At 55.9% G+C, this 53,630-nt stretch overlaps 1 protein-coding gene and 1 non-coding gene across 8 annotated transcripts; one reads left to right on the top strand and one right to left on the bottom strand.

Moving 5' to 3' along the window:
* Positions 1-3,107: 3,107 nt before the first annotated feature.
* INAVA (innate immunity activator) lies at positions 3,108-39,331 on the bottom strand. 7 transcript variants are annotated; one of them, XM_078849793.1, is made up of 10 exons: positions 39,021-39,331; positions 20,522-20,661; positions 17,226-17,350; positions 14,380-14,502; positions 12,910-13,132; positions 10,105-10,158; positions 9,581-9,836; positions 8,590-8,769; positions 6,503-7,235; positions 3,108-4,647 (listed from the first exon to the last, which is right to left on the bottom strand). In XM_078849793.1, the coding sequence occupies exons 2-10, from the start codon at positions 20,574-20,576 to the stop codon at positions 4,555-4,557; spliced, it is 1,842 nt and encodes a 613-aa protein (XP_078705919.1). In that variant the 5' UTR covers positions 20,577-20,661; positions 39,021-39,331; the 3' UTR covers positions 3,108-4,554. The 7 variants fall into 7 exon arrangements, with proteins under 7 accessions (XP_078705919.1, XP_078705922.1, XP_078705921.1 ...); XM_078849796.1 differs by lacking the exon at positions 39,021-39,331 and adding an exon at positions 27,728-28,022 and having other exon boundaries at positions 9,581-9,833; XM_078849795.1 differs by lacking the exon at positions 39,021-39,331 and adding an exon at positions 27,728-28,022 and having other exon boundaries at positions 8,590-8,766.
* Positions 7,352-7,424, top strand: TRNAF-GAA (transfer RNA phenylalanine (anticodon GAA)). The gene has a single exon. It is a non-coding gene; the product is annotated as a tRNA-Phe (tRNA).
* Positions 39,332-53,630: the final 14,299 nt, after the last annotated feature.

Genomic DNA, 53,630 nt, shown 5'->3' on the forward strand with positions numbered 1-53,630 from the left:
AGGCAGCCAGGAAGGAGTAAGAGTCTGTTTCATAAGCCTGGAATTCCAGAAGTTAGCTGGTTTTTTGGCTGTTCACTTCCTCCTTGTTGGGAAAGGTACAGTCCAGTTGTTTACCGCTGCTTTTCACTGCATTTGTATGCAACAAAAACTCCCTTTGTGTTTATATACAAATCAAAGGGTATAGTGTATTATTTATTGTTTGAAAACATTATTTTCTATGCTCAGTTTTAAAACGTTTTTGGAAGAAACCCAGAGGAATACTGCATTGAGGCCGATTAAACAAATATTAGACTGGATAGGCTAATATGTATGTGTTATCACTGCCCTCTCCTGGAATAGACCAGGACTGCTGAGTTGTAAACCACAGGTCCTGCAAACCCACTACAGGATGCACAACAGGGGTTCTCCTTTTGCTCACGTGGTAGGGGCTTGTGTTTTTGGAGCAAGAGGATCAGGATTTATTCTTGCTATCCTTGTCAATGCTAAGTGACCACACCTAGTACAGCATAAATGACAACCGCCAGGCGCTCAGATACTGCAGCAAAGGTGCTCAGCAGGAGTTACCTGCTTGTACCTGGATAGACAGAACCCTAAAGTCTTAAGGGACCAGCATTTTGTTACAACAGATTGAAAACTCAAATGCAGTTTTGAAACATTATGGTCAGAAAAATAAAGATATTTGAGAGATCTGGGTGAGGGAAGGAACTAAGAATTAAAATTCCAGTAAGAAACTTGAAACAGCTGACCTAAAGCTAAACCCAACAGAAGCCCAGGTTAAAACAGTTCTGACTTTCATATAGTGTGATGGACAATAGCCACCTTTTATTGATGAGTGCAACAGAAGGGAAGACAAAGAACTGTTGTCATCCAGGAATCTCAAAGGCATCGCAGCCATATTGCCTTGTTGAGTTACGTTAGAACCTCGCATCCTGGCAGCTGCTTCGCACAGTAAGAACTCCCAACAGATACACAAGCTACTTCTCAGTCCATCATTTCTATGCAACTGGGGAGAGATTTGAGACTCCTGTGAGGAGCAGGCCAGGAATAAACTGCACCAGAACATTCCTCGTGAACATGACATCCACCTAGGTGTTTCTACACTATGACGAATGGTCCAGCAGCAACAGGTACTAAGGCACTAAGGCAGGCAGGGCTCAAAGGAGTTATTACCACCATGTCATGGAAAATTGCTCAGAGATGGTTTTCCAGATACAGTGGTTAAGACAGTGTCATAATCATATAGTTAAGGGTAGCATAAAATCCCTCCTTTACCTGTAAAGGGTTAAGAAGCTCAAATAACCTGGTTGGCACCTGACCAAAAGGACCAATACGGGGAGAAGATACTTTCAAATCTGTGGGGGAAGGTTCTTGCTTTGTGCTCTTTGTGGTTCTCTCTGGGACAGCGAGGAACCAGGGCAGGGAAAACAGATCTCCTGAATCCATACCTGAACTAAGCATCTAAGATTACAAATTGTAAGTAATAGGAAGGAAATGCGTTAGATTATCTTTTGTTTTAGCTTGTGAATTTTCCCCAGGCTAAGAGGGAGGTTTATTCCTGTTGGGTTTTTTTTTTTGTAACTTTAAAGTTTTGCCTAGAGGGGAATCCTCTGTGTTTTGAATCTGATTACCCTGTAAAATTACATTCCATCCTGATTGTACAGAGGTGCTTCTTTTATTTTTTCTTTATAATAAAGTTCAGTTTTTAAGAATCTGATTGGTTTTTAATGTCCTAAAACCCCAACGAGCTGGTCTGTGCTCACCTTGTTAACCTATTTGGTTGGTATATTATTCTCAAGCCTCCCCAAGAAAGGGGGTGAAGGGGCTTGGGGGGATATTTTGGGGAACAGGAACTCCAAGTTGTTCTTTTCCTGAATCTTTGTCTAACTCACTTGGTGGTGGCAGAAGTACCCATCCAAGGACAAGGAAGGATTTGTGCCTTGGGGAAGTTTTTAACTTAAGCTGGTAAAAATAAGCTTAGGGGGTCTTTCATGCGGGTCCCTACATCTGTACCCTGACATGGTGGCAGAGCAGTGGGATGATTTTGAACCAGAAGCACAAACCTCAGGATATTAAAAAAACTTTTTCCCCCCTTTCTTTTGGCTGCTTGGAAAGCAGGGAGGGGTTTTTTTTAGAGGACACTTTTTTTGTTCCCCCAGCCCCTGCTTAGTTCAGCCCCAGCCCCAGCCCCGATCTGCCCAGCTCCCACCCAGTCCCCATCACTCCAGCCTCATCTCTGCTCCTCCTGGGCCTCTTCAGCCCCATTCCCTCAAAGTGGTGGTGGAGAGCGGGGCGGAGAAGCGCTGTCCCATCCCCGTTGCTCACAGGAGGGGGAGGGAGTGGAGCCCTCTGGGCTGCTGGGCTCTGTGGTCCCTCCCCCCCATCCCCTCCCGTGAGAGCGGCTTTGGGTTGCTGAGGGGCTGGGGTGGGAGAGCTCTGATTGGCTGCTCTATCCCACGAGGCGGGCAGTTAGGGCAGGCAGCCAGTCAGAGGGCTCACATTTTCTGACAGGCTGGAGCTTCTGGCCCCGCATCAAAATCTCATCATTTGGCAACCAGGCCCCATGATATTCTGCTGCTGTCATGGGGGATCCTGGGGTGGAAAAGGTTGAGAACCCACTGCTCCGGCTGGTCCCTGGGGAACTAAGGGTTAACCTCAGCTCCGACTCCCTCCGCCCCCAGCACAGGAGCTGGGCTGGCACTGATCTATTTTAAGCTTTTCTCCTGCTGCCCATCACCATAGCACCTGGGCACCCTGCGTGTATGGCAACAGCATTAGTCAAGTCCCTAATGGAGGCCCCAGCCCCGCTGGGAGGGGCCTTTGGAAGGCTGGGTTCCTGGCCTAGGACTGAGCTGAATGCCAGGTGGGAGAGCTGCTCCATTCACTACCCAGCGACGTTGCTGTCTCCTGACAAACACTGAGCTCTGGAGCAGGCACCCGGCCGAGGGTCACAGTGGGTTCTCGCTGCTGGCTCCTCCGCTCAGCCCAGCCCCACAAGGCACCCGGCAGCGTTAACAAGCCAGTGACAGCACCACACCTTCCCCAAGAAATTCATGAGACTCAATTCAATGCCTCAAAAATGAAGTCTCAGATACCAAAGGGACCCCAAAGAACAACAGCATTTATTAAAGAAGGGAGCTTGGAATAAATCCAGACCAGCATGAGCCCTTGCTGTTTGGTACAAACCCACAGGGTGGGAACCCAATACTGTACCTTATTGCAAATAAGTTAATATAAAGAAATGGTGCCACAGACACTGTATATCCTTCCTCTGCAGCGTGGGGCGCGGGTCACTTGCTGGAGGATTCTCTGCTCCTTGAAGTCTTTAAACCACGATTTGAGGACTTCAATAGCTCAGACACAGGTGAGAGGCTTTTCGCAGGAGTGGGTGGGTGAGATTCTGTGGCCTCCGTTGTGCAGGAGGTCAGACTAGATGATCATAATGGTCCCTTCTGACCTTAGTATCTATGAATCTATGAAAATAAACTCAGTCTGCTACCGTAATTAGTGGGTTAATTTCTCTAGCCTAACACAGAAAGACACCTGGGCAGTTATAAATGCCACAGGGTAGTGAGCAATAGGGGACTGCTGCAGGGAACAGGGAGACACAGCAGGGATGTGCTGGCCGCCCTTCCCGCAGCCCCCATTGGCCTGGAGCAGCGAACCGCGGTCAGTGGGAGCCGCGAACGGCCGAACCTGCGGACGCGGCAGGTAAACAAACCGGCCCAGCCCACCAGGGGCTTTCCCTGAGCAAGCGGCGGACCGGCTTTGAGAACCACTGCTCTAGAGCCTAGAAAGGGGCAAGGCACGTACCCCTGTGGGAGAGCTGCAATGGTTTATGGGACTGCAGCAAGACTAATAGCCAATCAAATCCTCCCATTCCCCAGTTGCCCAAACACTCTGATCTTGACGGCCCTTGCTGCATTCTCCAGGAATGTGCCATTTGCACGGAGGTAGTGGGGTGCTCGGCAAACCAGCAGCTTCTATGCTGAATCAACAAGAGGACAATTCCCTGGCACTGGCCTGAACCAGGACACATAACGCATGACCCTGCAGGTGTCTCTCTATCAACAACGTACCATGACCCCAGCAGCTGCTTGCATGATCACAAGGCAACTGCTGCTATTCTTATCAGCTGCATGACACCTGTGAAGCAAGGACGTCTGTCCCTTGGCGAATATCCAGCAGCTGAACCAGTCCAGCCCCAAGCCGCACAGGAGGTTGTGGCCCTAAGCCGGCCCTCCTCCTCTGCTGCAGCCCACGCAAACCCATAGACAGACAGAGGGGAGTTCTTGTGGGAGGAGGCACCCCATAGTCCAAAGAGAAACGCCTCAGAAGGTAACAATGCCAGAATGAATCCAGTTCTTCCAAATGGCAGTGTCCAAATAACATGGTCAGGACTGGTGCACCCGGGGTCCTGCCCCCTTGCTAGCCCCGTCCAGGGCAACCAGCTGGCTTCCTGAGTAAGCCCCTGCGCCCAGGCTCGCTGCCGCCGCTTCTCACCAGCTGGGCGCAGGGCTCTCTTGGCGAGGGCTTGGCAGCAGGCCCAGGCTGGCTCTAGACCTGAGTGATGACCTCCCCATTCTCTGGCACGTAGACCTGCACAGGAGCTCCCTCGGGGGACTGCTTCAGGACATGGATCTGACACACCTGCATGGGCGTGAAGGAAAAAGCCTTTCAGGGCAGCCATCCCAGCCAGCAAAGCAAGAGTGTGACTCAACAGCCAGCCCGTCCCGGCCGCTCACAACCCCTGGGGGTTTGGCACTATTCCCCACCGCACACAGGGAGCAGAGGCCCGTGGGAGGAAGGGACTGGCCCAAAGTCACACAGGGAGCCTGTGCAGAGCCAGGCGCTCAGCCCCAGTCTCCTGGGGGTGCCCAGGCCCCTGCCCCCAGCATAGAGCACCCTGCTTTGACAAGGCCAGCTGCTGCAGGCCTGGCCTTTGGTGCATGGGTGGAGAGGGGCTGGGTGTGCATGGAGTTACCCCAGGGATTCCTTGGCCCTCTTGCTAAGCTCACGGGTGACGTGACCCCTCATGCTGCCCACCCTGCGGTGCTCGCAGGACGATGTGGTGTGCAGGGCCGTGCTCCCCCAGGCAGCGCTCCCGGGGCGAGGACAGCTGCCGGGCTGCGTGTCACTGCAGAGAGCAGCTCTCTGGTTCCTGGCGGGGGCGGTGATGGGAGGAAGCCAGGCACAAGCCCCAGCCTGCCTGGCGTGGGCCACTGCCCTCTGCTGCAGGCAGGGAGCTGCCCGGGCAGGAGAATGGACGTGGCTCAGGGAAGGGCCTGCTGGACAAGTGTTGCTGGTTCCACAGCTCAATGGGCTAAACCTGGGCTCTGGAGCCCCTTCCTGCACTGAGTGTGCTCGCCAAGGGCCTGGGCTTCCCAGAACGCACTGCCAGGGGCAGTGTGCCCTGCTCTGCCCAGGGAACCCCTCTGCAAGGCCTCTCTGCAGCTGCCCATGGGAGTAACTTGGGCCAGGCTGTGCGTGGCTCTTGGGAGCTGGATGTGACCAGCAGCACATTCAACTGGCCATGGGAAAACAGCAACACTCAGATGCCCCCGGCTGGGCGAGATTTGAACTTGGAGGCTTTCCAGCACATCGCCAGCCCCGGGGTCGGCCCGCACGGACCTGGGGGAAACTTGCTGGGAAGGGCTGGTCCCGCTTGCTGCTGGGGGTCGTGTGGCACGGGGAGGGGGCGAGTTCAAACATTAATAAACTCAATTCCCCCCCAGACGGGCAGGCTAAGACGAGTCCAATAATATGACATTAACCTTAGAGAGCGGGGAGGGCAGGGCCGCAGCTGGTATCAATCTGCATCGTCCCCCTGGCATCGATGATGCTGATTTACACCAGGGAGGGCCTGGCCCGCGGGCTGTGGTGCTGCCATTCCACATGCCACGTGTTACCCACACTGAGCTGAGCGTGGCCGTTCTGTGAGGAGCGTTTTACTCCCTGGCCGATCCCTTTGCAGAAGCCCAGCGGGAGGGAGCTGCTGATGGACGGTGCTGGGCCCCTGGCGTGGGCCTGCCCAGAGCAGCAGTGACCAAACGCTGTCGAAAGCCGAGAGCTGCTGGGGGCCCAAATGCTGGGTTTTGAGGGTGTCCAAGCTGGCATGAGCTGCCCTCGCTGAGAAGGGATCACGGGGGATTCCCACAGAACGGGCCCTCCCAGCAAAGCCCTCACTCCCGACCCGCAGCCCCTGCAATCCCAGCCCTGGGCTCCCCTCACACCCTGCTCTGCCGATGGGGTTTGTGTGAACTGGGGAATGATCCATGCTAGGACAGTGTATGACCCAGGACATGACTGAACCTAGGCCTGCAAAGGAGAAAGGCTGGTACATTCCTTTGCCAGCTCGCCCTTACTTGCTGGGCACTGAGAGGTGATGCTCAGTAAGGGGCCCCCAGCTTCTCCGAGTGCCCCAGGCTGTAAAGAGTCACTGGTTCCCTTCCCCTAGCACTTTCCCGGTACAGCAGCACCTCCTGCCCTGGCTGTCGCTACCCACCCCGTGCCACGTGCCGGTCCTTGCCTGAGGCTGCTGCCCGGCGGAGCGGGAGGCGTGCAGCTCCCTGCCCGGCGTGCTGCGCGCGCGGAAGGCCCCCTGCCTGTCCAACGAGTGGGGCCGCAAGGTCCGCAGCTTGGCGCGCTCGTGCCACGACTTCAGCTCCTCCGACACGGCCGACTTGGCGAGGGCCCTGCCGCTGCCAGGGGCGTAGTCCTTGAGGGACGGGGTGCGCAGGAGTCTGCTGGGGGCCGGGGCCAGCCGCTGGCCGTGCAGCTGCACCACGTCCTGCTCGGAGGGGAACGGAGCTGGGCTGCCAGCCCGCAGCAAGGGGTAGCCCCGGCAGAACTCCCGCCCAGCCACATGCTCCACAGCTGGGAAGTAACCGGGAGGCAGCAGCCGCCTGTGGGGGCTCTGGTAATAGTACGCTGCCCCGGGCCCCACGGAGCGCGGGCCCCTGAACTCCGGCGAGGGCGGCTCCGCGGACGGCGGGGGCATCGGCCTCCGGAAGGCGTCAGGGCTGCCGCTGCCAGCCGACGGGGTGCACGGGGTGCTGGAGACGTCCGAGCTGCTGTCCTCGGAACCGGAGTGGTAGATGGAGCGGGAGGCCCGGCCCGGTTTGGATGAAGGGAAGCAGTAGTCGGGGACGGGGACGGTGACGGTGTAGTAGGTGGGGCGCCGCCTTGGCAACACGCTCCTCCCCCGGGGCTCCGCTCGGTCCCGGGACACATCCAGCCTGCGGGCAGAGGGAAGCTATTTAGGGGTATTCTAGCACCGGGGGCAAGTGAAGGAAGCTGAGAGAAGCGGTCTCAGAAATCCAAAGCACCGTGTACACACAGGGCACGTGTACCAGTTGGAATAGCTCAGTTGGGAGAGCATTAGACTGAAGATCTAAAGGTCCCTAGTTCGATCCTGGGTTTTGGCAGACGTTTCCCTTGGTCAGAGGAGGTTAGTTTTGGCAGGGGGAGGATAGCTCAGTGATTCGAGCATTGGCCTGCTAAACCCAGGGTTGTGAGTTCAATCCTTGAAGGGGCCATTTGGGGCAAAAATTGGGGATTGGTCCTGCTCTGAGCGGGGGGTTGGACTAGATACCTCCTGAGGTCCCTTCCAACCCTGAGAATCTATGATTCTAATGTACAGACACACCAGCCCTCCCCACAGACCTCAATGGAGAATACCTCCGAAATCCTTCCAGACACCCTTAACCCTGCCCACCCCGAGCTCCGCTCTGCCTCCTTTCTTAACCCTGCCCACCACCTTAATCCTGCCCACTTCTTAGCTCTGCCCACGCCTTAGTTCCAGCCACCCCCTTAGCTGACCCCCCGCTTCCACCGCCATACCCCAACTAACCGACACTAACCAAGGACATTAATAACATCAAAACAAATCAACCCCCCTCCTCCACAGCAGAATTTTGACCTTGAGAAGGGAGCAGAGCCAGAGGCTCCATGGAGTCCACTAGAGACATGGCTCTTGCTAGTGATTTTATGTGGCAGGCGCCCAGACACAACAGTGGTGGGTGTCAGGGTCAATGCTAAGGTAGCCAGCTGGAGTTGATTCTGCTAGAGCGAGGGCAGCTCAGGGTGGATGCGCTAATTGGGTTCCACATCCCTGCTTTGCATTCGGGGGAAGACAGATCAGTAGCACCAAAATCAGAAGCTCTCCATGAGCAGAAACTCTGGGGCTAGGCCCAGGGTCCCTCCCTTGCTGCTCCCATCTCCTCTCATTTGTCTCCCTTCTGGGGGTCCCGTCTCACACCCACATTCTGTATTTATCCCACACTCCTTATCATTTCCTACCAGCACTGCCTGGAGGCCTCAACCACTATCACCTGTGCTGCACAGAGACAGCCCCCACCCCGAAGAGCTCACAGACCAAACAGAGAATAGGTGGGAGGGGAAACTGAGGCATGAGGCTGGGAAGTGACTTGCCTCAGGTCACTCAGCAGGGCAGTGACAGAGGTAGGACTAGAAGCCTGTTCTCCCCGTTCAGTGTCAGAGCTGCTAGGCCACACAGCCGCTCTTCCTCTCCTGCCCCATCTGAGCCCAGTGCCACCCAGCTGGCTGAGAGAGCCCGTTGCTGGGCAGTACCTCATGGACTGAGATTGCCCTCGCCTCGCCTGCATCTCTGGGGTCGGGGGCCCACTGGAACCAGCCTGCCTCCACAAGGCCAAGGTCCGGATGGGGACAAAGTGGTAGGGGGGCATCTCAGGTGTCCTCTGAGCAGCTGGGCTGCGGGCAGGCGCTGGCATGGGTGTCCCGGCTGCGCTGCTGGGGAGAAACACAGTGAACAGAAACCAGTGCAGGAGAGCTGTAATCCCTCCCCTCCAATGCAACATCTGCACGGCTCCTTCCGTGGGAGCGGAGTGGCCCAGGGCCCTGGGGAGACGGGGACAGTGCCCAAACCTCTGCATTGGTGCCCTGCCCTTCAGCAACTCTGCCCCGCTACAGGGACCCACAGAGCATCGGCGTGTAGCTCCCACAAGAGACGCAGGGTCCCGGTTCCCTCCTGTGGCCAGCGACCCACCCAGGGCATCACGTTCCAGAGGGGAGGGAAGGGAGAGCGGGGCAGAAGGGTGAGGAAAAGCGGATGGAAAAGATGATCCCCCGCTCAGTGTCCCAGGGAGTTCCGAGCAATGGAAGCTGGGGAGCGCGTGACCTCCAGAGGAGCGGGAGAGCCAAAGACACGCGTTAGCCTGTCCAGAGCCCCAGGCAATGGCACAGAACCCAGCCGCTTAGGCCAGGACATGAAGAGCATCAGGCCCAGCGGACACCTGGCCAGGACACTGGGGTCACCCGTCAGGCAGGGGCCCTGGATTTGCAATGGCTGCAGGTCTCCGCGCTCTGGCTTCCAGTCTCAGCTGTAGCGCCCCAGTGCGAGGTTGGGTCTCTGCCGGCTTAGAAGGAAGAGGCCACCAACAGCCCACCAGCACTTCCCCTGTGGTTCTCCTGCCTTACAAGCCAAGTTGTTTCTATGCCCCTTGTGGTTACAGCATCTCTCCATGGCTATTCCCCCAGACCCCTGATCCGCAGGGCTCCCCAGAGTAGAGATGGGGCGAGAGGTGCTGCCCATGCTCTGTACCTTGGCAGGCTGCAGGGCTCAGCCGCGTGCTTCTTGGGCTTCTCATAGAGCCTATCGAGGCTGGTCTCCTTCCAGGGGCTGTTCTGGATGGGCGAGCGCTCCAGCTCTAGGACTTCACCCTGCGTGGGTGGCAGCCCCTCACGCTGCTGGAGAGGGGCAGAGCGGGCGGGCAGGGCCGGGGAGCTGTGCGGTGTGCCAGGCTGGACTGGCACCATGAGCTGCTGGGCAGCATGATGATTCGGAGCCTGGGTTTCTTCTGAAACAGAACGAGGGGGGTGAAAGCAGTGCAGGAATCACGGTGTCTGCCCGTCACCTTCCCTCCAGCTCCAGGCTCAGATCCCCACACAGCCCAGAGCCCATCCCCCAGCAGCCCTGCCTGGCTCACCCCACATCAAATGCTTATCTCTGGGGGAACGGAGCAGATGGGCTCATACCCCTTTCCCAACGTGGCGGGGTGCAGACACTGCCCTGCCCGCATGCCCTGCCCACAGGAAGGGAAAATCCAAACCCTGCTCATGCCTTACCCTCCTCCAGCAGGACGGCATCGGAGAGGGAGCTGTCATCCGAGGAGCTCAGCTCTAGGGAAGCAATGGGGAAAGAGGCAGAGGTGAGGAAGGGCAGCGACGCTCACTGGGCTCGGCCAGGGGCCGCAACACAGATCCCATTGACTCTCCATGGGGCCTCAGTCAGCAGGGATTGTTGGGATTCCAGCAGCACGTAGACGCAACGCTGCACAAACCCCTAACACAGCTACACGAGCGGGGCTGGGTCTCCCGCTGCTCTGCCTCGGCTCCAGGAGCTGGGGTTAACTATACACAGCAACAGTGAAACTGTCTGTCGTCCCACGAGCTCCAACCTCTCCGGGGCCACCTCACCCACCACTGCAATGCAGCTGCCTCTGCGGTGGAACCCGTGGGACCATCCCAGGCAGGATCAAGCCGGTGGAGGCAGGGAGCACTTTGGTGCCTGAAGGGTTAACTGGCACCATGCAGGAGGCATGTCCCTACAGGCTTCCCACCCGCTCCTCTCTGCTGAGCTGGGCCTAGCAGCTGCTCCTGCGGGTTTCAGCCCCCCTCGCCCATCCCCAGACACGGGGAGCCCTCCAGAGGGCACCGGAACATGAGCATTGCAGGTGTGAAGGCACCCCCATCGCTGCCCTGGTCTCGCTAGCTGCGCCCCGGCCACCCCTCTCGGGAAGGGAGATGCCAGCCGGGGGGCGAGGGGGGAAAGCAGGGTACCAGAGGGGAGGGCACACAGCGTAGACCCCAGAGCTCAGCCCAGGCCACGCAGCAGCGAGAGTCCCCTGGCCCGTGCAGAGAAGTCGAGTGCGCTGCCTCTTGCCCCCACTCCGCCACAGCCCCCAGCCCGCCTGCTGGCTCAGAAAGCAGCCCCACGCCCAGACACATGCTCAGTCCCTTTTGGGGAGACCGAGAGCCTCTTCACTCTCCTTTCCCTGCCCTGCACTCTGCCTGCATCACCTCAGGGGCTGGGTGGGGAGAGGACCATGGTGCCTGGGAAGTCCCCTCATCTTTGTGCCTCTGGTCTGTCGGGTGAGCCCTGGGTGGAGACGACGAGGCAGCCAATGTCAGACGTGGCTCAGAGGTTCCCCTTCACCTGCACCACAGGCCAAGTTCCACCAGCCCGCCCAAATCCCTGAGCTTTCAACGGGACAATCCTAACTGCCTGTTCTACATGGATGCTTTCAGCTGTTTAACAGCCCCTGGGCTCCACTTCAGAGTAGGCTGCATTTTGACAAGGATTGGAATTGCCCTGGATATCCCCTACCTGCCTCAGGGCTGTTGGGATGCTTTCATTAATTAATGTCTGAAAAGAGCTTTGAGGGCCTCAGCTGAAAGGCCCTGTAAAAAGGCAAAATATTATTCTGAATTCTTCTGCTCTCCTTCGCGCTGCTCACAGCTAGAGCTGGAGGCAACATGATGTCTCAGCCCTCCAAAACTTTCAGGAGTTTGAAAGTGTTCCCATTCTGAATTGGGACAAAAAGTCAAACTCTTGAAAATATTAGTTAACCAAAAACTGCAACAGTTTTGGTTCGAGTGACTCAGAAGATTCTGTTTTCATTTTAATCATTTTGAAACATTTCATTTCAGTTTCCACTTGTGTCTCTTTTTAAAATCTTTGTTTTGTCTAATGAGCTTCAATTTTGAAACCAAAAGTCTTTTGGAATTGGAAAACTGGAATTTTTCATTTTGAAAATATCACAACAAACCACTTCAACAATTTTGAAATATTCCCCCCCCCGCGCACACGTTTTTCTGAGTCAGGAGATTCGCTGACTCCAAAAGGACTCCACGTACGGCTTCGCTTGGCACAAATCAGCATTTCTGCATGAACACATGATCTATGGAAACACCTCCTGCCCTGCCTGCCACAGCCCTGAGGTGGGGGAGTGCAGCGGGAGCTCTGGGGAGGGGACAAACAGAAGCATGCAGGAGAGACAGCAGCAGTTTGAGAAACGGAGTCCAGGAAGGCAAGTGAAGCCAGACTGGGGCGGGCAGTTCAGGGTGCTGCCGCGGATGACCACTCGGGCAAGTTGGTGGGCCTGATTCTTCTCCCACTTGCACTGGTGTCACTCAGGAGTAACTGGTCTGATTCCCCTCTTTCAGGCACAGCAGGAGGAAAGCAAAGCTAGGTGCTTTTAGCTGGAAGAGGAGACCTCTGGAACAGGCTGCTGCAGGAGCCCTGGGAAAGCTCCATAACCTCCAGCTGTTCACTGGGGAGCTGAGACATATGTAGCTTCATCTCCTGCTCAAGGGTTTAACTTCATCAGCAGAGGAGCCAGGGAGAGCTTGCCCCCAGTCACGTACCTCCAAGAGCAGCTGAGCTCGGGGGCCCTGCCCTCTCCTTCCTCAGCAACAGCCATTACCGAACATTTACAGAGCTGGGAGACGGGCCCTGGCGGACCAGTGAGACCCTCTCTGGGGCTACAGGAGACCCTGCCGGAGTGCGAAGCTATAGCAATAACCCAGCGGACACCAGTCTCGGTGATCGGGGCAGTGCTGGCCATCCCTGTACAGCTCTACCAAGGAGTCATGGGCGTTACCACCTACCCCCCGGCCGACACGTCCCGCGGCACAGTTAACGTGCCAACCGTTGGGGCAGGACAAACCCTCACAGGGGCTGAGCCACCCAGTGCCAGTCCCAGTCACGCCAAGGCTACAAACAAGGCCCTTTGCTCCTTGGAGCCAGGCAAGCCAGAGGCAGCTGATCTCTGGGCCAGGGGCTCCCACTGGATCACGCCCGCTCTCTCTCGCACTAGGCAGGCCTTGATGGAGCAGTCGGCCAAGATCTGGCCTGCACACGCAGCTCACCCCCGAGGGCCATGGGGCTGGGCCTGGGCTCCTGCGTTGCCCTCAAGCGGCACTCATTGAGGGCATTCTCCAGCTCCTTCAGCTTCTTCTCCTCCTTCAGCACCATGTTCTTCCGCCGCTTCTTGATGTGCTTGCTGATGTTCTCTTCCCGGTAGAGGCGATGCGTGGCTGCGGCAATCTGCAGCTGCAAGGCCAGGTCTCTCTCCAGCGTGCTCAGCGGGTCCTGGATGGGAGGAGGACACAAGCCATGGAACAGCGCTTGGGGCTAGGAGGAACCACGTCCAGCTAGGCCTTCGCTCAGGGGAAACCTGAGGCTTCCATAGGCGCTGACTTCTGCTTGTGCCAGTGGGTGCTTGACCCCCCTCTGCTCCGGCCCCGCCCCGACTCCACCCCTGCCCCACTGCACAGATCAGGAAACACCCTGGACCCAGGGAAGTCCAGATCCCGGGCGCGCCCCAAGGCAGCCATACGGAGTCTGAGCTGGTTGCCCGCCCTGTGCTCTCCCCCGCGTGGGCCCGCAGGGCTGGGAGCGCTGCATACGAGGCATGTTCAGCCCCAGCTAGCGGGGAGTCCCAGGAACGATTCAGGCTCTGGAGAGAGCCCCGCCTGGCCCCCCCCGGTGCGGGGATCGCTGCGCACTGGGCTCCCAGCTCCGGCTGTGTCTCCTGAGGCGCTAAGGCAGAGGCTCAACAGGCTGGTCCCCAAGACTGGAGTCAAGGGAGAGGAAACATGCTCCCACCTCTCCCTCCCGCCAGAGGGAGCAGTCGTCCCCCGCTCCCGTCCCCCCATCCTCAGCACCACTCTGGACGCTGGGTCATTATCTTGGGGCGTGGGCTGGAAGAGGAAGCTGAGGCAGAGGTCACCAGGAGGTGGAGAGTTTGGCATGTTAACGAACTCTTGCAAATCAAGCATCAATGGACTCTGCCCATTTGATGGAGCCATGCCCTTTCCCCTCCTCCACCCTGCTAGCTTGAGCATCAAAGCCTCAGCACCTCTGGGCTTCCTCACAAGAGCTGGGACAGCTCCAGCTTGCTGTCCACCACCCCTCAGTGCTGGGCTCTCCTCCCTTGGAGACGGCTAGGGACAGACAGAGCCGGCTGGGACAGGCATCCGGGTCGTTTTCAGTACCGATGGGGTGGGGCAGCCTGGAGACTCCGTTGATCTACCGGGCGGGTACAGCAAGGGAAGCATCCGTCCCCTCACCGCTGCCTCCCCCTGACCTGGAAGGGCCTCCTCACTCTTTGGCCTCCGCGCTGAGAAAGCCAACAAGGGGCCGGAGCAGTTCCTGTGCTGTGGACCGACCGAGCCAGAGCCCACCAGACCGGGCTTGTGGGGGTGCTGGGGACTGTGGAACTGTTCTGAGACCCTCCAAACTCATTTCACATGAGCCACCATGAAGTGGTGGCGGTGACCCATCCGTGCCCTGCCTAACGCCAGGGAGAGATCCCCGGGCTTCAGCAGGCTCCTTACCACTCCTCGTGAGATGACTGTCTTCTCGTCCAGTTTGAATGCGGTGCCAATCCTCCGCCGCACCATGGGGGGCCTGTCCCCCTGCTTCAGGGGGTACTCCTGCGGCAGTATGCCCGTGAGCTCCTGGGGAGGGCAGGGACAGACATCAGCCTCCAGGGCAGCACAGGGCACCACCAGGGGAAGAAGGGATCACACATGGCACGTCTTTTCCACCAGAGATGGGTGAGGAGCCGGGGCGCACTGGGGAGCGTGTCCTGCGTAGGAGTGTGCTCCCACCCTACACGCACGTGGCCCTGGGGGGCAGGCCCTGGAGGAGTGGGCACACCAGCCAACGTGCACGTGGTCCTAGCACACGGTCAGCTTTGCACTAACTGACTGGCACTGCCATGTATTCCCCATCCTCCTGGGATAGCCCAGACACCAGAGCAGCTATGGGCCCAAACTAACCCCTCAGTGCCAGGGCTAAGGTTTGCCCCAGCCATCCGGCCTGGCCGTGGCAGCCTGCAATCAAGGCCAGGGGGTTGCCAGCCCTCCAGGACTGGCCTGGAGTCTCCAGGAATTAATAACAGGTTTCAGAGTAACAGCCGTGTTAGTCTGTATTCGCAAAAAGAAAAGGAGTACTTGTGGCACCTTAGAGACTAAGCAATTTATTTGAGCATGAGCTTTCGTGAGCTACAGCTCACTTCATCAGATGCATGCCGTGGAAACTGCAGCAGACTTTATATATACACAGAGAATATGAAAAATTACCTCCTCCCACCCCATTGTCCAGCTGGTAATAGCTTATCTAAAGTGATCATCAGGTGGGCCATTTCCAGCACAAATCCAGGTTTTCTCACCCTCCACCCCCCCACACAAATTCACTCTCCTGCTGGTGATAGCCCATCCAAAGTGACAACTCTTTACACAATGTGCATGATAATAAAGTTGGGCCATTTCCTGCACAAATCCAGGTTCTCTCACCCCCTCACCCCCCTCCCAAAAACCACACACACAAACTCACTATCCTGCTGGTAATAGCTCATCCAAAGTGACCATTCTCCCTACAATGTGCATAATTAAGGTGGGCCATTTCCAGCACAAATCCAGGTTTTCTCACATCCCCCCCACCCCCATACACACACAAACTCACTCTCCTGCTGGTAATAGCTCATCCAAACTGACCACTCTCCAAGTTTAAATCCAAGTTAAACCAGAACATCTGGGGGGAGCGGGGGAGGAAAAAACAAGAGGAAATAGGCTACCTTGCATAATGACTTACATGTAATTACATTATGTAGTACAGGACAGGACAGGCCTAACAAAGAAAATAACAGAATGCCACTAGCCGTCACCTTCAGCCCCCAACTAAAACCCCTCCAACGCATTATTAAGGATCTACAACCTATCCTAAAGGATGACCCAACACTCTCACAAATCTTGGGAGACAGGCCAGTCCTTGCCTACAGACAGCCCCGCAACCTGAAGCAAATACTCACCAACAACCACATACCACACAACAGAACCACTAACCCAGGAACTTATCCTTGCAACAAAGCCAGTTGCCAATTGTGCCCACATATCTATTCAGGGGACACCATCACGGGGCCTAATAACATCAGCCACACTATCAGAGGCTCGTTCACCTGCACATCCACCAATGTGATCTATGCCATCATGTGCCAGCAATGCCCCTCTGCCATGTACATTGGTCAAACTGGACGGTCTCTACGTAAAAGAATAAATGGACACAAATCAGATGTCAAGAATTATAACATTCATAAACCAGTCGGAGAACACTTCAATCTCTCTGGTCACGCAATCACAGACATGAAGGTCGCTATCTTAAAACAAAAAAACTTCAAATCCAGACTCCAGCGAGAAACTGCTGAATTGGAATTCATTTGCAAATTGGATACTATTAATTTAGGCTTAAATAGAGACTGGGAGTGGCTAAGTCATTATGCAAGGTAGCCTATTTCCTCTTGTTTTTTCCTACCCCCCTCCCCCCAGATGTTCTGGTTTAACTTGGATTTAAACTTGGAGAGTGGTCAGTTTGGATGAGCTATTACCAGCAGGAGAGTGAGTTTGTGTGTGTATGGGGGTGGGGGGCGGATGTGAGAAAACCTGGATTTGTGCTGGAAATGGCCCACCTTAATTATGCACATTGTAGGGAGAATGGTCACTTTGGATGAGCTATTACCAGCAGGATAGTGAGTTTGTGTGTGTGGTTTTTGGGAGGGGGGTGAGGGGGTGAGAGAACCTGGATTTGTGCAGGAAATGGCCCAACTTTATTATCATGCACATTGTGTAAAGAGTTGTCACTTTGGATGGGCTATCACCAGCAGGAGAGTGAATTTGTGGGGGGGGGTGGAGGGTGAGAAAACCTGGATTTGTGCTGGAAATGGCCCACCTGATGATCACTTTAGATAAGCTATTACCAGCTGGACAATGGGGTGGGAGGAGGTAATTTTTCATATTCTCTGTGTATATATAAAGTCTGCTGCAGTTTCCACGGTATGCATCCGATGAAGTGAGCTGTAGCTCACGAAAGCTCATGCTCTAATAAATTGCTTAGTCTCTAAGGTGCCACAAGTCCTCCTTTTCTTTTTTCAGGAATTAACATTAATCTTTAATTAAAGATACTGTCTTCTGATGAAACTTCCAGGAATAAGTCCCACCAAAACTGGCCGCCCTAGGTAGAAGCTGTGGCTTTGGGCTAGCCGGTGGAGCCCCCTCCGTCAGACGCAGGGATCCCCAAGTTCCTGGAAAGCCACCAGGTTCCTCTCCAAACGAGAGATGGCTGAACAATCTCCATCCAGCCAACCCGCCGCCAGGCCCAGCCCACGAGATCCAGGGCTCCTTACTGCCTCGCGCAGACACAGCTTCCTCAGCTCCACCAGACAGGCCTCCAGCCGCGCTGCCAGCTCCTGCTGCTGCTTGCGCACCGCCTGGGTCAGGTCCTTCAGCAGAGACACGGGGCTGTCCTGGCCTGTGGGGGATGAGAGCAGGAGTCGCGATTCAGCAGCCAGAGGGGAGACGCAGGGCCAGCCCTGAGCACAGACTGGGGCCACTTGGGGCCTTGGATTCTAAGGTGCCTGGGGCTTGGGCACCGAATCTTGTGCCATCTCCGCAGCTCACCCCGAGCTGGTTTCTCCCCCAGCCAGCTGGGGCACCTTCATTCATACAAGTCACCTTGGCTGGGGACACTGCCCCTTTCCAGGATGAGAGCGGCAGCCTCCACGCCATGCGCAGGGCTGGGCACCAGGAAATCGATGGCTCTACTCCAGTCACCGACAGTGACTCCCCCCCCGTGGCCTCGGACAAGTCACTGCCCCTCTCTGTGCCTCAGTTTCTCCCTCTGAATAACAACACAAACCAACCTGCTGTTGGAGCCGTTGTGAAGATTTAACTAAACAAGTGGATTCACTGTGTGTTGTTACGCTGCTCTCTACAGCTTGCTCAAGTGCATCCCAGGATGCTAGTCCCTGTGCTGAAAAAGAGCCCAGAGACGATCCTGCCCCACAGAGCTCCCCACCAGTCCAGAGGGATCGAGCGTCCTCCAATTCTGCTCACTTCGCGTTAGCAGCTGGGAGGTGTTGGCTGATCCGGCTGCCAAGCCCGCCAGCGTCACTGATCTGACTGAGGATTTACTCGGGGGTCTGGAATTTCCCATCTAAATGTGTTTTTTTGATGCAAGATGCACTAACTGTCAAATCAAAATTTTCGGCAGGAAAAATTTCAATTTTGCCAAAATGTGTTGTTTTTCTATTGGGAAAATCAAAATGGGAGATTCGGGTCTGGGCTGGGCCAGCCCAGCGGCGACGCTCTGGTTTGTCAAACCCAGGTTTCATTCCGAGTCAGTTTTACATTAATCTGTCCACCAGCACTCGTGCCCCCACTGGCCTCTAGGGACTGGGCTCCTGGCTGGGCTATATCTCCCATGATGCACTGCGGTCACCCTGTAGTTAACCGAGGCAGTGCATCATGGAAGTCATGTGACCACAATCTTTTGACTTTTCAGCCCAATTTGGGATAAAAATTAATTTAGAAATATCGGAATTTTCCATGGGACAGAAATTCCAATTTTCAGCCCGCTCTGATACTTCCCACAATGCGTCTGAGGCTAGTTCCCTGCCCCAGCCTGTCAGCCCAGCGCCACTCCTCATCCTCTGTGGGCTGGAGCGGGGGCGCTGCTGGAACCAGGTGACCGTGACAGCTGATGTTTAATGACCCAGACAGAGCGGCCCTTCAGGCCCTCCCTGGAGTGGGATTGGGGCTGGTACCTAAAAAGGCTGACCTTTAGGGCTATCCCAGAGCAGGAATGGCCCATCTCAGGGTAAGTGGCACTTCAAAGTACAGGCTGGCCTGCAGGCTCCCAGCCCAGCCCGGAATGTTTCTAGCTGGAGCATCAGCAGGCTGCAGCCAGCTCCAGGTCACTGCCATCAGATAAAGCAGGGAGCCCTGACTGCAGGTTTCTGAGTGGAAACACTGCTGGTTTCATCCACAGCGGGGGCTGAGCTGGGTCCTGGGAGTGGAATGCAAATGGAGGGGCAGGAGAGAGCCATGTTTCCCCTTCGCACCAGGACATTCCTTTTAGCCCAGAATTTCCTACGGCTCAGCACCTGCCCTTGGGGCTGGATTTTGCCGAGAGCTCAGCACGCCTGTAGCATAGAATCATAGAATATCAGGGTTGGAAGGGACCCCAGAAGGTCATCTAGTCCAACCCCCTGCTCAAAGCAGGACCAATTCCCAGTTAAATCATCCCAGCCAGGGCTTTGTCAAGCCTGACCTTAAAAACCTCTAAGGAAGGAGATTCTACCACCTCCCTAGGTAATGCATTCCAGTGTTTCACCACCCTCTTAGTGAAAAAGTTTTTCCTAATATCCAATCTAAACCTCCCCCACTGCAACTTGAGACCATTACTCCTCGTTCTGTCATCTGCTACCATTGAGAACAGTCTAGAGCCATCCTCTTTGGAACCCCCTTTCAGGGAGTTGAAAGCAGCTATCAAATCCCCCCTCATTCTTCTCTTCTGCAGGCTAAACAATCCCAGCTCCCTCAGCCTCTCCTCATAACTCATGTGTTCCAGTCCCCTAATCATTTTTGTTGCCCTTCGCTGGACTCTCTCCAATTCATCCACATCCTTCTTGAAGTGTGGGGCCCAAAACTGGACACAGTACTCCAGATGAGGCCTCACCAATGTGTCACCACTCCTGGCCATTTCTGTTCCATGCTGCAGACTTTCCTGAGCTGCCTGGAGCTAAGAAGCTTCCTCTGACACATCTGGTACCGGCCCCTGCCGGAGCTAAGGTCCTGGACCGGGGGCCTGATCCTGAAGGCAGTGTTCTCGTCGGTGAATCCAGCTGTAAATCTTAGCAGTGGTTACCGTGCCCCGCTCACTGACAGCCCAGGGGATTCAAGGTAAGGTCTCAACCTTCATGAAGCTGGGGACATCCTCAACCTCCCCCCGCCCTCCAACCAGCATCTCTAGGTGTGGGGGGCACCTTTAGACTGACTTTGGGAATGACTGGGCACATAGGGAGCAGGATTTTCAACTGGAAAATCTGAGGGCGGGGGGGAGGGGGAGTTGTGACAGTATCAGCTGATTATTTTTGCCAAATAAATGCTGAAAACTGGAAGTTCACAGATACATTGATGACTCCACTCACTCCCGGATCTTCAGCCACCCCAGGCTCTCCTCACACAGGCCAATCTGCCGCTGCTCCTCCGTCCTAACACACAGCCCCTCTGCTACCCCAGCCTGGGGCTCCCCACCAGTTCTGCCGGTGCCCCTCTCTCCCAACCCGCAGCCCCTGCCAGCCCAGCCCTGGGTCCCCACAGCTCTGCCGGTGCCCCTCTCTCCCAACCTGCAGCCCCTGCTAGCGCAGCCCTGCCTACGGTTACAGTTACAGGACGGATGTGTGTGACATACAGGCACTTCAGGGCTCACGTGTCCCTGGCAAATGGCCTCCCGCTCCAGACACAGCTCTCAGTGCAGGGAAACCTACCTTGAGAAGGGCCCAGGAGGGGAATCCCCAGAAGAGACACTGACCCAGAACAGCTTTTCCCCCCACACCCGCCTTCCTGGGCTCACATTCCAGCCCCAGGCCGATGCAGAGGGCGGCAGCCGGCAGCTGGACTTAGCCTGCCATTCACCCACCTGAGTGCAGCATGATCCCGCTGTCCGAGTCGCTGATATCCTCTTTACTCTCCATGGGCAGTGGTGGCCCCGGGGGCAGGAACAGTGAGGGGCAGAGACCCACGCCGAGGCTCCCGGGAGTGGGCGACCCTGAGTGGGAACTGGTTAAATAAAAGACAAAGACTCAGAAGTGCTTCACACACACACACACACACACAGAGTGTTGTGTAAGGCCATCGCACAGACACACACAAACAACGAGGAGTCTGGTGGCAGTTGTTCTTGTGGATACAGACTAGCACGGCTACCCCTCTGATACTTGGTACACACACACAGAGCTGTGTAAGGCCGTCGCGCACACCCGCACACACACACACACACACACACTGGGGCATTCGTTCAGCTGGAACGTTCCTTCTCATGCCTTCTCGCCAAGCTCCCGTCTGAGCTGCCCTGCAAAGGGAGCTGGGCCCACGGTGCAGACGGGCCCTGGGGCAAGGCTCGGGGTTTGCCTCAGGCCCCCTGGGTTCACTTAGAACATTAGCTGCACCGGAGCTTTGGCCCAAGCTCTCCGATGCTGCACCAGGCTGCGTGGGGGGAGCTGGGGCCGGGAGCTGCTGAGGCCCCTAGAGGGCATCTCAGATGGCACCCCTGGGGACTGGCAGCTCATCCCCTTCCCCAAGCCCTTTCCCTGCCTCTCCGTCCCTCCATCCCCTGGCGCAGGAAAGCCCTGCGGGCAGCTGGAGTGCACTGTCCTTCTGGAGCTGTAGGGGCCACAGCACTGGCTGCCCCAGTCCCAGTGAACAATCCCACTGCGTGGCCCCCAGCCTGCGAGAGTGGAGCCCTGGGGGCCACCTGTCCCACTCACTGCTGCTCACCCTGCAGCTGTTCTGGTGGGGGCAGAGCCGGCGTTTGTGCCTGTCTCCCCGCCCCCGCCAGCTGAGTCAGCCTGTTACATGAGAAACTGAAAGTCTCCCAGAGTTCCTGTCTGGAGCTGGGACTAGCCGCTCCCTAGGGAAGGGGCAGAGGGATCCCACCCAGAAAGAAAGCAAATCCCCCCGCCCTGCGTATCTGTATCTCTGTGGGTCCCCAGGGCACGCTGCTGGGGTAGACCCTCTGCACTAGTGCAAAACGCGGCCTTTGCTGGGGTGACGAAAGCAAGCTGGCATAAGCAGCCAGCTAACTACACCCCGGGTCCCTGCACCGATGGAGCAAAAGTGCAGCCACTCTGGGTGGCCCCTGGCCAGCCTCCTGGTGTGCAGAGCTCTGGAGAGCGGGACCCTGGGGCCGGTGACTTTCACGCAGTCACTCCATTGGCTGGTGTCCGTCCCGGAGGAGGAAGGGCAGCTCACCAGCCAGATCCCAGCCGAGTCTGCCAGCCAAGCACGGCACGCAGAACACCACCTTTCGGTTCACAGGGCCCAGCCCCCCAGCAGTTTCAGAAAACGCTGGAATCCCAGCCACCGAGTTTCACTCGCACTTTCGGGTTCCTGAGCCGAGCTGCTCACCGTTCGCCTCACTGTGAGCGGAAACCACAAGCCACCAGACTGGCGTTGACTCCGCGTACTCCTGCAGACCTGCCCTGATTGATTTAGCCAGTTCTTGTGAACGGAGCGCGGGAAGAAACCCAGTCCGTTTCCCGAGGGGAGCTACAGGCTGAGCCGCGTGCCTAGCCAGCGTGGGCACCCAGCCCTGACAGCAGATACTCCCAGTACCATCCTGCTCCAGCCAACGAGCTCTCAGATGCAGCCTCTGAATTTCAGGAGCCTAAATACCCCCAGCCAGGGCCTGGGGCCAAAGGTGCTGAACATCCACAGGTCACCCCAGCTTCCTCACACCCCAGAAATCAGATCCACTGAGACCCCCACAGCGGAGGCCCCTCAAATCAGAGGTCACTTGGAAAGTTGGGCCCCAAACTGTTTGGCTGAATCCCCAGGAGCCCCCTGTGAACCACCCTGCCCATGGGCCCCCCTGTCGGGAGCACTCACAGGCTGTGTTCTGCCTATGGGGCTATGCTAGGAACTCAGGTCCAGGGCACAACCCCGGGCACAGGCTCAGCAGCGGCCACACGGTGGTGAGGAAACTGGTGAGGCTGCTGCAGCCGCTGGCATCGATTCCCCGGAGTCACCGGGCAGACCAGCTGTATGCTGCGAGTCACACAGTGGGGAAATTCAGGCTCCCTGCGAGTCGGCCGAGGAGCACGCCTGGGAGCACAGTGCCGGCTCCAGGGTTGCAGGGTCCCTGCAGATCTGCTCTGGCGCCCCCCTCTGGTACGGGCAGAGCTAGCTCTGAGTGTGGGGCGCTGCTGAGCAGCAGCTAAGCTACGTCTACACGGCCACGAACACCCGCAGCCGGGCCGGCTCTGCTGACGCAACCTCACGGGGCTTGGGCTGGAGACCAGGCTCTGGGACCCCAGGAGTGGGGAGTGTCCCTGAGCCCGAACATCGACCCTGCAATTCTACAGCCCCATGGCCCGAGCCTCGCGGCCCCAAGGCAGCTTAGCTGGGCCACCCACGGGTTCATCACAGTGTAGACATAACCTGAGAGTTTAGCTCAAGGCCCCGCCGGTCTCTGTCCTGCCTCCCGCATCCACCCACTGCTGGACAACAACCCCGCTCCATCCCACCCCATGTCCACTGGGATGTCATACCCTCCCCTAATTCCTAATTAGGCTCCCTAATTCCACCCCTCCGCCTGCTCCCAGCCGTCACCCCCACCCCTGCCCCAGCCGACGCCTCCACCCCTCCCCCGGTCCTGGCCAGCTCTTCCTTTCTCCTCTCCCTCTTGCTGCGGCTCCAGGCTGTCTGTGTCTCCCCCCTCCAGCACCCTGAGCTCACCTAGTCCCACTCCCAGGCTCCTGTCTCAGCAGCAGGGGAAGGGCCCCTCCCGCTTCCTGTGACAAAGGATTCGCCCCCTAGCCCTGGCAGGTTCAGTCAAGGGAATGGCCAGTTTCTCTGGGCACCAAGCCCAGGTTTTGTTTAACTCTCACATCTGTCAGCTGGGAAACGGGCACGGTGCAGAGCTGCCTAGTGTGAGGCCAGCACCGGAGCTGCCGGTGTCAGTGGGGGGCCTACGCCCACACTTTAATGGGCTCCGGGGAGGGACCCATCCCCCTCATTTCTTCCCACCCCCATGTCCTCATCCCCTGAGTTCAGCCTGGCTAGTTGGGAATCCCAGCACAACAATCCAGATTCCACTTGGTTTTGCAACCAAACCTCAGCAGCCCCATAAATCCACCCCTGCTCCCTCACGGCCAGGTCCCTGGTTCAGGGGGAGGCGTGTGAGCTGCACAGCACCCGGGGCGGGAACTGAGCATAAGAACATCCGAACAGCCAGACTGGGTCAGACCCAAGGTCCAGCTAGCTCAGCCTCCTGTCTTTCAACAGTGGCCAGTGCCAGGTGCTTCAGAGGGAGTGAACCATCCTATCGTCCAGGCCCAGCATCTGGCAGTCAGAGCTTTAGGGACTCCCAGAGTATGGAGTTGTGTCCCTGACCATCCTGGCTAATGGCCACAGGTGGACCTATTATCCAGAAACTTGACTAGTTCTCTTTTTTAACCCTGTTATAGTCTTGGCCTTCACAACATCCCCTGGCAAAGAGTTCCACAGGTTGACTGTGCATTGTGTGAAGAAATGCTTCCTTTTATTTGTTTTAAACCTGCTGTCTATTAATTTCCCTAGATGACCCTTGGTTCTAGTGTTATGTGAAGGGGTAAATAACACTTCCCTGGTCACTTTCTCCACAAAAGTCATGATTTTACAGACCTCTATCATGTCCCCCCTTAGTCGTCTCTTTTCCAAGCAGAACAGTCCCAATCTTTTAAATCTCTCCTCATACGGAAGCCGTTCCATACCCCTAACCACTTGTGTTACCCATCTCTGCACCTTTTCCAATTCCAATACATCTTTTCTGAAATGGGGCAACCGCATCTGCACGCAGTACTCCAGGTGTGGGTGTCCCATGGATTTATATCGAGGCAGTATGATATTTTCTATCCCTTTCTTAATGGGAAAAACAAGAAACTGGGAAAGCTTCCTGAGGTGTCAGCCAGGATTAATTTATGAACGAGAACAGAGCAGAGCCCACAGGATCACCCTGCTGGCTGCATGCCCCTGTTCTGTCCAGGCCAAAGCCTGCCTTGCTCCCACCACAGCCGTAACAAATCATAATATTTCTCACGCACCTCTTCCTAGCCCCTCCCCTTGTCCTCTGGAAAGTTCACCAGAAATCCGTATTCCGGCCCGTTGGAACCTTGGCTCTTAGCCTCTGTGATTCGTGCGCTGCAGCCCTGCATGTCACTCCATCTGGCACCTGCCTGCCAATGCCAACGGCCACCCCTCCTTCTGCTGCCCACGCATGGATCCCTTTTGGGGATCAGGCTGAGGAGCCCCTGCTGCTGAGGGAAGATCTGCCATGAGCGCAGCCCCTGAGGACACCGTCTGAGTGTCTGGCTCACTCTGTTTTCACATTTGATTCGGCAGCCATCCTGAGCCAGTGTCTACAATTCTTTCATGAGCAGCCTTCTCCAAGCCAGTGCCAACCTCCCTGCTCTGCCCATGCACAAAGGGCCAGCCCCTTACAGCCTGTGTTTGACCGTCTGACTCTCAAGATGAACAGTGTGGCCCGGATTCTCTGAAGCATTCAGTGTGCTGGGCTCCCAGAAAATCCAGACTTGCATCTCTCCAAACCGAGAGCCCATGTGGCTCTGTTGTGGGCACACAGCCACGAATGCAGCGTCCACACAGCCCTGTGCTCTCTGTGGAAGGGAGGCAGGTTGGTTTGCTAGGGACGCTGCTGAGTTCCCTCACCCCCAGGGAGAGGCAGCAGGGCCAGGGCATGACACCTCCACTCCTGCCCAGGGACAGCCAAGTCCCCTTCCCGAACCCACTGGCGTCAGGGAAGGGGTTAACTGGGAGCAAGTCACAGGAGGCGAAGCAGCCTGTCTCCTTCCTCATTACTCATGCAGAGCGATAAGTCACTGATTGTACATTTCACCCGGCAGGCCCATGCGGGGAGCAAGGCAGGGCAGAGGAGCAGGGGCCAGCAAGGACACACCCGCACTGGGCTCAGTGGTGAGGGGAGTGGAGAGGCCAGGTCTCAGGTCAGGACACAATGCAGAGCAGTTCCTGGCACGGACACGTCCCAGAGAGGGGCCACCCGCTATAGCGGGAGAGGGACCGGCGCAGAGCAAAGGCAACACCACAACAGGCTGATTCTTCAAACACCCCTGGGCTGCGAGGCGCCCCCAGGCAAATCGGAGAGAAGCCTGGATGGGCGTTAGCCCAGGTTCCAGTGATTCCTATTTCTACTCAAGATAAGATCATAATGAATAAATAATAGCCGCTCTTATCTGGAGCTTTGCATCAGCAGATCTCAAAGTGCTTTACAAAGCAAGTCAGGATCATCATCCCCATTGTACAGATGGGGAAACTGAGGCACAGGGAGTGGTAGTGATTGCCGGGATCACCCAGCAGGCCAGAGGAGCCGGGGAAAGAAGACAGGTCTCCTGAGTCCCAGTGTAGTGCCCCATCCAGTAGGCCAGTGGTTTTCAAACATTTTTCTGGCGACCCAGTTGAAGAAACTTGTTGATGCCTGTGACCCAAAGGAGCTGGGGCAGAGGGGTTTGGGGTGTGGGAGGGGCTAGGGTGCGGGGGTGAGGGCTGTGGGATGGGGCCAGGAATGAGGGGTTCAGGGTGTCGGAAGGGGCTCTGGGCTGGGACAGAGGGTTGGGGTGCAGGAGGGGGCGAGGGCTCTGGGCTGGAGGCGCAGGCTTGGGTGGCGCCTGGGATGAGTGGTTTGGGGTGCAGCGGGGGGCTCAGGGCTGGGGATTGGGACATGGGGTTGCCTCAGGAGGCTCCCGGTCAGCGGCGTAGCGGGGGTGCTAAGTCAAGCTTCCTGTCTGTCCTGGCACCGCGGACCACGCTGTGCCCCAGAAGCAGCCAGCGACAGGTCCAGCTCCTAGGCAGAGGTGCACAAGCAACTCCGCGCAGCTCTCACCTGCAGCCACCGCCCCCTCCCACCCCAGCTCCCATTGGCCAGGAGTGTGGAGCCGGTGCTCGGGGCGGGGGCAGCACGCTGCTGGCCGCGTCTGGGGGCAGTGCGGTGTCAGAGCAGGTCGGGACCAGCCTGCCTTAGCCTGGTGGCACCACCAACGGGACCTTTAATGGCCTAGTTGGCAATGCTGACCAGAGCCGACATGACCCAGGACTGGGCCGCGACCCGCCGTTTGAAAACCACTGCTCTAGGCCACGTGGCCAATGACCCCTAAATCTTTGGAGCCTCCCATACTGTATCAGGAATGGCTCCCTCAGGGTCTGGCTCTGGGACATTTAGGAGGCCCCAAGTCCCTTGCTCCAGTCCTGCTCACACCTGTAGTCTTTGACCCACTCCTGGGCCCTGGAGTTTCCTTGCCTGACAGCACAGGGCTCCTGGCAGTGACTCGGCCCCATTCGCTGCCTCCCTGGCCGTTGGGCGTGAATCTTCCGGACGGGTCCGTCCACCAGAGCCATATCCTGGCTGCTCTGCCAGCCGAACAGCACAAACCTCCTGCCAGCCCAGACATCAGCACCGGGGGCTGGCAAACTCTGAGCCATGGGGATTTAGCAGAAATAAAAACCCCCAAGGAGCGTCCCCAGCCCCAGAGACTGCAACGAGGGGAGGGAAAGCGAGGGGGCTCCGGAGAAAGGACTAGGGGTTGGTTTTGTCTCCACTGAGAACATACTCCTGTAGTGAGTGCTGGGGATGGCACGCCCCCCGGAGCTAAGCCAAGCCCACTGAAGTCCCTGGGTGTCTCTCTGCTGGCTTAGTGTTGAGCGAGGTTACTCTGCTAGTCCCATACTGGGGGGGCGGCGGGGTACCAGCAAAGAGGGGCCTCTCAGGCCCTGCCACGGCAGCTGCCCTCTCCCTCCCAGGAGCTGTAATTAGCACCCTCCAGAGAGGGGATGGCCAGAGCCACTCTCCTTGAATACAAAGGGCTTGTGGTAAACAAGGAGGCTGCCTTTCCCCTCTTCCTTCCCCCATCTCCCCGCAGCCCCAGCGGAACCAGGGGGCTCCAGAATGGCACAGGAAGGAAATGTCTCCCAGGCCACAGCCATGTGCTCTGGTACCACGAGTGGGGCTGGCAGGGCTGGCGAATTTCTCCACCCCAGGCCCCCGGGTTTCCCTTCCATTCATTCCCCCGCCCCAGCTCACCTACCGACCCCCGGGAAGGAGCAGAGCCGTCCTTACCTGGCGGGCTTCTCCACCCTGCGCCGGCCCAGAAACAGCTGCCTTCTGATTTGAAATCCAGCTCACGGATTTCTCCCAATCCCCCCACACACAGTCGACTGGTCCCCTCCGCCAGCCTCTGTCTTCGCTCTGGCTCCACTCCGCTGGCTCTTGCCGTGCCAGGGGAACCAGTGAGTCAGAGAGGAGGGGCAGGTGAGCAACACCGTCCCAGCCCTGCCAGGCGCGGCGGGGCCAGGCGCAGAGGCAGCATGCAAGCGGCACAAGGTGTTCCCGGGGCAGGGAGGAGCAAGCCCTCTTCCAAGAGCTGCGTGGGAAACCTGCACCACACAAGACGCACAGCCAGGGCGCAGTGGCCTGTCCCACCCAGCCAGAGGCTCAGCTGTGCCACCGGCCTGGGCCTTAGCACAGCACATCGCCTGCACCCCACAGTGCGTGCGGATCCCTCCTGCTCGGTCTGTAGCGCTTACACCCCTCCCACTGCCCCACAGCAACAGGAGAAGCTCAGCCACGCACACCCGCACACAGTGCTACGATTGTGCAAGCTCAGCTAGGGGTAATCTGAGCTCACCAGCCCACAGCTGCAGGGGTGAGGCGGGAGGGAATCCCTGCACGCTGTCTCCCAAACACAGGCCTTGCCTAACCGGCCAGAGGCACACCAGGGAGCAGTGGCTGTCACAGAGGGATACGGGAACTGACTGAGCTCTGAGCAGGACCAGCCTGGGTAAACGACACATCCGATTCCCCTCTCACTCCCCTCCTCCCTCCCCACTGAGCCTGATTCCCCTCTCACTCCCCACAGTGTAAATCAGGCGTAACCCACTGGGGCCAAATCCCCCTCACTCCCCTGGTGCAAATCAGAAGTAAAACCCACTGGGCCCCATCCTCCTCTCTCTCACCTGGATGTAAATCAGGAGTAACCCTCTGAGCCCAATTCTCCTCTCACTCACAGGAGTAATCCCATTTAAGGAAGTGAGGTTACACCAAGATGAAAGTGGTGTGAGAGGAGAATCAGGACCAGGGTTCTTAGCTAATCACAACACACCTGAACAGCTGAAAAAGCAGGAGAACTGAGGCACTTCTTCCCTCCAGCAAGCAAAGAACCTGACGGTCCCAGAAAACTCCTTCTGAACAAAGATTCAAACAAAAATGAAACTAAGCTGGAAACTCGGCCAAGAGAAGCTCTGCCATGACTGCTCCTTCCCTCAGCGCCGGCCTGGGGAGCACCAAAGACAGAGCTGGGTCTCAGCCCGCCGGGCGCCATTCTAGCTGTGCCGGGGACGGTCTTCACGGCGGGCTGCACGCGGGGCAGGCTGGCTCCAGTTGGAGCGCCCGTACCGAGAACTAGCATGGGAGCCGCTGTGTCCACACAGGCGCAGCGCACGACTTCTGGGGCACCCTGCCTGGGTCTGAGCGCTGCAGGAAGCCGAGCTGCCGGGTGAATCCCTTGCCAGCGTATCGTGGGAGAACGTCTCCGTCCATCTCTGTCTCAGAATGGTAACAACACTGCAGCATTTGCCAAGAAAACCCCTCACACAGCCTAATCATTACTCAGCCCCAGTGCGTTCAGCCCTGGACAAACACTCCCCTCCCCAAGTGGCTCCCCTGCTAACCCAGACCCAGACAGTCCAGGAACGTCACATCTGACACACGGGTTACAGGCACAGCACGATAAAGGCAAAGGAAGGGCTGGATTTCTCTTTAGTGGAAATCACGCTGAGCGGCTGGATTCCAAAGGCCAGGGAGTGGAGACTCCGCCAAACAGCCGGGATCCTGCCGCTGCCACAAACGCTCTGCTGCAATCAGTGCCCACGCTGGGCGGCTGCTGGTTCTACATTCACACGCTCGGCTAGACGCACCCTGAGTCAGAGGAACTCCAGCCAGCTGCCAGAGCTGGGCCACGGGGCCCGGTTCTTTCAGTGCAGCCCCGTCACAGAAACAAATGGAAGGAAATTCACCATCTCTGACCAACCCTCCACGGCGGGGCTGGAACAACGCTCCGCACCTGTCTCCTTCAGACAAGACGGCGTCTAGGCTGGCTCAGTGATGGACGTGCAGTAACTGCATAGCCAGAGTGAGAGGTCGCATAGAATGGAGCCGCCCCTTGCAAGGGGCTGATTGGTCACAGAACTGTGACTTTTCTCTGAGGATATCTGCAGGGAGTACAGTCTAGTGGTCAGAGCAGAGCCCAGGGGTTCCTCTGCTCTCAACTGGCCGGCTGGCAAGTCACTTCCCCTCCCACGACTTCGCTTCCTCACCTGTCGAAGAGGGCTAGTGAGACTGGTCTGCTGGGAGGCTGAATTAACCAACCTTTACAGTGTGCTTGGAGATCCTCGGATGAAAACCAGGCTACTGATGGGCGGCACTGGGGGGTGATTATTAGTTGTTCTCATCACTAACCAGGCCCAGGTGTGTAAGTGCCACCAGTCCCCCACAACCCTTAGCCCTCGTCTCCACACAGAACTTGTACTGGGTTACAGGGCCATTAGGGTTAAAGTGGTCCAAGCCCCGAGTGTGGACACAACTATACTGGTATGAAGGTGTTCTTACCGGTCCAATTCATCCCCAACCAGGAGGGGGAACAGACTCTCCTGGCTTAAGGCACCTGTATACTGGTATAACTGCACCCACATTAGTGCTCGCAGTGGTATAACTGTACTGGTAAATAATTACACTTCTGCCTGACAGCGATACCAGCAGAAAGCGTGTGTGCATAGCAGGCCTTCAAAACAAGGAAATGCCCAGTTAAAGGATTTTCTTTACCATACCCGACCCCACACACATCCCAGGAACCGTGCTCAGCAGCACATCTGCTCCTGCAAACATGGCCAGAAACACAGTCCCCGTGCCCCGTCCAGCACACTGGGATGTATAGCCCATCTCTGCAGCACTCTTCAGACATCTCTGCCTGAATGAAGCAGGAATGGGAGGTGTCATAAATATAAAGGGAAGGGTAAACCCCTTTGAAATCCCTCCTGGCCAGGGGAAAGCTCCTCTCACCAAGAAGCTAAAGGTAACCTCGCTGGCACCTGACCAAAATGACCAATGAGGAGACAAGATGCTTTCAAAAGCTGGGAGGAGGGAGAGAAACAAAGGGTCTGTGTCTGTCTGTATGCTGGGTCTTTGCCGGGGATAGACCAGGAATGGAGTCTTAGAACTTTTAGTAAGTAATCTAGCTAGGTATGTGTTAGATTATGATTTCTTTAAATGGCTGAGAAAAGAATTGTGCTGAATAGAATAACTATTTCTGTCTGTGTATCTTTTTTGTAACTTAAGGTTTTGCCTAGAGGGGTTCTCTATGTTTTGAATCTAATTACCCCGTAAGGTATCTACCATCCTGATTTTACAGGGGGGATTTCTTTATTTCTATTTACTTCTATTTCTATTAAAAGTCTTCTTGTAAGAAAACTGAATGCTTTTTCATTGTTCTCAGATCCAAGGGTTTGGGTCTGTGGTCACCTATGCAAATTGGTGAGGCTTTTTATCCAACATTTCCCAGGAAAGGGGGGTGCAAGTGTTGGGAGGATTGTTCATTGTTCTTAAGATCCAAGGGTCTGGGTCTGTAGTCACCTAGGCAAATTGGTGAGGCTTTTTACCAAACCCTGTCCAGAAAGTGGGGTGCAAGGTTTTGGGAAGTATTTTGGGGGGAAAGACGTGTCCAAACAGCTCTTCCCCAGTAACCACTATTTGTTTGGTGGTGGTAGCGGCCAATCCAAGGACAAAGGGTGGAATATTTTGTACCTTGGGGAAGTTTTGACCTAAGCTGGTAAAGAGAAGCATAGGAGGTTTTTCATGCAGGTCCCCACATCTGTACCCTAGAGTTCAGAGTGGGGGAGGAACCTTGACAGGATGGGAGAAGCATAAGGGATAGGATACAGAGGGCCCTAGACAAATTAGAGGATTGGGCCAAAAGAAATCTGATGAGGTTCAACAAGGACAAGTGCAGAGTCCTACATTTAGGACGGAATAATCCCATGTACCGCTGCAGACGAGGGACCAAATGGCTCGGCAGCAGTTCTGCAGAAAAGGACCTAGGAGTTACAGTGGACGAGGAGCTGGATAGGAGTCAACAGTGTGCCCTTGTTGCCAAGAAGGCCAATGGCATTTTGGGCAGTATACGTATTGGCATTGCCAGCAGATCGAGGGACGTGATCGTTCCCCTCTATTCGACATTGGTGAGGCCTCATCTGGAGTACTGTGTCCAGTTTTGGGCCCCACACTACAAGAAGGATGTGGAAAAACTGGAAAGAGTCCAGCAGAGGGCAACAAAAATGATGAGGGGGCTGGAACACATGAGTTATGAGGAGAGGCTGAGGGAATTGGGATTATTTTGTCTGCGGAAGAGAAGAATGAGGGGGGATTTGATAGCTGCTTTCATCTCCCTGAAAGGGGGTTCCAAAGAGGATGGATCTAGACTGTTCTCAGTGGTAGCAGATGACAGAACAAGGAGTAATGGTCTCAAGTTGCAGTGGGGGAGGTTTAGGTTGGCTATTAGGGAAAACTTTTTCACTAGGAGGGTGGTGAAACACTGGAACGGGTTACCTAGGGAGATGGTGGAATCTCCTTCCTTAGAGGTGTTTAAGGCCCGGCTTGACAAAGCCCTGGCTGGGATGATTTAGTTGGGGATTGGTCCTGCTCTGAGCAGGGGTTGGGACTAAATGACCTCCTGAGGTCCCTCCCAGCCTTGAGATTCGATGACTCGATGAGGTGACTGACTTCGATGGAGTCACATACCCAGGCAGCACCTCGGAAGGGCCCTGGCTTCTCAAGTGGCTCTGCCAAAAAAAATGAGTGCCCACATCAGAAAATCCCTGGCCAACATTTCTGGCCCTAGTTCCATCCCTGCCAGCCTTCTTCCCACCCACCAGCCCGCCCACCCACTCCGGTAAGAACTCAGCCATGGGCCAGGGCAGCCAATGCCTGGCCAGCCGCAGAAGGAACACAGCTGGGTTCTGGCCTGAGAACTTTCCTTGTTGTCCAAGACAAAGACTTGACCTGCCCAGCCTTGTCTGGTGCAGGCACTGGACACACGGGTCGGGATGTTGCAGCAGCAGAGGGATTATTAACCATGCTCTGGGAAGGCTGAAAATAAATACTAACCATGAAACGTCAGCGCCGCAGGGAGAGCTCTTCAAAGAGGCCGAGTAGCCTTGGATGACAGCACTGAGTTCAGGTGGAGAGGAAGGTTGGCCTTGTGGAGATGTGGATTCAGTTCCTGGGGCAGCCCCAGAGTCTCATGAGCTCTTGGACAGGTCACTTCCCCATGCTGTGCCTCAGTTTCCTCAGCTGTACAATGGGGATAACACTTGCCTGCCTTGGATGGAGCCCACTGATAGCTGGCAGATGCTCAGATACTCCAGCGCCAAGAGCCACAGAGGCTCTTAAATAAATGCAGAGCCAGAGCCATGGTCTCCAGGTGTTTGGAACTGGGGCAAAGGTTCTGATGCTGTTCCTCAAAGCCTGTGGCGCTTGTCAGTGCCACTGAGTGGACTGCCACGTGGGGCAGGGGCTGTACCCTTCATATGGGCAGGACAGGTCACCATGCGACTGAAGACAATGAAAAGGGGAACAGAAGGAAGATGGGTCCTGTCCCAAGCTCCTGAGAAGCTTCTCTGCTCTCCCAAAGCCACAGCAACAGCTGATCTGAACAGGCGGGGGCTTTACCCCTCTTGCTGACCCTGGGTTTACCTGTGAGTAAGGCCAGTGACTTCAGCAGAGTCACTCCTGATCGACACAGGTAGCAACACAATCCAAGCCCAACCCTGTGCATGGCCTCCCGGCGTTTCCTGACATCTTCTCCCTCCCCGCTGGGAGGGCCACGAAGAGCAAGCCCGTCTGTGGCCATGACCAAAGCAGGAAGGGGGAGGCAGCCAGCAGAAGGCGCACGTTCTGCCAGCAGAGAAGAATTCTGCACCCGAGTGCCTCGAGCTGCACTGACAATGGGGCTGTGGGACTGTGCACATGGGCATCAGAGCAGTGCAAAGGACGAGCTCCCTGCTCTCACGGGCAGGCGGGTGTTATATTGTGCACACAAAGGCAGCCCAGATACCACAGTGCCAGGCGCTCACCAGGTGGAGGTGGTGTATACCTCCAGGGTCACTTTAAAACGAGACTATGGTCTACATCAGTGGGTCTCAAACTTTTGTACTGGTGGCCCCTTTTACATAGCAAGCCTCTGTGCGCGACCCCCCTTTTAAATTGAAAACACTTCTTTACATATTTAACACCATTATAAATGCTGGAGGCAAAGTCGGGTTTGGGGAGGATGCTGACAGCTCGCGACCCCCCCATGTAATACCTCACAACCCACCCTGGTCAAACCCCCAGTTTGAGAACCCCTGGTCTAGATGCTCCGTTGGTGGAAATCAGTCTAGGTCGATAAGACTTCAATGGAGCTATGTTGATTTACACCGGCTGAAGATCTGACCCGCTATCGTTCCTTACAGCTGATGTTACAGAGAACCCTTGCGGAAGGTGCAAAGGTCAGGATTTCCGATTCCCCACTGAGGGTGTGGGCCCAGTGACACCCCTGTCTGGGCTAGGGAGGTACCGCTAAAGTACCTGAAAGTCAATGGAACTTGTGCTCCTAACTCACTTGGGTGCATTTGAAAATCCCACCTGTCATCTCTGTGGGGAACTTTTTCAGAAGTGCCTCAATTACTGAGGAGCCTAAGTCCCACTGGCTTTCAGTGTGTCACCGAGCACTTCTGAAATATTACTCACAGAGACTGCAGGTGGGATTTCCCAAAGTGCCTAAAGTGAGTTAGGCGCAAAAGACCTCATTCAAACAGGCCTATGGTAGTGCAAACCAGCTACCTTTTCATTTGGTCCAGCAGCCTCCCCACGGGGCGGTTAGAGCTCCCTACTTTTGGGTGCACTATCATTCACCCACCCCCCACAGTCCACACTGCAGTGCAGGGTGGGCGATCCCTTAGGCTGGTGCCAGGGAATCCCCTGGAACTTCATGCTGCTGATTTGAGATTTTATTCTTCGTGTTTCCAGCCTGGCCTGATTCCCTCTTCCCCCTCCAGGGGAGTCGGCAAAACAATTTGGACAGCTCCTGGTTAAATAAAACCAAGGTTGTTCCAAGGTGATGAGCCAATCGGACAATTGCTTAGCGCTGCTTTGTTCGTGGGAGATCACATGTTCCCTTGTACTGGATCAATCCCATTGGCTCACAGACGCCCCCTTCTCTCCGCATTCCTGCTATGTCAGTCACAGCAAGGCCAAGCTTATCTGGCTTTGTCTCAGATGCCAACACCTGTAATCCAAGGCCAGGGCTACCCTAGACATTTTTGCTGCCATAGCAGTGTGGGTTGGGGTGTATTTCACGCAGGGAACTGGTACAATCTATACTGCCAACGGCGCTTTCTGGCCAGTGGATACTGCATCCCCACCAGGAGGGTTTGCCAGTCCAGCTGTACTGATCGAGCTGTGCTGGTACCCCGTCCAGTGCAGCCTCGGCCTCTCTTCTCACAGGAGACTCCCCCCAATTCACAGCAACAACGGGGAAGCCGATGACTGCATCCTGCGGTGTCCGGCCAGGCTGGGATTGCCAACAGGGACCAGGAGAGTTCATTGCTAAACCACATGTCCCCCTGGACGTTCGTCTAGCCGAGCTACTCTAGCTCAAGCACAGCGTAGGGGCTGCATGCGGGAACCCAGGGGTGGGTCTCTGGCCTGTGCTGTGTAGGGGCTCAGACTAGATCATCAGCGCGGTCCCTTCTGGCCCGACCCTCTGCGAACGCCTGACACACATATCAAGCAGGCTGCATCACAAACATGGTTTGTTCACTTCTTTTGACGAACGACAGACTGGGGCTCTGGTCCCAGCTCTGACACTAGCTTGCTTCGTGGCCATGGGCAAGCCTAGTCCAACCTCCCTGTCCCTCCGTTTCCGTATCCGTACCGTTGGGTGACAATACTGAAGCGTGCTTTGAGCTCTGTGGGTGGAGCGCGCTATAGAAGTGCAAAATAGAATTGGTTTTAATAGACTGTCCTCAGATCATTCATATAGTGCCTTCCACACAGGGATCCCAAAGCACCTCACCAACAGGGGGCTCAGTCGCACAACCCCCTGGGAAGCAAGTCAGGAGCTCATTTTTCCTTATTTGTAATGGGGGAAATTGCAGCACAGACGGGTTAAACTGGTTTAGGGTGCTTGAATTTGTGAGACCCCCCGGGCCTGATCTCCGAGATGCAGACACCCCCAGGGTCCACTGACTTCATCTGGGATTTGGGGGTGCCCAGCACTTTGGGAAATCAGGCCCGAAGTGTTTCAAGTTTGACACCAAAACCAGCATCTAGCTTTGAAAATTTGGTGTGATGAGCCCAAGGTCGACAGAGCCAGAAACAGACTCCTGGGCTCCTGCCCCCATCCCCTGTGAATAACACCACACTGTGCTCTCCCTCCTGACAGTACCCTGGGGGTGGCAGCTTCAAAGTGCCAGAGTGATTTAGGAGTACAAGTCCCACTGACTCCTAAGTCATTAAGGAAAATCCAGCCCACTCTGGAAAAGCAAACAAACTGCAATGGCTTTTGGAGAAGTGACCGTGCTGAGGAGCGGGTGAAGGCCAGTGGCTGTTGGTGGGTGGGAGAGGCTGGATTATCAGGTTTGCATGTTAGCACAGTGAGCAATAAAGAGCCTGTTGATCTCAGAAACCTTGTCACATTTTCGGCCTCTTGTCGCCAGGGATCAGGACGGTTTCTAAACCTGCCTTGCTCTGTCGCTCTCAGCTGCTATGTGCCAAAGGAAGCAGCACCCAGACCAAACTGCACTGTGCAAACATTCCCTGCCCAGGAACAAGAGAAATTAAAGGCAGAAAGCCAGTGATAAAGCAGTGGTGATCCCCAGCGGCTTCCCTTCCAACACCGCTCTCCTGCCTGTCTGCACCTAGGCTCCTTTGTCTTAGCTAGACGGCAGGGAATTCACAGGCCACTGTGTGGATTCATCCCGCTTTGATAATCAGCTCTTTAAAAATAATCCACACTGCAGGACAAATGCCGGTTAATGTCTCCCTGCCTAGTCACAGACCATCCATCATCCCGCAGGGCCGAGAAAGAGACTGATTTCCCTTGCTTCAAAGATGCAAACCTCATCAGGGATGGGGATCCTTCCCCCCGACAGGCAGTAGGAGGTTTTCCTGGACAAAAGCCGCTCCACAAGTGGGCTCCTGAAGAACCGCTCTTGCCTGCACAGCAGGATTGTCAGGCGGCGTCTACACTGCCGCTTTCAGTGCTAAAACTTCAGTCGTTTAGGGGGTGTGAAAAAACACCCCACGAGCGACAAAAATTGATAGCGCTGAAAAGCGCCAGTATATAGGGCTTTAGCTCCGGGAGCCGCGCTCCCGACGAGAAAGCGACCACCGCTCGTTCGGGGGGGTTATTTGTTATTGCCGGGAGAGCTCTCCCCTGCCGATAACACACGCTGCGCACATCGCTGTAACGTGGGTAGCCTAGACAGACCCTTAGCAACTAAAACCTAAAACCTTCTGCATTTCAAGAGCCACCTCATTTGTGAGGCCCTGGGTCAGAGTCTATTGGAACTTCCATCACACGCAAACAGACCAGGCTCTGCATGGATTTCCCTCGCTGCTGTCAAAAGTTGCCCCAGGGCAGACAATGGACATTCCTGACCTCAGCTCTTTGGCCAAGTCACTGTTGAACCTTTCTGAGAAGGGAAAAATTAACCGGCTCCGCCTTTTATTTTAAAAAGTCAGTGAAGTAGAAGGTGACTTTATGCAGCGTTTGTCCCATACTCTGCATGCACTACGCTTTGCAGAGGTCAGAGCCAACCCTGCAGTTCCATCCCTGCAGGCCCATGCAGAGCCCTGCTACAGCTGATGGGCTCCTCCCAGGCACACGTGGCTCCGGCTGCAGGATTGGGGCCTGGGATAACGCCTTTCAAACAATAAATAGCAGCAGGTGAGAAGCCCTGAGATTGGCGCTGAGTTCCCAGCACTGTCACAGACGTTCATCATTCTGTGCCTCAGTTCTCCATCTGTAAGATGGGAACAATGATATGTCCCTCCCCCCACCATCTGACACGTGTGGGTGTGGGCGGGCGGGCTGTAACCCTGCCAGGCAGGGAGTGCCTCTCCCTGTGTGTGGGGCGCCCAGGCTAATGGGGCCCCGATCTCAGCTGGGGTGTGTAGACTCCTCTCTGATATTGCTCCAAAGATCTGGATCTAGGACTTTGGCCTATTCTTCACACACAGCCCCTCCCCCAGGGTCCCGATTCCAAACCCAGAACCGAAATTCCCTGAGCTCAAGAACCCTGGGCCAGACTCCAGGCTCAGTAACACTGATGTAAACCCAGAGTAACTCCACTGAAGCTGATGGCGTTACCCCAAATTTACGCCAATGTGGCCTCCTGGATCCAATGATCCCTGAACTCTGAGGAATGCGAAACCCAAGTCAGACTGGTGAGGGCCTGGCCCATCTCCATTGTAAGAATCCTTTGCAGGTTTCATGCAAGCAGAGGCAGGGACTGTCTTTGTGTTACTGGTTTGTAGGCTGCAGAGTTAGGGGCCCTGATTCCTATCGGGGGTTGGTAGGTCCTGCTGCAAGAGAAATGATGGGCCCGCTCTTCAGCTGGTGTAAGCTGGAATAGCTCCACAAGGCAGCTGAGCTATGCTGATTTACACCAGCTGAGGACTGGCCCGAAGGATCCCCGGGACTTGCACACCTCACCAGCATAGCAGCCAACCCTACCCTTCATTCCTGCTCTGAACTACGGGGCCTGGCTGGCAAACTCCTGCTCTTGTTCCTTCGGACAGCGCGAGCCAAGGAGGCGAAAGCTGCCGGCGCTGGGGATTGCCGGGGAGCCGGTCACCCCATGCCAGCGATGGCTCCCTGTCTCAGCTCCCAGGCTGCCTCTGCCCGGCTTTCCTCCTCCAAGCAGCAAACCTCACCCTTCCTTTGGCCAGATCTCAGCGGTGTAAATCCAGACCCAGGCAGCGCTAACCTACACCAGCCCCGGAGCGGGCCCAGTCTCTGTGCCTGATCCCTGCACCCTGGAGCCAGGTCCAGAGGTTGCAAACCCACCTCTCACAAGGACCCCAGCGCCCTTCAGTCTCCGGGCTCCGGCTGGTCTGAACTCGGCAGGGGGACGCAGCAACGGGGCTCAAAGGGGCCCTGGCTGCCTGCTCCTTCCTTCCCCGCGGGGAGCAAGTTCCAACAGCAACAAGTGCCATGAGAGGGGAGCAGCGCGCACGACCCTGGGGGCATCGCGAGGCGCTTCCAGCCGCAGATCCGAGCTCCCCTTCACAGGGAGCCGGGGCTGGGTTCACTTACCCGGGGCCGGCTTCTCCCCCTGCGCAGCCCGGCCGCTCCCCAGCGGCTGGTTTCACGCCGGCACAGCCCAGCGGCGTCCCAGCGGCTGGAGCTCCGGGGGCCTCTGTCCAAGCCCCGCGGGGCACGGGGGCGGGCGCTAGCGTGCTTTACAGACTCGGCCCGCGGGCCCCGGAGCGGCCCCGGGGCGCAGCAGACACGGCGAGGGCGGGGTGCCGCGCCGCGGAGCTGGTGTTCGCTTCGCCCGCTGCGTTGGGCGGTGGCCATGGAGGCCACTAGCCACCCCCCGCCCCCACGTGCTGCCCCTTTTCCGGCGCCCCGGGCTTGGCCGGGCAGCCACTGAGGCACAGGGCTCCTCCCAGCAGCCCGGTCCGCCCCCGCGGCGGCTGTTCTCCTGGAGACCCGGGCGCGTGGGGGAGGGAGGAATCTCCAAACCCGCCCCCGAGGGACGTGTGGATTAGCAGCGACCCGCCGGCTGGGCAGATGCACAACGGCAAACTAAGGGGTTGTCTGGAAAGCCAGCTCGCCTGGGTCCTTCTTAGGGGCCGAGCAAATGAACTACCCGGGGATCCGGCTGAGACCGGAACGCCAGGACTGTGTTCAGCGCCTGTGGGTTCATTCTGCACGCTCCGGATTGCTTCGGGGACCTAGGGCCCATCCGCATGAGGACACGACTGCTGATATGATATGAACAGGACAAGGCTTTGGCCAGGGCCAACACAGAAATGCACCATCCAGCTCCGGGGATCGTGGGCTCAGTCGCGCATTGTGTAATGGGCTCAGACCCGTTTGGTCCTAGCACCACTCACAGCTGAACCCGTTTCACTCCGGCAAGGACCCGTCGAGGACACCTCGAGTCAGCAGTGAGGGTACATGGGGCCCTGCAGTCTAGATACCAGACCCTGGTAGGCCAGATCCTTAGCTGATGTAAATCAGTGTAGCTCCATGCCTGATCTGGCCCTCTGACCCCCACCTCACTTGGAGGAGGAGTAGTGAACAGTTTGCTGGGAAATGGGTTTGGATGCGGAACACCTTCACGCCAAACCATCTCAACGCTCCATAACATCTGGGCAGAACCTTGCTGGTTCCTATTCCGAGGCCTGCCAAACCCTCCCAGCCTTCTGTGAGGTCAGCGAGGTCACTGCCCCATTGTACAGACTGGGAAACAGAGGTGCAGCAGTGACCATACCTGGATTCACTGACCAAGCCAGGAAACCCGATACTCCTGGGGGAATTCTGCACCACTGCGCATGCGCAGAATTTATGTCCCCTGCAGATTTCTTTGCTGCCCTGCAGAAAAACGACTTTCTGATTTCCCACCTCTGTGCAGCCAGTGCCTTGTGCTCCCCAATGCCATGCTGGAGCCTCCACATTTGTTTGACAAATAAAATTTGCAGAATTTTGCAATACTGCGTGCAGAATTTTTAATTTTTTGGCACAGAAGTAACTCGAGTCCCACAACACTTAGGATTGTTAGCTGTGATTCTTTTTCACTCTGCCCCACTCCCCTCTCACACCTGCATTTTTTTGCTGCATTTCACTCTGTTTCGCTTCCTCTTTCTTTCCCACAGCTTCCCAGAGCCTGGGCTCCAGTCCAAGACTGAATGACCACACTTCAATTTTATAGCTCTGCGAGCCCGAGGCAGCTGATACAGGCCAGTTGCAGGTGTTTTATTGCGGTGTAGACGCACCCCAATAGACTTGACCCAGGTCACATTAGGAGTCTATAGCAGAGCTGGGACTTGATCCCTGATCTCCCAAGTCCTAAATTAGTGCCCTAACCACTGGGCCTTCCTTCCTCTCTACACAAACAGACACCATGACTGGACCTGCCTTTGAGAAAAGTACTGGATAACCGAAGGTAGTTAAAAGTCCTCACTCACAGTCCTGGCTCTGCTCTTCAGTTGTAGAGGTAAAGTACAGTGAAACCAGTGGGGTTTTGCTTGTATTGTCTTTACAGATGAGTGAATTTCAGCTGAAATGCAGCCTTCTCTGGGGTAGGACAATGCAGCTGTTCAATGTTCACAGCAGTTTGCAAGAGAAAGTGAGTAAGAATACCATAGCTGATTGAAACTGCGGCGGGGATTTTATATGCCTTGGTAGCAAATAAAGTAAAATATGACAGGGGATAGCACTACTCCTTTGACAAAACTGTTGTCCAGTAGAAGCGGAGAGGTTATATGCAGACAAGTAGCTAAACAGTGCATATACAACAGGTTTCTGTGCTCATCAGAAGATGATCATTATATCTCAGTATTTCTGCGGCCTCCTGGCCAGGATTCCGATGTGCAGTTATGCTGCCTTTTGGTAGCCTGGCTGTGACTCTCCACTGCCTCCTGCTGAGATGACACTGTTCAGCACCCCGGAAATCCCAAAAGGATCAAAGTCTTCCCTTGGGTCAGAATAGGGTGATGTCGTAACCATACAGCTAAAGGTAGCCTAGAATTCCTCCTTACCTGTAAGGGCTTAAGAAGCTCAGATAACCTGGTTGGCATCTGAACAAAAGGACCAATGGGGAAAGAAGATACTTTCAAATCTGGGGGGGAGAGAGGGGGGAGAGGCTTTGTTTGTGCTTTTGTTTGTGTGTTCTCTTGGGAAGCAGAGAAGCATCAGGTCAGAAAACTCCTCCTATAAACCATCGTAAAGTGAGTCTCAATATTGCAAAAAGAGTAAGTAAATAAGGCAGGGCGCGTTAGATTACCTTTTGTTTTTAACTTGTGAATTTTCCCTGTGCTAAGAGGGAGGTTTTTCCCTGTTTTTTGTAACTTTAAAGTTTTGCCTAGAGGGGAATCCTCTGTGTTTTGAATCTGATTACCCTGTAAAGTTACCTTCCATCCTGATTTTACAGAGGTGCTTCTTTTACTTTTTTTACTTTTTACTAAACTTTTACTTTACTTTTACTCTTTTTACTTTACTTTACTTTTTTTATTTTACATTTTGTAGTGATGGAAAAATAGTCCCTGCAACTCAGCTCTCAGCTGTGGTCCTTAGACGTTTCTCATACATCATGCCCACTGCAGCCTGGCCACCTTGCCATACTGAATCAGGTCCCACCAGGTCCACTGTTCTGCCTTCAGCTGTGGCCTGCACAGGAAGCTCACAGCAGGCAAAAAAAATCTCCCATCACGTGCCTGATCAACAGCTATATTGAGTGTAGAGGGATATGGTCCTTCCTGCCCATGTGCCATCAGCTACTGCCATGAACCATGACGTCTTCCAAGGTATCGCTAAATACTGTGGTTCGGCACCGTACTTTACAGCCACAGCATGTGACTCTAATTCCCTGTGGCAGGGAGTTTCTCAGATTATCTGCAACACACTATTAAGAAGTAGCCTTTTATTAGTTCTAAATTTCCCAGCCATTAATTTCATCACATGACCCCAATTTGTTCTCACGTTATGTATAGAGCAGAAGACAAGGGAGCAATTTGCCTTGACTCCATGTTCTTTGTCAATCTAACAAAACTAAGCCCAGAGCTCTGGGTTCCCGCTGTGCAACCAGGGCCTGATGTAAGGAGCATAGCCAGCATTAGGGGCTGGTTCTGCCAGTGGGATGAGGTAATTGGTTTGGAACAGGTTTTAAATGATTTTCCACTCAGCTACTTACCATTGGTATTTAAAGGCAGCCTCCAGCCTCCATGAATAGCCACGTAGCAGTGGGGTGAGAAGGGCTGTGTATTAAGGCTTGTGGAAGTAGCTGGTAACCGTGGCGAAATGGCAGGCATTATGAAACCAGCTCCCTGCTGTATCATCTCTCTGGTGCCCCAAAGATTCAGTACTGCCAAGTGCTGAGCTCCCTCTGGTTCCATTGACCTCAGGGCATTGGGCTCTTTATGCCCACCCAGTGCGTTTGCCCCTCGCTGACCCACCCCCAGCGCGGCAGGGCTGTGTAATGTAATAAGGATCATTAAAAAATATTACCCAGCTCATGTGAAAAATACTAGGAGACTCATAAGAGCCTATAAATTGTCCTTGAGTGTGGAGACCCAGGGCTCTAATCTAGTGCCTGAGGCGATGGGGGGATCTGTAGGGCAATGGGCAGGGACCGAGATCTGAGCAGGGTTACAAGGCCAGAGTCTTTCGGTGGCTTTACTACAACACCCTGAAAACCTCACTGCCAAACCCTCTCACCATGTCACTTGCAAACCAGCCTCAGCAAACGCTTGCAGGCAGTGACTTTTGGTTAAAGCCAGGGCCCAGCGTTCCAGTCTGGGATTTGCTTGGCGCTGTGCGTGGACAGCTGAGAGCGTTCACATGAGCAAGAGGATGCTGTGGGCATCCAGTGCACCCTGAATAACCCCCAGAGATCTATCCCTGCAGGGAGTGTGACTGTTAGTGTCACCCCACACGCCGCCATTCGGTGCCTGCTCCATCCCCCTCTAGTGGCAGCTGGGCCCCCTGGCGAGGCAGAGGAGCCGGCCACCACCCTGGCTAGAAGAGCTGGGTCTTTAACACAGGCAGCATTGGCTCTGATCCCGAAGTCGTAGGTTTGCTCCCCACCCAGGGCACCGTGTGACATTAGCTGCACCCACACCCCCAATTGGCTGCCAAGCTCACTGGGAGCCTGGCCTGATGCTCCAGGGTGGACAAAAATCCTTCCCGGTGGGTGAATCACAGTGGGCTTTGGTCCCATTCACAGCCCATGAAAGAGCGGGGCAGACAGAGGCAGTAGGACCCGGTGAATGGAAAATGGGAGCTGAGCTGGAAATGGAGGTCTGGGGTCCAGGGGAGGAAGGCATCTGAGATCTGAAAGAGGGCCCTGATGGTTTGGTTCACCCAGGGGACCCTGAGGCCTGGCCAGTGGCAAAAGAGAGACTGAGGTGTGGCCCGGCTGGGGGGGAAGAGACGAGGCTGGAGGCCTGGCTGCGCAGGGGCTGACGTGCAGAGCAGGGGGCTGGTTTTGGGGGGAAGAGATGAGGATGGAGGCCTGACTGCGCTAGGGCTGATGTGGAGGGGGCTGTTTTGGGGGGAAGAGACGTGGCTGGAGGCCTGGCTGCGCAGGGGCTGACGTGCGGGGCGGGGGGCTGGTCTCGGGGGGAAGAGACGAGGCTGGAGGCCTGGCTGCGCAGGGGCTGACGTGCGGGGCCGGGGGCTGGTATGGCAGGGAAGAGACGAGGCTGGAGGCCTGGCTGCGCAGGGGCTGACGTGCAGAGCGGGGGGCTGGTTTGCGGGGGGAAGAGACGAGGCTGGAGGCCTGACTGCCCTGGGGCTGACTTGCGGGGCGGGGGGCTGGTATGGTGGGGAAGAGACGAGGCTGGAGGCCTGGCTGCGCAGGGGCTGATGTGGAGGGGGCTGTTTGGGCGGGAAGAGACGAGGCTGGAGGCCTGGCTGCGCAGGGGCTGACGTGCAGAGCGGGGGGCTGGTTTGGGGGGGGAAGAGACGAGGCTGGAGGCCTGACTGCCCTGGGGCTGACTTGCGGGGCGGGGGGCTGGTATGGTGGGGAAGAGACGAGGCTGGAGGCCTGGCTGCGCAGGGGCTGACGTGCAGAGCAGGGGGCTGGTCTCGGGGGGAAGAGACGAGGCTGGAGGCCTGACTGCGCAGGGGCTGACGTGCGGGGCGGGGGGTTGGTATGGCAGGGAAGAGACGAGGCTAGAGGCCTGGCTGCGCAGGGGCTGATGTGTGGGGAGCTGTTTTGGGGGGGGAAGAGACGTGGCTGGAGGCCTGGCTGCGCAGGGGCTGACGTGCGGGGCGGGGGGCTGGTCTCGGGGGGAAGAGACGTGGCTGGAGGCCTGGCTGCGCAGGGGCTGACGTGCGGGGCCGGGGGCTGGTATGGCAGGGAAGAGACGAGGCTGGAGGCCTGGCTGCGCAGGGGCTGACGTGCAGAGCGGGGGGCTGGTTTGGGGGGGGAAGAGACGAGGCTGGAGGCCTGACTGCCCTGGGGCTGACTTGCGGGGCGGGGGGCTGGTATGGTGGGGAAGAGACGAGGCTGGAGGCCTGGCTGCGCAGGGGCTGATGTGGAGGGGGCTGTTTGGGCGGGAAGAGACGAGGCTGGAGGCCTGGCTGCGCAGGGGCTGACGTGCAGAGCAGGGGGCTGGTTTTGGGGGAAGAGACGTGGCTGGAGGCCTGACTGCCCTGGGGCTGACGTGCAGAGCAGGGGGCTGGTTTTGGGGGGAAGAGATGAGGATGGAGGCCTGGCTGCGCAGGGGCTGATGTGGAGGGGGCTGTTTGGGCAGGAAGAGACGAGGCTGGAGGCCTGGCTGCGCAGGGGCTGACGTGCGGGGCGGGGGGCTGGTCTCGGGGGGAAGAGACGAGGCTGGAGGCCTGGCTGCGCAGGGGCTGACGTGCGGGGCGGGGCGGGGGGCTGGTTTGGGCACAGAGGTGAGGCTGAGGAGAAGCCCAGGGAAAGGAAGCTCACGTGGGGTAGAAGGGAGGCTGAGGTGAACACTGGTTTGGGGCCAGTTTGGCAAGGGGAGCTGAGGTGAGACCCGACTGGGGAGAGGCTGAGGTGGCCTGTTGTGGGGACAGACCGGAGGTAGGGCTGAGGCCCAGGCTGTGTGGGCAGAAGGGGAGGCTGCGGTGAGAGGCAGAGGCCAGGCTGGGTGTGAGGCAGTTTGGGGGGACCCCAGGCTACCCCAGGCCAGGTGCTCCCTTCCAAAGCAAGCCAGAGTGAAGTTAGCATGACAGCCCCCAGGCAGCCTGGTTGCCCTGGATGCTTCAGGCATCCCAGACACCCAGGGACAGCCCCAGCTGCCAGAGGTGCTGTGAGGTACACGCTGACATGGCTCTGTCACACACACCTGCCGTGCAGTTTGCTGCGCAGAGAAGTGAGGAAACCAGCCCAGGCCTTGGCAGCAGTTCCCTTGCCTAGTGTAGATGGGCCCAGGACAGACCCTCCAGGCTGGCATAGTATCTGGGCTGCCCTGTCCATGCCCCCAACTGCCCTCGTGGGAAATGATCTCCTGAGAGCCCGCACGGCACTAGAGATTAATCACAGACTGCGACTGGTTTCTGCTGAGCTGACCACATCCTCTACTCGTGGCAGATGGGGCAGGTGCTGGAAAATGTGCATCAACCCAACTGCCAGCCCCAGAGGGTTACAAGTTTGCAGCAGCAGACAGTGTCTTGAGGCCATGAACTTCCATCCGTCCGTCTCTCTCCAGTCTGATGCCGAAGGCTTCACCGTGCGAGGGTGGCAGCTCTCCACAGCCGGGCTGATGCTGTCTGGAGATGCCCCAGGGAATGGAAGAACCCATCTGAGAGCTGGTGAGTCTCCGGGATTTTTCCTTAATTCTGAGTCTTACTGGGGATTCACTCCAAGAACTAGGACCTCCACAAATTGGCCAAGGTGACTGGGAAGCAGCGTCCCACTTATGCCATGGGAATTACTACAGAAGTCTGGCTGAGCCTACAGGACCTTTTCTGAAGTGACCCCCCCTTCCCCAAATTGCCTTCCTCCTCCCCCTGCCCCATGGCTCAAAGAATGGGCACAAGATACACAAGATATTTCAATGTCAGCCCCATTTCAATGTCAGCTACTGTCCTGGGTCTGAGCCCCGACAGGAGATGTGAGGGAGAGTTTGAAGTAAATCCTTGCAGTCACTTTGAGTTAGCAGGGCGGAGCTGGGGGAGAAGTCACCGTTTCAGTCTTTTATTTTACTCTTCAATAACTTAGAATAGGCTGTGGGGCAAAGCCCGCAAAATGCTGGGCTCAAGTTGGGGACGGGAGAAAACTTTCCAAGGCCAGGGGGTTGTGGTACCAGGGGCTTGTCGTTTCCCCAGGGATCACACAGCCACCATGGTGACATCTGTGCAGAGGAGAGCTGGTCCCAGCCGCAAGGCATCTCCTCGTGAGTGACAGCCTTCCACAGCAGGGACAGGGAGACACGGCAGGGAGACACAGCTGCCTCCACCAGCACAGGACCAAGAGCAGCCCCGAGATGCAGACACAGTCTGTGCTAGCAGGCGTCAGTCCCACACTCCCTGCACTGCTGCACTGCGCTGACAGACAAGCACTGCCCGCAGCCCATCCTCTGCACCTCGCACTAGCGAGTGCAGTCCCTGGTTGCAGAAGGGGAAACTGAGGCTCAGAGGAGTTAGGCACCTTATCCACAGACAGACACTGAGTCAGTGTCAGCAGGATGAGCCCTGGAGTTCTTGCCTTCTAGCGCCAAGCCAAAGCCACTAGACTGTGCTGCCTGTTGGGTGTGACAGCAGTGCCCAGTGCAGCCAGGGGGTCCCCTCCCGTAGCAGGTGCAAGCCAATCTGCCCCACACCACTGCCCTTCAGAATTACACCTGAGGGGGCTGTCTCCCTAGCTGGCAGTGCCCCCTGGTGGGCATTATGGTGTCCAGCAGGTTCAGTGCCATCCTTCCTGTCCCCTAGCTCAGGGGTGGGCAAACGTTTTGGCCTGAGGGCCACATTGGGGTATGGAAATTGTATGGTGGGCCATGAATGCTCATGAAATTGTGGGTAGGGGTGCAGGAGGGGATGAGGGCTCCAGCTGCTCTTGGGGGTGCAGCCAGAAATGAGGAGTTCAAGGTGCAGGAGGGGGCTCTGGGTTGGGGTACGGGGGGGTGAGGGCTCTGGGGTAGGGCCGGGAATGAGGGGTTTGGGGTGCAGGATGGTGCTCCGGGGGACCGAGGGGTTCAGAGGACAGGAGGGGGATCAGGGATGGGGCAGGCTGTTGGGGCATGGTGGGGTGAGGGCTCTGGCTGGGCGTGCAGGCTCTGTGGTGGAGCTGGGGATGAAGGGCTTGGGGTACAAGAGGGGGCTCTGGGCTGGGATCAAGGGGTTTGGAGGACAGGAGGGGGATCAGGGCTGTGGCAGGGGATTGGGGCACGGGGGTGGAGAGGTTCGGGGTACAGGCTCCGGGTGGCGCTTACTGCAAGCAGCTCCTGGAAGCATGTCCCCACTCCAGCTCTGAGGCGTGGCCAGGCGGCTCTGCGCGCTGCCCCGTCCGCAGGCACCACCCCTGCAGTTCCCATTGGCCGGGAACGACAGCCAATGGGAGCTGTGAGGGCAGCGCCTGTGGACGGGGCATTGCGCAGAGCTGCCTGGCCACGCCTCCACGTACTAAGTAGGAGCCGGAGGGGAGTCATGCCGGCTGCTTCCTAGGAGCCGTGCAGAGCAGGGCACGCCGCCAACCCCACTCCTCCGCTGGAGCTGCGGGCTGGATTAAATGGTCTGATGGGCCGGATGTGGCCTGCAGGCCGTAGTTTTCCCACCCCTGCCCCAGCAGATATAGTGCCTGGGAGTTAGCAGGGACAGATGATGGGAATCAGTAAGATTAAATGGCAAAAAAGACTTCATGCAGAGTTCGGGTTCCCTGGCGACAGTTCATGTCCTTCCAAATAATCGAATCCAAGAAACCTGAGATTCCAGTTCCAGTGTCCACGTCCGCAGCCTTCCCTCTGCCCCCCACAGCTGGACAGGCCCTGGGGATTAGCTGCATGCATGGCAGCTGCAGTCAGGGCACACTGTGGGGCTGGCTGGTCGAGGGGTAGGTGAACAGAGGAGCTGGGGATGGGCTTGAGGTGCGTCAAGGAGCTGGGACTGGGGCATGAGGAGATTGGGGCTTGCATCCACCCCCTCTGGGCAAGGCAAGGTAAGGGGAGCATGTGTGCCCTAAGGCGCTAGGCTGCGTCATTTCATGCCACACTGCGCAGGCTGGCTCCCTAGCAAGGCACCGGAATGGGGCCAGCCACAGGCATTGTCGAGCCAGGAGCTGAGAGCAGGCTCTGGTTTGCGGCTGGGGAAGGGGTGCCATCCTGCGAGGGAGTGTGAAGTGGGTGTCCAATTTCACAAGGGTGGGATTCTCCCTGGAGAGTAGGCTTAGGCATGGGCTGTGCTTAAAATGTAGGTTGATATAGCCACGGCACTCAGGGGCATGAAAAATCCACCCCGAGTGCCAGAACTGTGCTGCCCTAACCCCAGTGTAGACACCACAAGTCCATGGCAGAATGCTTCATTGACCTAGACACTGTCACTTGGGGAGCTGACGGTAAAACCCTGCCATCAGCCTAGGCTGTGTCTATGCTCCTGGGCTATACTGGGACTATGGCACCGTAGCTAGGCTGGTCTAGTTCCCACTGTGTACCTGTACCTTGGTGTTTGAGTGGCGGGCGAGTGTCCTTTACGGTGACATTACAGCAGAGTGTGAGTATGGGTGTTTGGGGCATCACTGGAAGAGGGCAGGGGGAGGGCCAGTGTGATGATCTGAGCTGGATCAGAACACCTCAAGCTGATGGAGACAGCTTTATAAAGCAGTGAGCAAGCAACTAGGGAGCTTTGCGAACAGGGACTGCTAACAGGGAGTTTTGAGAGGGAGTTGGGAAGGAGAGTGGGAAGGGGGCGAGGCTTACCATTCTTTGAAACCTTTGAACTAAACTATCATCAAAACTTCTTGATTTAAACAAAAACCCTACCATTAACCTAGGTAGCTGTAGGAGAGAATGCAGGCAGAAGCCCAGCAGCAGAGTGGGGGCTATTTATTGCGCTCAGTGTAACATGTATGATTACCTGCCCTGTGGGCGGGTGGCGCATGTGTGCATTCGGTGCAAGGAGCTCCTGGCCCTCAGAGACTGTGTACGGGCTTTGGAGGCCAGGGTGGCGGAACTGGAAGAGCTAAGGAAGGCAGAGAGGTATGTTGATGAGGCTTTCTGGGACACTGTAGATTTGTTCCACCTCTGGTCAGACAGCCCCTGCGCTGTTAAGGAGGATGAAAGGCTCAGAGAAGGAGAGCAGTCAACGGGAGCAGAGGGAAACCTTCCCATAGTTGGGACTCTCCTTCCAGATGATGTTGGGGTATCCTCTCGCACTGAGGTTACCTCTCCGGGGGAGGGAACTCCAGTCATTAGGAAAAGGCAGGTGTTAGTAATGGGCGATTGGATCATTAGAAACATAGAGAGCTGGGTTTGTGATGACCGGGAGAACCGTATGGTGACTTGCCTGCCTGGTGTGAAGGTTGCGGATCTCTCGAAGCATCTAGATAGACTTATGTGCAGTGCTGGGGAGGAGCCGCCGGTGGTCATGGTACATGTAGGTACCAATGACCTAGTGAAGGGTAGGAGAGACGTCCTGGAGGCCAAATTTAGGCTGCTAGGAAAGAGACTGAAATCCAGGACCTCTATGGTGGCATTCTCAGAAATGCTTCCAGTTCCAGGCGCAGGGCCAGGTGGGCAGGCAGAGCTTCAGAGTCGCAATGCGTGGATGAGACGATGGTGTAGAGAGGAGGGGTTTAGATTTATTAGGAACTGGGGAAACTTTTGGGATGGGGGAGCCTATACAGGAAGGATGGGCTCCACCTAAACCAGAGTGGATCCAGCCTGCTGGCACTTCACATTTAAAAAGTTGCAGAGCAGTTTTTAAACTAAGATGGGGGAAGCCGATGGCTGCAGAGGCACACATGGATCGGACAGAGACGTCTCTTAGAGGAGAGTCTATTGATAGAGATTCTCTAGGTTTTAGTCAGGAGGAGGGGATGGAAGAGGATCAAGTATGGGCCAGATCAGATGAGAAACGTTCACATAAAGAATTTGACACATCAGAAAAGGGCAGACAAATAAACAGTGACAAGTTTTTAAAGTGCTTGTACACAAATGCTAGAAGTCTAAAGAATAAGATGGGTGAACTAGACTACCTCATGTTCAAGGAGGTGTGACAAAGTTCCTCCTCTACCTTGATAGGTCTTGCACTTATTGGCGGATTTGCTCGCCTTGGAGCTTCACGGCAGCCCTCAGTTTGGCCATTTTCATGAACCCACAGTCCAGGTCAACTCCTCCTGTGTCTGACCAGGAGTTGGGAGGTTTGGGGGGAACCTGGGCCCGCCCTCTACTCCGGGTTCCAGCCCAGGGCCCTGTGGATTGCAGCTGTCTAGAGTGCCTCCTGGAACAGCTATGCGACAGCTACAACTCCCTGGGCTACTTCCCCATGGCATCCTCCCAACACCTTCTTTATCCTCACCATAGGACCTTCCTCCTGGTTTCTGATAATGCTTGTACCCCTCAGTCCTCCAACAGTCCGCGTTCTCACTCTCAGCTCCTAGCGCCTCTTGCTCCCAGCTCCTTACACGCGCATCACAAACTGAAGTGAGCTCCTTTTTAAACCCAGGTACCCTAATTAGCCTGCCTTAATTGATTCTAGCAGCTTCTTGATTGGCTGCAGGTGTTCTAATCAGCTAGTCAGTCTTAATTGTCTCCAGAAGGTTCCTGATTATTCTGGAACCTTCCCTGTTACCTTACCCAGGGAAAAGGGACCTACTTAACTTGGGGCTAATATATCTTCCTTCTATCACTCTCCATCTGGAGGAGCCCCGGTGGGCCAGCCTCTATTCCACCTTAGTGCCGAGGCCCGCCGGGGATATCAGTTGGCGGCTCCTTCACGGGGCCGTGAGCACGGGCGTGTATTTGGCGCGGTTCACCTCCATTCCGGACACCTGCCCCTTTTGCGGCGTGAGGGAAACCCTGGCGCACGTCTATCTGGAGTGCGCCAGGTTGCAGCCCCTATTCCGGCTCCTCACCAATCTTTTGTTACGGTTTTGGTTGCACTTTTCTCCTCACCTTCTCATCTACGCACTCCCTGTCCGTGGCCCCACTAAGTCGCGGGACCTCCTGGTCAACCTCCTCCTGGCCCTGGCTAAAGTGGCCATCTATAAAACCAGGGTGAGGAGGTTGGCCGATGGAGTCTCCTGCGACTGCGGGGCCTATTTCCGATCCTCTGTCCGTTCACGCCTCCGAGCGGAGTTCCTCTGGGTGGCGTCCACCGACTCCCTTGACGCCTTTGAGGAGCGGTGGGCGCTGTCCGGGGTTCTCTGCTCGGTGTCCCCGTCTGGTTCCCTTCGTTTGACCCTTTGACCGCACTCCCGTCCCTGTTTTTCATTAGTTGTCCCCCGTAATTAGTTGGTTCTCCAGGCCCTGTGGATCTCCCCCTTAGGCTGGGGGGGGGATCCTTTTGTAGTGGACGAGCTCTGCCCGCCCATGTCCTGGATTCCCAATAGGATCACTCTCCATCTGGCCTGACCCTGTCACAGAGGATATTGATATAATAGGCATCACAGAAACCTGGTGGAGTGAGGACAATCAATGAGACACAATCATTCCGGGGTACAAAATATATCGGAAGGACAGAACAGGTCGTGCGGGGCGGGGGGGTGAGGCGAGTGGGCACTATATATGAAAGAAAATATAGAATCAAATGAAATAAAAATCTTAAATGAATCCACATGTTCCACAGAATCTCTATGGATAGTAATTCCAGGCTTTACTAAGAATATAACAGTAGGGATCTATTATCGAGCACCTGACCAGGACAGTGATAGTGATGATGAAATGCTAAGGGAGATTAGAGAGACTATCAAAATAAAGAACTCAATAATAGTGGGGGATTTCAATTATCCCCGTACTGACTGGGGACATGTCACCTCAGGACGAAATGCAGAGACAAAATTTCTCAATACTTTAAATGACTGCTTCTTGGAGCAGCTGGTACAGGAACCCACTAGGGGAGAGGCAACTCTCGATCTTGTCCTGAGTGGAGTGCAGGATCTGGTCCAAGAGGTAACTATAACAGGACTGCTTGGAAATAGTGACCACAATATAATATCATTTAACATTCCTGTGCTAGGAAGAACACCTCAGCAGTCCAACACTGTGGCATTTAATTTCAGAAAGGGGAACTATGCAAGAATGAGGAGGTTAGTTAAACAGAAATTGAAAGGTACAGTGACTAGAGTGAAATCCCTGCAAGCTGCATGGACACTTTTCAAAGACACCATCATAGAGGTTCAACGTAAATGTATAACCCCAAATTAAAAAACACAGTAAAAGAACTAAAAAAAAGCCACCATGGCTTGACAACCATGTAGAAGAAGCAGTGAGAGATAAAAAGGCATCTTTTAAAAAGTGGAAGTCAAATCATACTGAGGTAAATAGAAAGGAGCATGAACACTGCCAAATTAAATGTAAAAATGTAATAAGAAAAGCCAAAAAGGAGTTGAAGAACAGCTAGCCCAAAACTCAAAAGTTAATAACAAAATGTATTTTAAGTACATCAGAAGCAGGAAGCCTGCTAAACAACCAGTGGGGCACCTGGACGATTGAGATACAAAAGGAGCACTTAAAGACGATAAAGTCATCACAGAGAAACTAAATGAATTCTTTGCTTCAGTCTTCACGGCTGAGGATGTTAGGGAGATTCCCAAACCTGAGCCGTCTTTTGTAGGTGACAAATCTGAGGAATTGTCACAGATTGAAGTGTCACTGGAGAAGGTTTTGGAATTAATTGAGAAACTTAACAGTAACAAGTCACCGGGACCAGATGGCATTCACCCAAGAGTTCTGAAAGAACTCAAATGTGAAATTATGGAACTATTAACTATGGTTTGTAACCTGTCCTTTAAATTAGCTACTGTACCCAATGACTGGAAGATAGCTAATGTAACACCAATATTTAAGAAGGGCTCTAGAGGTGATCCTGGCAATTACAGAACGGTAAGTCTAACGTCAGTAGAGACAATAGTAAAGAATAAAATTTTCAGACACATAGAAGAACATAAACTGTTGCGCAAAAGTCAACATGGTTTCTGTAAAGAGAGATCATGTCTTACTAATCTATTAGAGTTCTTTGAGGGGGTCAACAAACATGTGGACAAGGGGGAGCCAGTGGACATAGCGTACT

The sequence above is a fragment of the Lepidochelys kempii genome, chromosome 21, assembly GCF_965140285.1.
Source record: "Lepidochelys kempii isolate rLepKem1 chromosome 21, rLepKem1.hap1, whole genome shotgun sequence".
Classification (NCBI taxonomy): Eukaryota; Metazoa; Chordata; order Testudines; family Cheloniidae; genus Lepidochelys; species Lepidochelys kempii.

Bases quoted from the DNA above. Each gene is read 5' to 3' on its own strand.
- INAVA (XM_078849793.1), bottom strand. From the start codon at position 20,576: ATGGAGAGTAAAGAGGATATCAGCGACTCGGACAGCGGGATCATGCTG. The intron at 13,133-14,379 runs GTAAGGAGCCTG...CCTCCCATCCAG, and splicing joins CAGTCATCTCACGAGGAGTG to GACCCGCTGAGCACGCTGGA. The intron at 8,770-9,580 runs GTACAGAGCATG...GTTTCTCCCCAG, and splicing joins GAGCCCTGCAGCCTGCCAAG to CAGCGCAGCCGGGACACCCA.